At 44.9% G+C, this 72089-nt stretch overlaps 3 long non-coding RNA genes across 3 annotated transcripts; 2 read left to right on the forward strand and 1 right to left on the reverse strand.

Annotated features, from left to right (window-relative positions):
* Positions 1-22710: 22710 nt before the first annotated feature.
* LOC143785629 (uncharacterized) lies at positions 22711-27010 on the reverse strand. The gene is made up of 3 exons (XR_013218031.1): positions 26850-27010; positions 24490-24540; positions 22711-22774 (listed from the first exon to the last, which is right to left on the reverse strand). It is a non-coding gene; the product is annotated as an uncharacterized LOC143785629 (long non-coding RNA).
* Positions 27011-37159: 10149 nt separating this feature from the next.
* Positions 37160-41403, forward strand: LOC143785772 (uncharacterized). The gene is made up of 3 exons (XR_013218077.1): positions 37160-37248; positions 39558-39608; positions 41324-41403. It is a non-coding gene; the product is annotated as an uncharacterized LOC143785772 (long non-coding RNA).
* A 754-nt stretch (positions 41404-42157) lies between these two features.
* LOC143785630 (uncharacterized) lies at positions 42158-46152 on the forward strand. Its single transcript, XR_013218032.1, has 3 exons — positions 42158-42318; positions 44628-44678; positions 46089-46152. It is a non-coding gene; the product is annotated as an uncharacterized LOC143785630 (long non-coding RNA).
* The last annotated feature ends 25937 nt before the right edge of the window (positions 46153-72089 follow it).

Genomic DNA, 72089 nt, shown 5'->3' on the forward strand with positions numbered 1-72089 from the left:
ACCAGTGCTCTATACATCTCGAGCTTCTGGCCGCATGTTTCACCACAGAGCAGGCTAAGGTGGGATTTATTGTGTCTCTCCTGTCGGGCAGGGCATTGGAGTGGGCTTCGCCACTGTGGGAGCATGGCAATCATGTGGTGCAGAGTGCTCTATTGTTCCTGAGCACTCTGAAACAGGTCTTTTTACTACCTCTTATCACCCAAGAAACGGTGCTCCAACTGTTGGCATTGACTCAGGGCTCGTACTTGGTCAGCCATTTTGCTGTCCACTTTCGCACCCTAGCATCTGAGCTGCAGTAGTCAGATAAAGCCCTTATTCCGATATTTTGGAGGGGGCTGGCTGACCACGTGAAGAACGCTCTTGCCACTAGGGAGATTCCCGCCATACTGGAGAAATTAATACCTGTGTCCACTCGTATTGACCTCCGTTTTCACGAGCGGAGGTTAGAGCGAGCCCAGTGTAGGCAGAGGTTTCAGCTGGCTCCCACCTTCATCAAACCTTTGGAATCTCCAGTCCAGGCTCCTGAGTCACATGAGGCCATGGTAGTGTCACGAGCGGGATCTAAGTCCCAGACCGCTCTTGCACTCCAGGTTTGTCATGTTTGCCAGCAGTCAAGACATCTTGCCACCAGATGTCCCCAGTGGTTGAGGAAAAGTCAGCGTCTAGTGGTAGTAGGTGGAGGTACACTAGACACGGTGATGTTTGCCTGCAAATTGTCCTTTAAGGGGACAATTACTATAGGCTCATTTACCCACTCGGTAGAGCTCTGCGTGGATTCTGGGGTGGAGGGCAATTTTATGTCTTCTGCCTTTGCCCAACGTCACGCAATTCCCCTGGTAATGTTAGCTCAACCAGTAACCGTACGAGTGGTAAATGGGTCGACACTGCCCTCACAGATAACACACCAGACCATCCCGTTTTCTCTGTCCATGTCACCATCTCATCAGGAAATTATATCTCTGCTCATCATTCCTGAGGGAATTGATGAGGTCCTGTTAGGGATACCTTGGCTACGGTACCATTCTCTTCATATTGAGTGGTCCACTGGCAGAATTTTGGGATTGGGTGAATCTTGTGGGGGTAGATGTCAGAGGGAATGTGTTCAGGTTGCTACTAATGAGGTACCCGCAGATCTATCGTCTCCCCAAGAAATATTGGCCCTATGCGGACATGTTCTCCAAAAGAGCTGCGGAGACCCTTCCGACTCACTGCCCCTATGACTGTCCTATTGATCTCTTGCCTGGTGCAGAGCCTCCCCGGGTTGAGTCTATCCGTTATCTCTCCTGGAGATGGAGGCAATGTCACAGTACAACCAGGAAAATCTGGCAAGAGGTTCATTAGGAAGTCAGTGTCACCTGCAGGGGCTGGGTTCTTTTTTGTGCAGAAGAAGAACGGGGAACTACGTCCATGCATAGATTACAGGGGTGTTAATGCCATCACCGTTAAGAATAAGTATCCTCTGCCCCTGATATCTGAGCTCTTTGATAGGCTTCGGGGAGCAAGGGTAATTACAAAATTAGATCTGCGGGGTGCTTACAACCTGATTCGCATCCGTGAGGGGGACGAATGGAAGATGGCTTTTAACACCAGGGATGGGCACTCTGAATATCTGGTGATGCCTTTCGGGCTCTGTAATGCCCCAGCTGTTTTCCAAGACTTTGTGAACGACATCTTCCGGGATATGCTCTCCACCTTGGTCGTAGTCTATCTGGATGATATTCTCACCTACTCTCCAGATATTGACTCCCACCAGAGAGATGTTTGCAGAGTCTTCGACCTCTTACGGGCAAATTCCCTCTACGCAAAGTTGGAGAAATGTGTGTTTGAGCAGGAATCCTTACCTTTCCTGGGCTATATCATCTCCTCCCAGGGATTGGCTATGGATCCTGCCAAACTACAGGCTGTGATGGACTGGCAGAAACCCCATTCTCTTAAAGCGGTGCAGCACTTTATGGGGTTCTTTAATTACTATTGCCAGTTCATTCCACACTTCTCAACTTTGGTAGCTCCCTTGGTTGCCCTCACCAAGAAGAGAGCAAATCTCAAATTGTGGTCTGAGGAGGTCTCCAAGGCCTTTCACTCCATTAAATTACACTTCGCTAGCGCTCCCATCTTGCATCGCCCTGATGTAGATAAGCCATTTATAATGGAGGTGGATGCCTCATCCATTGGTGCTGGAGCAGTCCTTTTCCAAAATGATGCTCAAGGTCGGAAGCATGCTTGCTTCTTCTTTTCCAAGACCTTCTCACCAGTGGAGAGGAATTATTCCATCCAGAACAGAGAGTTGCTAGCAATGAAGTTGGCCCTCTTAGAGTGGAGACATCTCTTGGAGGGGGCTCGTTTTCCCTTCCAAGTCTTCACAGACCACTAGACCTTGGTGTACTTGCCGACAGCCCAGAGGTTAAATTCTCGCCAGGCCAGATGGTCCTTGTTCTTCTCCCAGTTTCATTTCACCCTCCATTTTCTTTCCGGGGAGAAGAACATTTGTGCTGACGCTCTCTCTCACTCCGTTGTATCATCTGAGGAGGAGGAAGAAGAGCCTCGGCTTATTGTCCCCACCGAGAGCCTGAGAACTGTGGCTTCGGTTTTGCTAGAGTCTGTGCCTCTGGGCAAGACTTTTGTACCATCCAGTCTGCGTCCGGAGGTTCTCTCTTGGGCTCACTCTTCCAGGGTGGATAAACATTTTGGGTCCAAAAGGACATCTGAGCTACTGGTGAGAACATACTGGTGGTCGCATATGGCTCGTGACATCGCAGACTATGTTCAGGCGTGTGTCTCTTGCACCCAGAACAAGTCTCCTCGGCAACGGTCAGCTGAGTTGCTTTATCCCCTGCCGGTGGTGAACAGGCCCTGGGAGATGGTCGGGATGGATTATGTGGCGGGCTTACCCAAGTCTCGTAGCTGCACCATTATCTGGGTGATCACCGACCATTTTTCCAAAATGGTGCACTTGGTGCCTCTTCCACGGCTACTTTCTGCACGGGCTCTGGCAGCGTTTTTCATCAAGCATATCTTTCACCTACACGGTATGCTGGACAAAATTGTCAGTGACCGGGGTCCCCAGTTTGCGTCTCGATTCTGGAGAGAGCTTTGTCGTCTACTCAGTATTAAGTTGAATCTCTCCTCGGCATATCATCCCGAGACGAATGGGTTGGTTGAGAGGGCCAACCAGACCCTGGTCACATATTTATGACATTTTGTTTCTGCCAGGCAGGATGACTGGGCATCCTTGCTACCATGGGCGGAGTTTGCACTTAACAAAGCCGTAGCAGACTCCACCGGTCAGACTCCATTCCTCCTAAATTATGGCCAGCATCCCTGTGCCCCTGTGCCCATGCCCGTGTCTTCCGCCGACTCCAGGGTGGCAGACTGGGCTGTGGAGGCACGGGACATTTGGGACTCAGGATGCCAATCAGGCCTCCAAGGAGAGAATGAGGTCCTCCGCCGATGCACATCGGCGCCCCGCTCCGACCTTTGCTCCTGGCAACTTGGTGTGGCTCTCCGCCTGTAACATCAGGCTGCAAGTTGAGCCCACTAAGTTTGCACCTCGCTACTTGGGTCCCTTCAAGGTCCTCGAACAGGTTAACCCTGTGGTCTACCGTCTGGCCTTTCCTCCACGCCTAGGTATCACCGACACCTTTCACGTGTCCCTCTTGAAGCCCGTATACATGTCCTGGTTTTCTGAGTCATCTGCTGGGACATCGGGTTCGTCTTTGGACAATTACGAGGTGAACGCTATTTTGGGGGGCAAGGTGGTATGTGGCAAAAAATTCTATTTGTTGGACTGGAAGAGTTATGGCCCAGAGGACATTTCCTGGGAGCCTGCTGAGCACATTCAAGCTCCACAGCTCATTGCTGCTTTTGAGTATAGTGAGGCCCAAGGAGGGGGGCATGTTATGCATCGAGTTCCCACCTCTGCACAGGGGGTATCTCGAACCATCTCCGCTGCGGTCTCCCATTCTTCTCCAGCCGCAGTGGAGCCTGCTCAGCAGAGATGTCAGTCCTAGTGTCTGGCTCAGCCTGATACTGTGCGGATGGTTACTGCTGCCAGGCTCAGCCATTGTAGCTCAGCGGTGAGCAGACGTCTCTGGGACTAAATCCTGCTTTTCCCTTTCTGAGCATGCCCGGAGTAAGACCTCTCATTGGAAGTCGGGGGTCAAATTCTCAGGTACTGTGGCAGCTCCCATTGGTCCTCTAGGAAGGTCCTGAAGTTGCTCAGGTACTGTAGCAGCTCCCATTGGTCCTCTAGGAAGGTTCTGAAGTTACTGCAGCTATAAAAGGTTTGAATGGTCGCACAGCCATGCTCTAGTATCAGCTTATGTTATGAGCTTTAGCTACTCAGTGGTCTTGTCTGCTTGTGGTCTGGGTCCGGCTGAAATAAGCCACTAGAATACCAGCACCTCCGGTGAGGAGTTTGTATGGTGAATTCAGGGCTGGCATAAAGTTATTAGAATTCCGGCTTCACCGGAGAGGAGGTGTTTGTGTGCTTGCTACTCCCTGACCACTGATTGCTTTTGCTCTGTTAGGCAGCTGTGTTCCCCTGTGATGCAAACAGGGCACAGCGTTTTCCCTTCTGTTCGACTCTGTCAAGTAACAGAGTTCGCTTCTATCGGCATATTGTGCCACCATTTGCTAGCAGCAGGTTGGTCTCCTGCACGGTGGACCCGGGCTGCGAACGCACCAATAATAATATCTAAATATACTCGTGCGTTCCGCCAGCCCTAACACACCCTGATTACAAGCAAACAGGTCACAGGTGAGGATGTTACCTTTAGTGCATGTTATCAGGCCTAAACCCCCAGGGTATGTAAACTTTTGGTCAGGGTCATTTGGATGCTTTGAGTTGTCATTATGATTTAAAAGAGAAAACACAGTAGTATTTTGGTGTTATCCTGCATATTCTCTGAAAAAAGGCCAAGAAAGCAAAAATTCTGCCAGGGTATGTAAACTTTTGAGCACAACTGTACACTCACATTACAGCAAACGACCTACACACACAATACACAGGTGACTTACACGTATACTCACATTACAACACACAGCCTAAACACACACTATACACAGGTAATAAAAATTTAAAATAACCAATAAGTTTTGTTCAACTTCACAATTGTGTTCCACTTGTTGTTGATTCTTCACCAAAAATTTACATTTGGTATCTTCATGTTTAAAGCATGATATGTGGGAAAAGGTTGAAAAGTTCCAGGGGGCCGAATACTTTTGCAAGGCATTGTATGTACTAGGTTGCAGAAATGCTGCAAAAAATCGGGAAAATTCTGCAATATAAAAATCCAAATCCTCATTATGGGAATGTAGCTTAGGAAATCTCAAATTTGGAATTACGTGATACTGTAGGGAGATAGACTGGGCTAGTGATATCTCTTTCGTGTCAGGGCCGGAACTGTCGGGTCTGTCACCAGTGTTGCATGGGGAGGCATTTTCTGACTGGAAGAGACCTTTGCATCTGACTGTGTACATTCAGAGACCAATACCCTTACTGCTTCTGACTCTAGTAGTACAAAACGGATTGTACCGCTGACTGCTGCCCGTGCACGACACAGTATTTCCCAAACGGTGCACTTTGAGTCTGATAGCGAGACTGCGGCCTCCTCTCCGGGACTTCATTCCTCCTACGCTATACTACAGACAGTCCCCGAACAGTTCCTCCTTCCAGGACCTCAAGACTACGCGTGGAAAGACCAGGATACTTTGCCGCCGTAAAGAAACAGTGCTTCACCTATTTCCCGGAATCAGTTCAGAGACTTTTCCCATCATCTACAGCGCCATCATGGGATTTTCCAGCCTCCTCTGTCCGGGAACCACAGGCTGATAAGTTAACCCATTGTTTGAATCTATATTGTTCCTATTTAATTGCAAACTTTTTGTTCATCCATATTACTTTAATATCTTTCTCCCTGCTTGGAGTATCAACTGTTGTAATACCTTTACATAAAAAACCCGTTAATTCTTGTTCGGCCTCCTGCTCGTCCCTGCATCCCGTGTACCTGCTAGAATCTTACACTACAGTTCTTGATAATATGGTTAACATAATATACTAGATGGAGGCCTGATGCTATCGCATCAAGAGGGCGGTAATGTCAAGATGGGGACAGGCATATGGCGCTGTTGTTGCCTAATGGCATCCTTTGATAATCTAATGACTTTTGCATCAGGGGACTCATGTGCCTGATGCCTACGCTTATATGCATTGTTTTTATCACAGCCATGCTGTTGCTCTTCAAGAGTCTCACTTGCCCTTTGTTGTCTTTTTATCAGGAGCCATGTTGGCGTTGATATTTGCTTTTTAAAGGAGTTTTCCCACGAACAAAAGTTATTTTTGAAAATTGGCTGTGTCTCACTGTGTACCAAACATATCACAGCTCCTGGGCAGGAGAGGAAGCAGAAGACAATACTGACATTACAGCAGGAGATAGCTGAGGATACATTTTGTGAGGTAAAATATTTTTTAAAAACAGTCAGTGAAATATTTTACCTCACAAAATAAATCCACTGTGATCCCCTGCTGTAATGTCAGTATTATCTTTTGCTTCCTCCCCTGCCAGGAGATGTAGTATGCTCCGTACACGGTCAGACACAGTCAATTTTTCAATTTTTAAAATTAACTTTTGTTTGTGGGAAAACCCCTTTAATGTGACCGGCTTCCTCTGCCTGTAGACACGTCACACATCTGCCACCAGGATCAGCCGAATGATTCACTGCACCTCCGCGCAATTCGCGCAGGCACAGTAAATCAGACCGCCGCCATCTTTGTTCAGACAGATAGTGGCGGTTACATTAAAACTGCGCATGCACTCCTCCTGTCAAAGATGGCGGCGGTCAGTGAAGTGAGTGCGAAGGTGAATGTGAGTGTGAATGTGAGCATGAAAGTGTGAGTGTGTGAGTGTGTGAGTATGAGTGTGATTGTGTGAGTGTGAGTGTGTGAATGTGAGTGTGTATATAAAGTGTGTGTGTGGTGTGTACGGCATATAGAGTGTGTGCGTGTGTGTGGTGCATACAGTGTTTAGAGTGTGTGTGTGTGGTGCAACGGTGTTCCACTGGTGGTGCCGCGCAATAGGTTGGTACCAGCAGCAGTTTCCATATTGAAACACCCATCACTTGGGTGTCCCAATATGGCGGTCGGTGAACTTCCTCCGCTTGGAATTCTGGGATACGGTGACACTTGGACAGAACAGGAAATTAAAACATTACAAGGCAATAATATAAATAGATAGCAATATACTGTAAATAAGAAACTTATTTTACTAAAATAGTGACTCAAAGCAAAAGAAACCTATGGTTTATTTAATTTTTATGTCTTTTAAAATCTTTAGACAGCGCTAAAATAAAAATTAATGTCAAACAGTGGCAATGACAATGTATATGGTGACTTTCTTGACTTTTTGGAAACGTCAATATCTGCTGGGAATCGATCTGAAAGGCAGCATGATAATTTCTGTGCAGATAAAACACAAACGGCACTAATGGGTTACAAAATAGCTTTACTTTTGCTAATTTGTCCCTTGCTGTTTGTATAAATTAAAAATGTTTTGGGTTTCTGTTATTCATTTATAAGATTTCAAGACATCAAAAAATTGATTATTGAGTAATCTGGAGATTTATCATTTTTAGTTACTGTGTAAATATACCTATGAGTAAAAATGAAACAATTAACATTTCTTGTGTGTTATATACAGTACATGATTGTACTACATATGAACAGTGACTGAAACATTTTGCTTATTAGAAATTGTAGTTCCACTAACTTTCTACTTACATTTGCAGAATATTGGCACCTTTACTATTTGTATCAATCGTTTCAAATACCATATGTATTGTTCCTCATACAGTTTAAAACTGAGGGCATCCTGTATATGAGTGATATTCAATTTATACGCTCTGCAATATACAGTATATATTTTTTAGATTGCAATTTGTTATAGTTTATGAGTGACTCCCAACTTCAGGACCTCAACCAGTAGAAAATTGCTGGCAATTTATGGCACAAAAGAAAAATAATGCTGCCCATGTGATAGTGCCTATTTCTGCATTCAGGACCTGAAATTACGTCACGGCTTGCTGTGATTGGTCGCGTCGCGGTCACATGGGCGGCACGCAACCAATCACAAGCCGCGACGTAATTTTAAAAATGCGCGCGTTTCCTGCCTCCCGTGACGTCACGGCTTGTGATTGGTCGCGTCGCCCATGTGACCGCGACGCGACCAATCACAAAGCCGGAACGTAATTTTAAAATACTGAATGCCTAGAAGGACCTGAAAATTACGTCACGGCTTGCTGTGATTGGTCGCGTCGCAGCTACATGGGCGGCACGCAACCAATCAGAAGCCGTGACGTCACGGAAGGAAGGAAAAGCGCGCATTTTAAGCAAAGAACGCTGCCGGTTCCCTCGGTGAGGTCCAGGCTGCGTCGGAGAGGTGAGTATAGCAATATTTTTTATTTTAATTCTTTATTTTACACATTAATGTTGTATTTTACACATTAATGTTGTTTCGATACCGATACCCGATACCACAAAAGTATCGGATCTCGGTATCGGAATTCCGATACAGCAAATATCGGCCGATACCCGATACTTGCGGTATCGGAATGCTCAACACTACTCATGATGACTAAAGGTGCTATGAGCACCTGAAATATGTAGATGTTACGAACATTTTAACCTGTTATTCATTTTTTCTCCTCACATAATAATGAATGAAGATTGTCTGTTCATGAAACTGGACTTATCCTTCCATGTTTTCCATATTTAACTAAGGACTGCTTCATACATCCATGCAAATCGGTCCCCAATGCACAGACTGGTCGCAGATCTCCTGACCCAAGCATGACAGCTTTACATATATCTGTGGGGCTGTGACTTTCAGGTCAGGAGAGCGACAGCCATTCTGTGCATTGCAGTCCATGAGCCAACCGATTTGCATGGAAGTCTGAAGCAGCCATAAGTCTGTATGTTTATAAAAATCAGGAGTATACTGTACAAATAATATGAGGATATGTTCTGTTTTTAGAAGTAGAAAAATAGAATACGTGTCCAAAACATTTCCATTGCATAACTAATGCAAACGGAATCACAGGGTCCATCTGTTTTCTCTTATGTGTCAGTTGTTAAAAAAAAATTCTGCATGTTGTACTTTTTTCTCTACTAAAAACATAACCCAGAAGTATAATGGTCCTGTAACTGGTATTGTGGAGACACAAGGGTCAGTGGGTGGTCTCGTCCGCTGGCCTGGCTGCCTTTAGAAAGACCGCATGAACCAGGGCTTATCACACTAAATGTCAGTGATAGTTCATGTCTTCGGCTAGAGCAGCTGACCTAGCGTACCCTGAGTGTGTCCTTTGCTACCCGTCTGCCCGTGTTCGTATTTGCCCCGTACCTGATCTCTGACTTGGTGTGTCCTGTGTGTCTGTTCCCTGCTGTGTATGACCTGGCTTAATTTCTGACCTGCCCTTCCATCTTGCAATCCTGTTTTGGATTGTCCCATCTGGCTCTGATCTTCGGCGTGTTTCTAGCTGTGTTTTCGACTCATCCTCTTGGTACCACGCTCCTGACTGGCTTCTGATCTCTGGCTTAGCTGAGACCTTGCTTTTGTCTTCTGCTCTGATACTGCGTTCCCGGCTGTTGCTGATTTGGCTTGTCTGACCTCCCTACTGCCCCCTAGTGGAGTTTTTCCCAGCTCTTCAGATCTTTACTTCAGGTGAACTCCTGTTACCTCCCTTCCACTCTCCTTGGTGGTTGTTCCCGTATTGCATGACATATGGGTTCAGTGATGGTCAATGGATGAGATCTAAGGCCATGGTCCCTAAAGCTGACTTCCTGTAGAGTGTTTCAAATCTGTATCCCTCCGGTTGGAGCCATGGTGTCCTGACCACTGTTCTGTACAGTCTCTCTGCACAAGGATGAAGGTCCCTTTTTATAACCACATCTGTCCTACAGGCTATCATTCACAGGTCAGGGGGAAGGTGAGATGTGGTCAACTCTCATTGTTTGAGTATTTAATCAATCTGCATAGTTTGTCTTTCAATGTTTGCATTACAATAGGTAATCAACAAATTAACAAACACCAATTGTTCAGTGACCCAGCATCCCTGTCCTCTAAGGATAGCAACAGAATCATCAATTCAAGAGTCAACATTCAGACTCATATGAACAATGGTGTATGCCTCTTCACCCCCTGAAGAAAAATACATCTGACCTAATTAAGAATAAATGCAGTTTCATCACAGGTATTACTGTCACATTGTTTCCTATGGTTTTGCTTGCATAGTCCCCAATTCATCAAAATGTTAATGACAGAAATCTGACTTAAAACAATTCAAAAAGTTGCAAAATTTTGCTTTGCACTAAACCTTTATGATAATTGACATTTTCAGTTATGACCAGCTCTGCCAGAATAAGCAGAGCTAAAACAGGAACTGGACAGAGGGAATTGAATTGTATATTCATGTTGAGTACTGCATATCCTACAGCAAATATTTTACTCCAGTCCTTGGTGTAATATTTGTGTCCAGGCGCATGATGGCGCATATCACTTTTAAAACATATCCTCTGACTCCACCATAACCACTTATCAATGTCATTATTGGTGAATCAGGGCCTTAGATTTTAACTAGAGGTATAGAAATTCTGTCCTATAGATCAATGCACAGAAATCTTGTTCAGCTTTACCTTACCATTCAACATTTCTAAACTATGTCCCACAACATGTGAAAAGTTTCACTGTCTACGACATCTGTGAAGAAATTTTGTCTGCTTGTTGGCTTAGTACTTGCACTGGTGAACAGATCAGGAAAGTCAACATTCTTCTGGCACATAGAACTGCTCTGGAGGAGTTTCACCTGAAAATTGCTGACATAAGTTTCAGACAACAAACCCACCCATTAAAATAAACACAGCAACATTAGCAGGAATATAATGGATTTTTTTTCTGTTTAAAAATTAATTGCTTCTGGAATCTCGCTCACTAATACTCAAGATAACCAGACAAAACATTAAAAAAATGTTTTTTATCTATTTCAAACATATTTTGGGTATTGAACATTAAAATCAGTTTTTCTTTCACTGAGTTTTCTTTTATTTTGTAGAGAGTTCATATATGAAAAACACTCACCCAAAGGATACAAAGTATCATGACACACCACTCAAGAACCAATGTAAAAAGATAACAAACTTTATTTAAAGAACATTAAATGCTAAAAAGCGTAACAGCAAATACTGAATAGTAAGAGGAAGGATAAATTATACCCAAGTAAATTGCACAAAAGTTGAGATTTAAAGTAGAAGATAACCCAGGCTTAGGGATGGAGTAAATATATTTAATACATAGTAACATCACATTAGCATATATGAGGAATTAACCGTCCATTGCCAAAGTGCAGAGTGCAAGTGGATAAAGGATTAAAGTAAATATCACCACATACCCATAGTGTCCGCCTGTCCTCAGTCTCGAAAAAAGCCCCGACGCGCGTTTCGCGTTCTTGCTTTGTCAAGGGGAAAGTTGTGCATGTCATGTCTCTAGTACATCCCCGGTTTATAAAGCCCGTTACCTGCCATAACCGCCAATACCGCATCGCGCATGACACCGCCGCCCCCGGGTCCCAGGTGCATCCGTTTCCAGCACTCATTGTCGGCGTGCAGGGAGGAAATCCTCCATGACGTCATATCCGCACAGCCGACAGTAAAGAGGCCTTCAACAAAATGGTGGGTCCCGAACGCAGTGCACATGCGCGTCGCCATTTTGTGAGGGTCGGATTTCAATAATATAGGAATCAGTTCATATCCTAACCAGTAACGCTGACGTACACCATCCCAGACCCCAGTGGTACGTAGCGCACTGTGTATAGAGAGATAAGGGACACCATCACCAAGAAAAGCATTATACGGTAACAAATACTATTCAAATATATATCATTTACCGGAAAAACAGATCAGAATATAAATTGTCACCGGGGAAACAGAAAAAGGAGGGGGGGGGGAGGTCAAAGGAGAACAACAGCATAATAATATATCATCACATAATGGTAAATCTAAGTTCTCCAAGGGGATCCTCCTCCTATATCTCCATAACCAATGGGTATGTCCGGGCTGCAGGAAGATGTGATGTTATCCGCAAATTATTCCAATTGAGGACATTAGGCCAGCTGAGATGTCATAAAAAGGTAGAGTGGCAAGTGCTTTTAACCGGAGCATTATAGAATAATTTTCCATAATCATTACTAAAATAAAAAATATGAAGAAAAAAACATACAAGTGAATAAAGACATAACAGAAATAGAGTTAAAAGGCAGATAATTATAAAAATGGAGCAAAGCTCAGCTTCTCATTAAGCCCCCCAGGGGACATAGTGCCAAGTTCAACAATCCACCTAGTTTCGGATTGTGCCAACAGCTGTTTTAAGTTACCCCCTCTTATCCTCCCGTGAATCCTATCAATACCTCTAACTTTGAGGCCTTGGGGGTCAGAATTATGGTGTAACAAAAAATGTTTAGGCAGCGTTTTCAGTATAGATATATCTTCCAACTCCTTTGCGGCTAAGATGTCCCTCACGTGCTCTCTAACTCTAATGCGCAGTTCCCTAGACGTTAAACCAATATATATTTTGGAACAGGGACACTGTGCAAAATATATAACGTATGAGGTGGTGCATGATATATAATGGACAATATTGTATTCATGAGTCCCAGCAGCATTTTTAAAGGTTTTCGCCCTTACAATGTTAGATAAATTGCACGCCATGCAATTCCCACACGGGAAACAGCCCCATCTTTGTTTGGGGTTTCCAAAAAGACCCTTATGTGGAGCCACATAGTGACTTTGCACTAGTTGGTCTTTCAAATTTTTGCTCCTTCTTGCTGTAATGAGGGGTCTCGTTGAAATTTCCTTATTTAATATGGGGTCAGTTTGAAGAACAGGCCAATATTTAGTCAGAATCTGACGCATGATGTCCCACTGACAATTAAATGTTGAAATGAATCTACTTTGGGTGTCATCTTTACTGATCTTAGCGCCAGAGTTGTAAAGCAATTTCTGACGTGGGGTATATTTAGCATGATGGTAGCCATATTTGATATTTTTTTTTGGCTATACCCTCTTTCCAAGAAACGATTTTTCAAATCTTTGGCCTGCTCTTCAAACTTATCCACCGTGGAGCAAGTTCGTTTTACTCTGAGGAACTGACCGATGGGGATAGCTTTAATGGTCGAATAGGCATGTCCTGAGGAGGCATGGAGAAGACAGTTAACAGAGGTGTCTTTCCTGAAGATGTCAGTGTGGACGGACCCCGAGTCATCAACAGACAATGCAATATCTAAGAAGTCAATCCTGCGCTCATGCCATTTATATGAAAGTCTAATGTTGTAATTATTATTATTCAGGATCGACATAAATTTCTCCAGTTCAGGGACCGGACCCTGCCAAATAATCAAGAGATCGTCAATATAACGAAACCAGCACTGCACATGGTCGGCGGCGCATGCCCCATCCCCACGAAAAACCTCCCTCTCCCAATATCCAAGGAAGAGGTTATCATAGGCGGGCGCACACGCCGCCCCCATGGCAGTGCCATGAAAAACAGTATACAAAAGAAAATATTTCTTGCAGCTAGAAGAAAGGAAAATGCAATGTAAGACTTTATGCACAATGCTCTATTACCAAGGATGAGCGAACGTGCTCGGTGATGCTCGGTTATCACTTGAGTATAATGATGCTTGGATGTGCTTGTAACTCGGCGAGCAATGGATGGTGCTCGATTTAAAACTTCAATTCCAGCCTGTATCTTTGGCAACTGTTGCGCAGCCAAAAAGCATGCAGGGATTGCTTGTGAGTTACTGAAATGCCGTAGACTTCTTGGTTGTCACATTACTGGGATTGGCTGGCCCTCTGACATCATCAGGGATTATAAAAGGACACAACCCGGCTCGGCACACTGACACCATTGCACAGCTCTGTGACACTTTGTATTGGAGGGAGAGAGTGCTTATCTAGGTCTAAATACACAGTATAACGAATCAAAGTCCTGTAGTGTTGATACTGATGCTGAAGCTGAAGCGGCCAGCATGCAGCTAGCGGGTAAGGAAAGGGTGAATCAAACACCCGAAAACCCCGCCCATATGACCCAAAACTGGTCCCGCCAAATTCAGGTGACAGGTTCCCTTTAATCCAAGTCCAAAAGACATGAGTATCCCATAGTATCAAAGAGACACCTCACTGCCCCATCCACAAACATGCACTGCCAACAAGAGGTCACAACTTAGTCTAGGATCTTACCCATAATAGTACCACTCAGATGTACTGGTGTAGCCCCTATGCGCATTTCGCGTGGGCTTCTTCGATGGGCTGGAATTTTTTTGAGCTGTAAAATTTTATAAGGAATTTAGCATGCTACAGCTGGGCCTCAAAATCTACCCCCCAAAAATTGCTTGTTAGTAAATTGCATTGCTATAATGATACTGTAGTCTTATACTTCCATTTGAATTGGGCACATTTTCCTGGCATTGTAATACTGCTGTTTTTTTGAGCAGTGGAATTTTATACAGCATTTATCATGCTACAGTTGGGCCTCAAATAAAACAACAAAAAAATGGTTTGCTAAAAAAATAGCATTGCTATATTGATACTGCAGTCTTATACGTTAATCTGACGTGGGCATATTTTGCTGGCTTTGTAATATTTAAATTTTTTTGAGCAGTGAAATTTTTATGCCATTTATCGTGCTAGAACTGGTCCTCAAAACACACAAAAAAATTGTTTAGCTACAAATAGCATTGCTTTAATGATACTGCAGTCTTAAACGTCCATTTGGATTTGGCAAATTTTCCTGGCTTTGTAATACTGCAATTATTTGCAGTAGTGACATTTTAAACGTCATTTATCGTGCTACAGTTAGACTTCAAAACCAGTAAATTGCATTGCTATATTGATACAGCAGTCTTACATGTCCATCTGCAGTGATCACATTTTATTGGCATTGTAGTACTGCAATTTTTTCTGCAGTGTCATTTTATACAGTATTTATCGTGCTACAGTTGGGCCTCAAACCCCCCAAAAAATTGTTTGTTAAAAAATAGCATTGTTATATTGATACTGAAGTCTTATACAGTACAGACCAAAAGTTTTGACACACCTTCTCATTTAAAGATTTTTCTGTATTTTCATGACTATGAAAATTGTACATTCACACTGAAGGCATCAAAACTATGAATTAACACATGTGGAATTATATACTTAACAAAAAAGTGTGAAACAACTGAAATTATGTCTTATATTCTAGGTTCTTCAAAGTAGCCATCTTTTGCTTTGATGACTGCTTTGCGCACTCTTGGCATTCTCTTGATGAGCTTCAAGAGGTAGTCACCGGGAATGGTTTTCACTTCACAGGTGTGCCCTGTCAGGTTTAATACGTAGGATTTATTGCCTTATAAATGGTGTTGGGACCATCAGTTGTGTTGTGCAGAAGTCTGGTGGATGCACAGCTGATAGTCCTACTGAATAGACTGTTAGAATTTGTATTATGGCAAGAAAAAAGCAGCTAAGTAAAGAAAATGAGTGGCCATCATTACTTTAAGAAATGAAGGTCAGTCAGTCCGAAAAATTGGGAAAACTTTGAAAGTGTCCCCAAGTGCAGTGGCAAAAACCATCAAGCGCTACAAAGAAACTGGCTCACATGAGGATCGCCCCAGGAAAGGTAGACCAAGAGTCACCTCTGCTTTTGAGGATATGTTTATCCAAGTCACCAGCCTCAGAAATCGCAGGTTAACAGCAGCTCAGATTAGAGACCAGGTCAATGCCACACAGAGTTCTAGCAGCAGACACATCTCTACAACAACTGTTAAGAGGAGACTTTGTGCAGCAGGCCTTCATGGTAAAATAGCTGCTAGGAAACCACTGCTAAGGACAGGCAACAAGCAGAAGAGACTTGTTTGGGCTAAAGAACACAATAAATGGACAATAGACCCGTGGAAATCTGTGCTTTGGTCTGATGAGTCCAAATTTGAGATCTTTGGTTCCAACCACCGTGTCTTTGTGTGACGCATAAAAGGTGAACAGATGGACTCTACATGCCTGGTTCCGACCGTGAAGCATGGAGGAGGAGGTGTGATGGTGTGGGGGTGCTTTGCTTGTGACACTGTTGAGGATTTATTCAAAATTGAAGGCATACTTCACCAGCATGGCTACCACAGCATCTTGCAGCGGCATGCTATTCCATCCGGTTTACGTTTAGTTGGATCATCATTTATTTTTCAACAGGACAATGACCCCAAACACACCTCCAGGCTGTGTAAGTGCTATTTAACCAAGAAGGAGAATGATGGGGTGCTATGCCAGATGACCTGGCCTGCACAGTCACCAGACCTGAACCCAATCGAGATGGTTTGGGGTGAGCTGGACCGCAGAGTGAAGGCACAAGGGCCAACAAGTGCTAAGTATCTCTGGGAACTCCTTCAAGTTGTTGGAAGACCATTCCCGACCAATGTCCAAATATGTGAGCAGCCACGCTCACAAGAAGGCGTCAGTGGGAAAAGGGAATTATGGTTGCAAGAGGAAGAGGATGATGATTAGGCACAATTGCAAACAAGTGGTGTTGTTACATCAGCAAGTAAGGAGGAGGACCAGGGCGCAGAAGTGAAAGGCTAGGTGATGGAGGATAAAGTCACTCACCCAACCTGGGAAGGTGACATGCAAAGCAAAGCAGCGTTGCACAGGGGGAGGGATCTGTAGCAACAGGAAGGAGGAGACAATGGGGTAGCCAGAGACACAAGGTGGCCAACTGTTCCCCAGAGAACCAACACGGGTGAATTTGCCAAGCCAAAGTTTAGGTGTTCACAACTCTGGGGCTTTTTAAAGACAGCCAAGTTAACCCAAAAAAGGCCAATTGCAAAATCTGCCATGCCAGCATCAGCAGGAGTAGCACAGCTACCAGCCTGACCACCACCAGCATTCAAGCTAATGTTATGATCTGGTGGCCTAAGAGCAGCATGAGACGTACTCTGGAGAAGGTGGTACCTGTACTGACCGCAGACCCTGAACTTAACACCGCAACTAGAAGTAGCCGTGGAATGTACCTAGCACTCCCTGGACATCTCGACACAGCCGGAGGACTAATTACCCCTAGAGATAGAAAAGGGAAAACTATCTTGCCTCAGAGAAAATTCCCAAAGGATAGGCAGCCCCCCACAAATATTGACTGTGAGAGGAGAGGGAAAAAACATACACAGACTGAAATCAGAATTTAGCAAAGGAGGCCACTTCTAGCTAAATAGAAAGGATAGGACAGAGTACGATGCGGTCAGTATTAAAACACTAGAAAATATCCACCACAGAAAATACTAAAACTCCACAGCTAACTAAAGATATGGAGGGTACATCTGCATCTCCAGAGATACCAGCTTGGCTAAACAAATCCTTATACAGACCAAGCTGGACAAGACGAAAAAACATGGAAAAGAACTGAACAATAAGGCCACAGCATGTGGACAGCAAAAAATCAAGGCCAGAACTTATCTTTGATGAAAAGAACTGCAAAGCAGGAGAGACCAGGCGGAGATGTGAATCCTCCAGGAACAATGGACAACTGGCACTGACTAAAGGGTGAAGCAAGACTAAATAGCCCAGTCACAATTGCAGAAAGTGAACACACCTGATAAATGCTGTGATTCAGAGACAGCAGCGCTACCACTTACAACCACCGGAGGGAGCCCAAGAGCAGAATTCACAACAGCTAAGCACCCAACTACTTGGGCCGAAAACCAAGGTCCAGAAACAGTTTCTGTGGGTGACATTGCTGCCTCTTTTCCTGCTCTATGTGCACGCCAATCACCTGTTCATAACATAGGCTAAGGTGCCTCTCACCCTGCACCTGTCGCTGCACACTTGCATCCACTGTCAGCAACCACGTCCATGTCCTTGTCCCAGTGCAGCTTTCAGTTGTCCTTACTCAAGTCATTGGAATGTAATTGTAAATACGTATCCACCCACCCACAGGCTGCAATACTAAATGGCCACATTTCCACACTGCTTGCCCTGGAAATGTTGCCGTTTAGGCTTGTGCAAATGGAACCAGTCAGTCATTGGGACGTAACATGTGCTACCCACACCACAGATTGCAGATCCTGGGTAAATCAGGGTTGCCCCCATTTTCTACAACAATTCCTGCACCTCCTCCTCCTCCCCCTCAATCTCAGAAACATCAATATCAGTCCCAAGCTGGAAGCACTGCAGCACTGCCTAGGCTGAATGGCAACAAGCTCTGCTGAAGCTAATTTGCTTAGTTGACAAACCGCACATCATTGTGGAGTTGTTCAAAGGTCTATCAGACCAGACTTATCTTTGACTCTTACCCCTGAACCCACAACCAAGCAAAGTCATGTGTGACAATGGCCATAACTTGGTGGCAGCTCTGAAGCTTTGCAATCTCACACACGTACCATATTTGTGGGGCTGATGTCACCTTTGTATTGTCTGGTGACGTCAAGCCCACTACTTAGTAATGGATAGACGTTCATAAGTCCTTTATTTAAAAATAACACAGTTATACTCACCTAATGCCCATTCCATTGGAACCCTCATCTCCTGTAGTAAAACAAAAATAAAAAAAACAACCATATCTCTCACATGTACATTGTTCTGTCCCACACCGTAATCCATGTCAGGGGATAAACAGTCTTCAACCTGGACGATGCCAAGGTTCGACTGTCCAGGCTGAGAACCACTGAGGAAAGAGCTGCTGCAAGTGCAGCATCAGTGACCACAGGTGACCTCATCAAGGATACCATGGGTCACTGAGGCTGCGTTCTCAGCCGGGCTGAACTGCGGTGACATCAGCACAGTGAGAAAAAGTCAGTGAGTTCACCACAGTTCTGCGGAATGAGTTCACCGCAGTTAACCATGAGACATTTTTCAAAGGTGATATCAACCCCACAAATAAGAACCCCACTTGCCACAGCCACAGGGCAAGTGGGAAAAGCCGGGCAAAGAACAAGAATTGGCACATATAATAGATCAGCGACTGCAGGTTGCTATTTTAAGCTATTTCAAGGCATCCTCATTCCATTTAGTCAGTACAGACCATTTTCTAATCTTCTGGCAATATGATTCTGCCGCTTCTTGATCCTGAGACAGAGCCAACAAGGTCTTCTCAGCATGATCCACTGAATTAGGTTCATCATACAATAACCCAAGCACCTGAAAAAAGGTGTCTACATTAAGCAATGCCGGATTCCCAGGTTCCAGGGCAAATGCCCAATCCTGGGGGTCACCACGCAGCAGAGATATAACAATTTTAACTTGCTGGATGGGATCACCAGAGGAACGGGGTTTCAGAGCAAAAAACAGTTTACAGTTATTTTTAAAGCTCAGAAATTTGGACCTATCTCCAAAAAGCAAATCAGGAGTTGGAATTCTAGGCTCTAAAACCGGAGTCTGAACGATATAATCGGAAATACCCTGTACTCTAGCAGCAAGTTGATCCACACGAGAAGCCAATCCCTGAACATCCATACCAGCGCCGAACTCCTGAGCCACCCAGAGGTAAAGAGGGAAGAAAAAAAAAAAACACAACAGACTACAGAAAAAAAAAATGGCTCAGCACTTTCCTTCCCTTCTTCTGAGATGCGGTTAACTCATTGTTGGCCAGTTGTACTGTTATGATCTGGTGGCCTAAGAGCAGCATGAGACGTACTCTGGAGAAGGTGGTACCTGTACTGACCGCAGACCCTGAACTTAACACCGCAACTAGAAGTAGCCGTGGAATGTACCTTGCACTCCCTGGACATCTCGACACAGCCGGAGGACTAATTACCCCTAGAGATAGAAAAGGGAAAACTATCTTGCCTCAGAGAAAATTCCCAAAGGATAGGCAGCACCCCACAAATATTGACTGTGAGAGGAGAGGGAAAAAACATACACAGACTGAAATCAGAATTTAGCAAAGGAGGCCACTTCTAGCTAAATAGAAAGGATAGCACAGAGTACTATGCGGTCAGTATTAAAACACTAGAAAATATCCACCACAGAAAATACAAAAACTCCACAGCTAACTAAAGATATGGAGGGTACATCTGCATCTCCAGAGATACCAGCTTGGCTAAACAAATCCTTATACAGACCAAGCTGGACAAGACAAAAAAACATGGAAAAGAACTGAACAATAAGGCCACAGCATGTGGACAGCAAAAAATCAAGGCCAGAACTTATCTTTGATGAAAAGAACTGCAATGCAGGAGAGACCAGGCAGAGATGTGAATCCTCCAGGAACAATGGACAACTGGCACTGACTAAAGGGTGAAGCAAGACTAAATAGCCCAGTCACAATTGCAGAAAGTGAACACACCTGATAAATGCTGTGATTCAGAGACAGCAGCGCTACCACTTACAACCACCGGAGGGAGCCCAGAATTCACAACAGTACCCCCCCCTTGAGGAGGGGTCACCGAACCCTCACCAGAGCCCCCAGGCCGATCCGGACGAGCCAAATGAAAGGCACGAACCAAATCATCAGCATGAACATCGGAGGCAACAACCCAAGAATTATCCTCCTGGCCATAACCCTTCCATTTGACAAGATACTGAAGCTTCCGCCTCGAAAAACGAGAATCCAAAATCTTCTCAACCACATACTCCAACTCCCCATCAATCAACACCGGGGCAGAAGGATCAACAGAGGGAACAACGGGCACCACATATTTCCGCAACAAAGATCTATGAAAAACATTATGGATGGAAAAAGAGGCCGGAAGGGCCAAACGAAAAGACACTGGATTGATAATCTCAGAAATCCTATAAGGGCCAATAAACCGAGGCTTAAACTTAGGGGAAGAAACCTTCATAGGGACATGACGGGAAGACAACCAGACCAAATCCCCAACCGGAAGCCGGGAAACAACACACCGACGACGGTTAGCGAAACGCTGAGCCCTCTCCTGAGACAACACCAAATTGTCAACAACATGAGCCCAAATTTGCTGCAACCTGTCAACCACAGAGTCCACCCCAGGACAATCAGAAGGCTCAACCTGCCCCGAAGAAAAACGAGGATGAAAACCAGAGTTACAAAAGAAGGGTGAAACCAAGGTAGCAGAACTAGCCCGATTATTAAGGGCAAACTCGGCCAATGGCAAGAAAGCCACCCAATCATCCTGATCAGCAGACACAAAGCATCTCAAATAAGTTTCCAAAGTCTGATTAGTTCGCTCGGTTTGTCTGAGGATGAAATGCGGAAGAAAAAGACAAATCAATGCCCAGCCTAGCACAAAAGGCCCGCCAAAACCTAGAAACAAACTGGGAACCTCTATCGGACACAATATTCTCCGGAATGCCATGCAATTGAACCACATGCTGAAAAAACAATGGAACCAAATCAGAAGAGGAAGGCAACTTAGGCAAAGGTACCAAATGAACCATCTTAGAAAACCGGTCAAAAACCACCCAGATAACTGACATCTTCTGGGAAACCGGAAGATCCGAAATAAAATCCATAGAAATATGCGTCCAAGGCCTCTCAGGGACCGGCAAAGGCAAAAGCAACCCACTAGCGCGGGAACAGCAAGGCTTGGCCCGCGCACAAGTCCCACAGGACTGAACAAAAGAACGCACATCCCGTGACAAAGAAGGCCACCAAAAGGACCTACCAACCAAATCTCTGGTACCAAAAATCCCAGGATGACCAGCTAACACAGAACAATGAACCTCCGAAATCACTTTACTAGTCCATCTGTCAGGAACAAACAATTTCCCCACTGGACAGCGGTCAGGTTTATCAGCCTGAAATTCCTGAAGAACCGTCGTAAATCAGGGGAGATGGCAGAAAGAATCACCCCTTCCTTCAGAATACCGACCGGCTCAAGGACCCCAGGAGAATCAGGCAAAAAGCTCCTAGAGAGGGCATCAGCCTTAACATTCTTAGAACCCGGAAGATACGAGACCACAAAATCAAAACGGGAGAAAAACAGGGACCATCGGGCCTGTCTAGGATTCAGCCGTTTGGCAGACTCGAGATAAATCAGATTCTTATGATCGGTCAAGACCACAATATGGTGCTTGGCCCCCTCAAGCCAATGTCGCCACTCCTCAAATGCCCACTTCATAGCCAACAACTCACGATTGCCGACATCATAATTGCGTTCCGCAGGCAAAAACTTTCGAGAAAAGAAGGCACACGGTTTCATCAAGGAACCATCAGAATTCCTCTGAGACAAAACGGCCCCTGCCCCAATCTCAGAAGTGTCAACCTCAACCTGAAAAGGAAGAGAAACATCCGGCTGACGCAACACAGGGGCAGAAGTAAATTGGCGTTTAAGCTCCTGAAAGGCAGAAACAGCCGCAGAGGACCAATTCGTCACATCAGCGCCTTTCTTCGTCAAATCGGTCAGGGGTTTAACCACACTGGAGAAGTTGGCAATGAAACGGCGATAAAAATTAGCAAAGCCAAAAATTTCTGAAGGCTCTTCACGGATGTGGGCTGGACCCAATCATGAATGGCCTGAACCTTAACCGGATCCATTTCTATAGATGAGGGAGAAAAAATGAAGCCCAAAAAAGAAATCTTCTGTACTCCAAAGAGGCACTTAGACCCCTTCACAAACAAGGCATTATCACGAAGGATCTGAAATACCATCCTGACTTGTTTCACATGAGTTATAGAGATCACTGCACACGTACAAGAAAAATTTATGTTTGCAGGTGAAAGTTTATTTCTAGTGGTTGTGAAATCAAGCGACTGGTCAATAACGTTTCGGCTAATACATAGCCTTGGTCACAACGTCGCTGCAAAAAACATAAAGATACAGCTATTTACAATCTAATATTTACAATAACAAATAAAATCATATAATACACATCATATGCATGGTTACTTGGTGCAATTCATGTACAGAGATATGGCTCTGTAGGACTGTGTAACGAAGTATACTAAAGTTGAAGTCATTTAAAACCGAGGGTTATCTATAGAGCAAGGGAATGAAAGAAGGGGTTCCATGATGGGATGACATAGGTTGACATCGAATAGTATATGACAGCCTGGTATTAGATGTATACTACAATCCAAGAGTGGTAATGGATGCTATCCGAATCTAAAGGTGCATGCAAGAAAGAAGGAGAGGGGAAGCCCACCTAGTATGCAGAATAAAGTCTCAATTCAGGGTTGAACAGGTACTGATGAGGGATTATGTCCTGTGGGAATGAAGAGTCAAGGCAATGGGGTGAATGTGACTGCTAATGTTAGGCTCTGCTGAATAGTGCTATAGATTATTACCATGTAGTTTCCATGGAAACCCCAGTGGTTGAGGCTGAAGGATTGCTCCTTAGGAAAATCCAGTGGATGGCAGTCACGTACCCAAAGCCTGTGGAAAATTATCATAATGAGGACCTGTCTTGTAGATGCCATGCTCAAGTAAGGCTTGGATAGCCTCTGACCTGTGCAAATATGGAGTCCAGGATTGACAATGCTTTAGAAGGTACTCCAAAGGTTGCGACGCCCCTGCGTATTTAATTATCAGACAAGGTGGCAATATAAGATATATGTTGTGAACAGCTGATATGAGATAGATAGAATCTAAGAATACTCATCTGTTGAAGACGATATGTGTCCACGAGAGGCCTGTCAGTATGTTACTGACATAGTGAAAGAGCCCTCTGGGGTCTGCTCAGCGTCTGGCGGTGATGTGTAGAGATCCTGACACAGTCCGTGTCTAGGTATGTACTGGCGCTGGCGTCTGGGCTCCCCAATAGGTCCGGTGCTGACACTCCTGTGTCCTAGCGGTATGGACCATGTGGTGCTGTCTCCATGGTCGGCGCTTAGTTATAAAGCGCCAGAGGGACATGGGACCGGAAGTGTTAGTGAACGCCGGCGCCTGCGCACTGGGATGGAGTCCATTCTCAGTAAGAGAGGTGCTGGTGACATCTGCGCGTGCGCACATCCGGTTTGCAGAGCCGGAGTGTACGAGAAGTATTAGAAGACATGGCGCATGCGTGTGTAAGGGCAGGAGGCTGAGCGGGACCATATCATGTTATATTAATGCGGGGGTGCCATGTACGGATGTTGCACAGGTTGGAAAGATAGGTGTCTTTATGTGGTGGCAACGAGTCCTACAGTGAAGCCTGTATAGTATTTAGATAAGTCATGTTCCATCCGGAACATGGTGAATGATACAATATGTACGTAGGTAGGTAAACGAGATGGTTAAATGGAACCAAACCCAGCTGAATGGCATGACACAGATTGGTGTAGTTAAACATTTACAACGGTAACTGAATCATCATTATAATATAATAGAAACCTATGAGTACCACTTTTTCTGGGGAGGCAAGCTGGAAGAATACAATAACTGTAAATGTGGTACATAGTGGTATAAAATAAACTGAGTAGGAGTCCAAACCATAGGAGCAAAAGGAAACTTAGAAGGGAATAAGCATAACTGAAGGAAACTTAGAAAAACTGAAGGAAACTTAGAAAAATTCTGCACTAAGGTGGGGAATCTTACCAACTCCACAAAGAGGATTGCTGAGTGGTTGCGTGCAACTATTCAGTGGGTCTATGGAAGAAAAAGGTATCATGTTAGCCAGTCAATTTCACGATTAAGTCCGTTAGGGCTGAGTGTGTCCAACGTATAAATCCAGTATGTTTCGCGTTGTCTCAACATCTGGATGTGGTTACCACCCCGTCTTGGTCTGTGTACTTTTTCTAACACCTGGAAACGGAGTTGCGATATGTTGTGCCTGGCCTCTTTAAAGTGTGCTGGTAGTGGTAACCAGGTTTTTCCACATCTAATTGTAGATTTGTGGCTTATGATCCTATCTCTGATGGTTTGAATTGTTTCGCCTACATACAGTAAGCCACACGGGCATTTAATGATATATACCACATAGTTTGACTCACACGTATGGTAATCCCTGATTGGATACGATTTACCCGTCCGGGGATGGACCACCTCACTCCCTTTGATGATGTTTGAACAACATGTGCAGCTCAGGCATGGGAATGTGCCCCTTCTGGTTTGTCCACTAAGTGTGCGGGTCATGGTTTGTTTAGAGGAGCCTAAGTCGGCCCTGACCAGTTTGTCCTTTAAATTGGGTGGTCTACGTAAGCACATCAGGGGGGGATTTTTGAAAATCGCTATTTTGGGGTATGCCCTAGCAAGAAGTGGCCACTGTTTGTGGATCAAGTTGTGGACTCTCTGCATGGATGGATGGTGCCCATGGACGAAAGGAAGCCTAGACGGTTTGGGAACCGGGGTCAAAGGGGAGTTGGTTACCGATAGAGCTTTGGTCATCTCTGTAGTGAGAAGTGTGCCCGGATAATTCCTGTCCTCAAATTTTTTGGACATCTCATGTAGTCTGGATTGTCTGATGGTGGGGTCAGATACTATTCTGGAGACCCTTTTGAACTGAGATCGAGGGAGACTGTTTCTGGTGGATTTTGGGTGGCAGCTGTTATATAATAAAAGATTATTTCGGTCCGTGGGTTTAGTATAGATGTCAGTGGTGAGGGTGCCACTGGCATCTTTGCAAACTTTGGTGTCTAGGAACGTGATTGCCTCCATATCATGAGAGATAGAGAATTTGAGTTCCGGTCGGACTTCATTAATGGTGTTGTAAAATGCTGTTAGGGAACTATGGTCCCCCAGCCATATGCAAAAAATATCGTCTATGTAACGATACCATTGACGGGCGAACTGTTGGAATAATGTGTTGGTATAGATGAAGTCCTTTTCGAACCGGTCCATATACAGGTTAGCATAGGCGGGCGCCATGTTGGAGCCCATGGCGGTGCCGCATGTTTGAACGTAGAAGTCGTCACCAAAGAGAAAGTAGTTTTCCCTGAGGACCAAATTGAGTAATTCAAGACAGAGTTCTTGTGAACGTGTGTCCATTCCTGCTTCAGATAATGTAAGGGAAACCGCCTCTATGCCTGTGTTGTGTTTGATAGAGGTATATAGACTGTTGACATCGAAAGTGCATAAAATGCTGTCAATCGGGACAGAGTTGATGTCCTGAATCTTTTTAAGAAAGTCACTCGTGTCGAGGATGAAGGATTTGGTTTTGTGGGTATGCGGCGTGAGTATTTTCTCCAAGTAGATGGATATGGGATTAAGAATTGAGTCAGTGGATGCCACAATAGGGCGTCCAGGAGGATTTTGTAAATTTTTATGAATTTTTGGGAGAATGTAAATTACTGGTGTTATCGGATGGTTATTGATCAGGAATGTTTTAGTTTTAGCGTCAATAGTATGTGAGTGTTTCGTTAGGATACTGTCAATCTTTCGTCGAATGTTGTAAACTGGGTCTGATTGGATTTTTTTATATGTGGTGGTATCTGCTAGTTGTTTCTCGATCTCAGCTGTGTAGTTGCTTTTGTTCATCACTACCGTGGCCCCACCCTTATCTGCCGGTTTGATAACAATATGTTTGTTTTCCTTGAGTGCAGTCAGTGCTTGTTTTTCAAGGGGTGTCAGGTTATGTCGAATTGGAAGAAAACCTAGGCGTTGGTCACGGATTGTTTCCTTAATGTCTCTGTCTAAGAGAGTTATGAAGGTCTCGACCGCGTGGTTGGTTTTAGGGGGCATGAACTTGCTGGGGTTCCTAAGCCCCAATGAGTCTAACGTCATAGGTGGCCCCCTGTCTCTGTCTGGTACTGCGCCTAGTGTATTCCCAGTGGAGTGAGGACTATCCTCAAAATGTATTTTGAGACGTATACTGCGGTAAAAACTCTGTAAGTCCTTTTCTAACTGAAAAGAATCCCATCTAGGAGTTGGGCAGAAGGATAGACCCTTATTAAGCACCCTTAGCTCAAGGGGGGAGAGAGAATAGTCGGAGATATTTACTACCAGGTTTGGACCCCTACCTGTGACCGGAGAGTCATCTGGCGTTCTCGATCCTTTCCTTCTCGACCTCCTGGTGCGCGACCGCTTTGGCCTAAAAAAGCCGCTTTTGCTGTAGTTCCACCGACGTCGCTTCCGGACCCAGGAGAGGATCCCCCGGCCGGTGAGGAGTCCCCGGAGGCTGTAAATCTCTGTGCTGGGCGACGCGATCTCCGAAAGGTTTGCCTGTTGGTAGTTTCGTCCCATCGATAGACTTTGTTGTTTAGATAATCCTCGGTGTCTCTTTGGAATTTCGTTCTTTTCCTCTCTTCCAAGTTTTTTTGATGTGATGCTAAGATAGAGTCCACTTTGTTCTTTAAGGTATTAAACTCCGAACTGGACAGAGTAGAGGTCAGCTGCGTCTCGATGGTTGCGACTTTTTCTTCCGTTTCCTTTATAGCCCCCTGTAAGAATTCAACAGTCAGTAAAATAATATCAAAGGAACACTTGTTGAGTATTTTTTGAAATGTAGTGCAGTATCGGTCGTTGTCAGAGAATAGAGTTGGTCGGAGGTTACACCGTAGGCCTCGTGGTATCTTCCCCTGCCGATGGTACTCCCCAAGGGTGGCACAGTGCAGATCGTAGGCTATGAGTCTCTTTTTCTCCTTCTCCCAATCTCTTGTCTTTATATCCCTATTCGGTATATGTAGGAAATCTGCTTTTGTTTTTATTCTGGACAGGATTGTTGATCCTGTAGCATCATCGTACACGTGTGTCTCAGATGACATGTGTTCAGTTGGTGCTTATAACCAAAAATTACGTAATCCAGAAAAAAAGCGATGGTTAGCACTCAACAAAAGTGGAGATGACGGTGCTAGTGAAGGGAACCAATTGCTCCAAAGTCACTGAGTTATAGAGATCACTGCACACGTACAAGAAAAATTTATGTTTGCAGGTGAAAGTTTATTTCTAGTGGTTGTGAAATCAAGCGACTGGTCAATAACGTTTCGGCTAATACATAGCCTTGGTCACAACGTCGCTGCAAAAAACATAAAGATACAGCTATTTACAATCTAATATTTACAATAACAAATAAAATCATATAATACACATCATATGCATGGTTACTTGGTGCAATTCATGTACAGAGATATGGCTCTGTAGGACTGTGTAACGAAGTATACTAAAGTTGAAGTCATTTAAAACCGAGGGTTATCTGTTGTGAATTTGGATTCTGGGCTCCCCCGGTGGCCGCTTGTGGAATTGGACTTGTCATCCTCTTTCCTGTTTCACCTGGTTCCATCAGTAGTGGGTGTCGCTATTTAAGCTCATTTCTCTGGTGGTTTCTTGCCGGTCAACAATGTTATCTGATGCCTCTCAGTGCTTGTTCCTGCTTCTGACAACTACTAGATAAGTTGGACTTTTGTCCATGTTTCATTTTGCCTATTTGTTCCAGTTCACAGCTGAAGTTTTGTTACTGTGTCTGGAAAGCTCTCGTTGATCAGGGATTGCTACTCTGGCGTTATGAGTTAATGCCAGAGTTTAAGGTAATCTCTGGATGGTGTTTTGTTAGTGTTTTTCTGCTGACCATGAAAGTATACTATCTGTCTTCTGCTATCTAGTAAGCGGACCTCAAATTTGCTAAGACTATTTTCCTGCTGCGTTTGTTGTTTCATCTGAACTCACCGTCATTATATGTGGGGGGCTACTGTCTTCTTTGGAATATTTCTCTAGAGGTGAGCCAGGTCTTATATTTCCCTCTGCTAGCTATTTAGGTCTTAGGCCAGAGCTGGGCATCTAGCAATAAATAGGAAATGCTACCTGGCTATTTCTAGTTGCGCGGCAGGCTTAGTTCATGGTCAGTATAGTTCCATCTTCCGAGAGCTTGTCCCTCTATAGGCTTGCTATGATCTCTGCCCGCAGAGATCATGACAGTTTGACCGGACAATAAAGTGTTAAAGACCCAGGTTTAGAAAGGAGAGTTATTAGAAGTCTGCTGGAATTTTTTTTTTTTTTTTTTTTTTTTCCTCCAGTTTGCCTTGCTGCAGTCTTTTTTCTCTCTCTCCTCCTAATCTCTGTATTGCTCTGTGTGCACCTGACGATAATGGATCTTCAGAGTGTAACTGCGGGTTTGAATAATCTCATCACGAAAGTACAAAATTTACAAGATTTTGTGGTACATGCTCCAGTATCTGAGCTGAGAATTCCTTTGCCGGAGTTCTTCACAGGGAATAGAGCTAGCTTCCAGAATTTCCGAAATAATTGTAAGCTTTATTTGTCCCTGAAGTCTCGTTCAGCTGGAGACCCTGCTCAGCAGGTTAGGATTGTGATTTCCTTGCTCAGGGGTGACCCTCAAGATTGGGCCTTCTCATTGCCAGCAGGGGATCCTGCGTTGCGCGATGTGGATGCGTTTTTTCTGGCCTTGGGCTTGCTGTATGAGGAACCTCATTTGGAACTTCAGGCAGAAAAAACTTTGATGGCACTATCTCAGGGGCAAGACGAAGCTGAGGTTTACTGCCAAAAATTCCGTAAATGGTCTGTGCTTACTCAGTGGAATGAGTGCGCCTTGGCGGCAACTTTCAGAGAAGGTCTCTCTGATGCCGTTAAGGATGTTATGGTGGGGTTCCCTGTGCCTGCAGGTCTGAATGAGTCCATGACAATGGCTATTCAGATTGATAGGCGTCTGCGGGAGCGCAAACCGGTGCACCATCTGGCGGTGTCTATGGAAAAGACGCCAGAAAGTATGCAGTGTGATAGAATTCTGTCCAGGAGCGAGCGACAGAATTTTAGACGGAAGAATGGATTGTGCTTCTATTGTGGGGATTCTACTCATGTTATATCAGCATGCTCTAGGCGTACAAAGAAGCTTGATAAGTCTGTTTCCATTGGCACCATTCAGTCTAAGTTTATTTTGTCTGTAACCCTGATTTGCTCTTTGTCATCCATTGCCACGGACGCCTATGTTGACTCTGGCGCCGCTCTGAGTCTTATGGATTGGTCCTTTGCCAATCGTTGTGGTTTTGATTTAGAGCCTTTGGAGACTCTTATTCCTCTGAAGGGGATTGACTCCACCCCATTGGCTAATAATAAACCACAATACTGGACACAAGTAACCATGCGTATCAATCCGGATCACCAGGAGATTATTCGTTTCCTGGTGCTGTATAATTTACATGACGATTTGGTACTGGGATTGCCATGGTTGCAGTCTCACAATCCAGTCTTGGACTGGAGAGCAATGTCTGTGTTGAGCTGGGGATGTAAGGGTATTCATGGGGACTTACCTTTGGTTTCTATTTCGTCGTCCATTCCCTCTGAAGTCCCTGAGTTCCTCTCTGATTATCAAGACGTCTTTGACGAACCCAAGCTTGGGTCGTTACCTCCGCACCGTGAGTGCGATTGTGCCATAGATTTGATACCGGGTTGCAAATATCCAAAGGGTCGTTTGTTTAATCTGTCTGTGCCGGAACATGCTGCTATGCGGGAATATATAAAGGAGTCTTTGGAAAAGGGACATATTCGTCCATCTTCTTCTCCCTTGGGAGCTGGGTTTTTCTTTGTCTCAAAAAAGGACGGCTCTTTGAGACCATGTATTGATTATCGGCTTCTGAATAAGATCACTGTTAAGTACCAATACCCATTGCCATTGCTTACTGATTTGTTTGCTCGTATAGAGGGTGCCAAGTGGTTCTCCAAAATTGATCTTCGTGGGGCGTATAATTTGGTGCGGATCAGGCAGGGGGATGAGTGGAAGACCGCATTTAATACGCCCGAGGGCCACTTTGAGTATTTGGTCATGCCTTTTGGTCTTTCTAATGCCCCTTCAGTTTTCCAGTCTTTTATGCATGATATTTTCCGCGATTTTCTGGATAAATTTATGATAATATATCTGGATGATATTCTGATTTTTTCTGATGACTGGGACTCTCATGTCCAGCAGGTCAGGAGAGTTTTTCAGGTTCTGCGGTCTAATTCTTTATGTGTGAAGGGGTCTAAGTGCGTTTTTGGGGTCCAGAAAATTTCCTTTTTGGGGTATATTTTTTCTCCCTCTTCCATTGAGATGGATCCCGTCAAGGTGCAAGCTATTTGTGACTGGACTCAGCCCTCCTCTCTTAAGGGTCTTCAGAGATTTTTGGGCTTTGCCAACTTTTACCGCCGATTTATTGCTGGTTTTTCGGATGTCGTTAAACCACTGACTGATTTGACCAGACATGGCGCTGATGTTGCTAATTGGTCCCCTCATGCTGTAGAGGCCTTTCAGGAGCTTAAGCACCGTTTTGCCTCTGCCCCTGTGTTACGTCAGCCTGATGTGAATCTGCCTTTTCAGGTTGAGGTTGACGCTTCGGAGATCGGAGCTGGGGCAGTGTTGTCGCAGAAAGGTTCCGACTGCTCCGTCATTAGGCCTTGTGCTTTCTTTTCTCGCAAATTTTCGCCCGCAGAGCGGAATTATGATGTTGGGAATAGGGAGCTTTTGGCCATGAAGTGGGCGTTTGAGGAGTGGCGCCATTGGCTAGAGGGGGCTAAGCATCAGGTGGTGGTATTGACTGACCACAAAAATTTGATTTATCTTGAGACTGCCAGGCGCCTGAATCCTAGACAGGCGCGCTGGTCTTTATTTTTTTCTCGCTTTAATTTTGTGGTGTCATACCTACCGGGTTCTAAGAATGTTAAGGCAGATGCCCTTTCTAGGAGTTTTGACCCGGACTCTCCTGGTAATGCTGAACCTACAGGTATCCTTAGGGAGGGAGTAATTTTGTCGGCCGTTTCTCCTGATCTGCGGCGGTCCTTGCAAGAGTTTCAGGCGGATAGACCGGATCGTTGTCCGCCTGATAGACTGTTTGTTCCGGATGATTGGACCAGTAGAGTCATCTCTGAGGTACATTCTTCTGCATTGGCAGGTCATCCCGGAATTTTTGGTACCAGGGATTTGGTGGCAAGATCCTTCTGGTGGCCTTCCCTGTCACGAGATGTGCGAGTCTTTGTGCAGTCATGTGACATTTGTGCTCGGGCCAAGTCTTGTAGTTCTCGGGCTAGCGGACTGCTGTTGCCCTTGCCTATTCCGAAGAGGCCTTGGACACACATCTCGATGGATTTTATTTCAGATCTGCCTGTTTCCCAGAAGATGTCTGTCATCTGGGTGGTCTGTGACCGTTTCTCTAAAATGGTCCATTTGGTTCCTCTGCCCAAGTTGCCTTCTTCTTCTGAGTTGGTTCCTCTGTTTTTTCAGAATGTTGTCCGATTGCACGGTATTCCTGAGAATATTGTTTCTGACAGAGGTACCCAATTTGTGTCTAGATTTTGGCGGGCATTCTGTGCTAGGATGGGCATAGATTTGTCTTTTTCATCTGCTTTTCACCCTCAGACTAATGGCCAGACCGAGCGGACTAATCAGACCCTGGAGACATATTTGAGGTGTTTTGTCTCTGCTGACCAGGATGATTGGGTTGCTTTTTTGCCATTGGCAGAGTTCGCCCTCAATAATCGGGCCAGCTCTTCCACCTTGGTGTCCCCGTTTTTCTGTAATTCGGGGTTTCACCCTCGATTTTCCTCCGGTCAGGTGGAATCCTCGGATTGTCCTGGAGTGGATGCGGTGGTGGAGAGATTGCATCACATCTGGGGGCAGGTTATGGACAATTTGAAGTTGTCCCAGGAGAAGACTCAGCGTTTTGCCAACCGTCATCGTCGTGTTGGTTCTCGGCTTTGTGTTGGAGATTTGGTGTGGTTGTCTTCTCGTTTTGTCCCTATGAGGGTCTCTTCTCCTAAGTTTAAACCTCGGTTCATCGGCCCTTATAGAATATTGGAGATTCTTAATCCTGTTTCTTTCCGTTTGGACCTCCCTGCGTCCTTTTCCATTCATAACGTTTTTCATCGGTCGTTATTGCGCAGGTATGAGGTACCTGTTGTACCTTCAGTTGAGCCTCCTGCTCCGGTGTTGGTTGAGGGTGAGTTGGAGTACGTTGTGGAGAAAATTTTGGACTCTCGTGTTTCCAGACGGAGACTCCAGTATCTGGTCAACTGGAAGGGTTACGGCCAGGAGGATAATTCTTGGGTCAATGCATCTGATGTTCATGCTTCTGATCTTGTTCGTGCCTTCCATAGGGCTCATCCTGGTCGCCCTGGTGGATCTGGTGAGGGTTCGGTGCCCCCTCCTTGAGGGGGGGGTACTGTTGTGAATTTGGATTCTGGGCTCCCCCGGTGGCCGCTTGTGGAATTGGACTTGTCATCCTCTTTCCTGTTTCACCTGGTTCCATCAGTAGTGGGTGTCGCTATTTAAGCTCATTTCTCTGGTGGTTTCTTGCCGGTCAACAATGTTATCTGATGCCTCTCAGTGCTTGTTCCTGCTTCTGACAACTACTAGATAAGTTGGACTTTTGTCCATGTTTCATTTTGCCTATTTGTTCCAGTTCACAGCTGAAGTTTTGTTACTGTGTCTGGAAAGCTCTCGTTGATCAGGGATTGCTACTCTGGCGTTATGAGTTAATGCCAGAGTTTAAGGTAATCTCTGGATGGTGTTTTGTTAGTGTTTTTCTGCTGACCATGAAAGTATACTATCTGTCTTCTGCTATCTAGTAAGCGGACCTCAAATTTGCTAAGACTATTTTCCTGCTGCGTTTGTTGTTTCATCTGAACTCACCGTCATTATATGTGGGGGGCTACTGTCTTCTTTGGAATATTTCTCTAGAGGTGAGCCAGGTCTTATATTTCCCTCTGCTAGCTATTTAGGTCTTAGGCCAGAGCTGGGCATCTAGCAATAAATAGGAAATGCTACCTGGCTATTTCTAGTTGCGCGGCAGGCTTAGTTCATGGTCAGTATAGTTCCATCTTCCGAGAGCTTGTCCCTCTATAGGCTTGCTATGATCTCTGCCCGCAGAGATCATGACAGTTATCTATAGAGCAAGGGAATGAAAGAAGGGGTTCCATGATGGGATGACATAGGTTGACATCGAATAGTATATGACAGCCTGGTATTAGATGTATACTACAATCCAAGAGTGGTAATGGATGCTATCCGAATCTAAAGGTGCATGCAAGAAAGAAGGAGAGGGGAAGCCCACCTAGTATGCAGAATAAAGTCTCAATTCAGGGTTGAACAGGTACTGATGAGGGATTATGTCCTGTGGGAATGAAGAGTCAAGGCAATGGGGTGAATGTGACTGCTAATGTTAGGCTCTGCTGAATAGTGCTATAGATTATTACCATGTAGTTTCCATGGAAACCCCAGTGGTTGAGGCTGAAGGATTGCTCCTTAGGAAAATCCAGTGGATGGCAGTCACGTACCCAAAGCCTGTGGAAAATTATCATAATGAGGACATGTCTTGTAGATGCCATGCTCAAGTAAGGCTTGGATAGCATCTGACCTGTGCAAATATGGAGTCCAGGATTGACAATGCTTTAGAAGGTACTCCAAAGGTTGCGACGCCCCTGCGTATTTAATTATCAGACAAGGTGGCAATATAAGATATATGTTGTGAACAGCTGATATGAGATAGATAGAATCTAAGAATACTCATCTGTTGAAGACGATATGTGTCCACGAGAGGCCTGTCAGTATGTTACTGACATAGTGAAAGAGCCCTCTGGGGTCTGCTCAGCGTCTGGCGGTGATGTGTAGAGATCCTGACACAGTCCGTGTCTAGGTATGTACTGGCGCTGGCGTCTGGGCTCCCCAATAGGTCCGGTGCTGACACTCCTGTGTCCTAGCGGTATGGACCATGTGGTGCTGTCTCCATGGTCGGCGCTTAGTTATAAAGCGCCAGAGGGACATGGGACCGGAAGTGTTAGTGAACGCCGGCGCCTGCGCACTGGGATGGAGTCCATTCTCAGTAAGAGAGGTGCCGGTGACATCTGCGCGTGCGCACATCCGGTTTGCAGAGCCGGAGTGTACGAGAAGTATTAGAAGACATGGCGCATGCGTGTGTAAGGGCAGGAGGCTGAGCGGGACCATATCATGTTATATTAATGCGGGGGTGCCATGTACGGATGTTGCACAGGTTGGAAAGATAGGTGTCTTTATGTGGTGGCAACGAGTCCTACAGTGAAGCCTGTATAGTATTTAGATAAGTCATGTTCCATCCGGAACATGGTGAATGATACAATACGTACGTAGGTAGGTAAACGAGATGGTTAAATGGAACCAAACCCAGCTGAATGGCATGACACAGATTGGTGTAGTTAAACATTTACAACGGTAACTGAATCATCATTATAATATAATAGAAACCTATGAGTACCACTTTTTCTGGGGAGGCAAGCTGGAAGAATACAATAACTGTAAATGTGGTACATAGTGGTATAAAATAAACTGAGTAGGAGTCCAAACCATAGGAGCAAAAGGAAACTTAGAAGGGAATAAGCATAACTGAAGGAAACTTAGAAAAACTGAAGGAAACTTAGAAAAATTCTGCACTAAGGTGGGGAATCTTACCAACTCCACAAAGAGGATTGCTGAGTGGTTGCGTGCAACTATTCAGTGGGTCTATGGAAGAAAAAGGTATCATGTTAGCCAGTCAATTTCACGATTAAGTCCGTTAGGGCTGAGTGTGTCCAACGTATAAATCCAGTATGTTTCGCGTTGTCTCAACATCTGGATGTGGTTACCACCCCGTCTTGGTCTGTGTACTTTTTCTAACACCTGGAAACGGAGTTGCGATATGTTGTGCCTGGCCTCTTTAAAGTGTGCTGGTAGTGGTAACCAGGTTTTTCCACATCTAATTGTAGATTTGTGGCTTATGATCCTATCTCTGATGGTTTGAATTGTTTCGCCTACATACAGTAAGCCACACGGGCATTTAATGATATATACCACATAGTTTGACTCACACGTATGGTAATCCCTGATTGGATACGATTTACCCGTCCGGGGATGGACCACCTCACTCCCTTTGATGATGTTTGAACAACATGTGCAGCTCAGGCATGGGAATGTGCCCCTTCTGGTTTGTCCACTAAGTGTGCGGGTCATGGTTTGTTTAGAGGAGCCTAAGTCGGCCCTGACCAGTTTGTCCTTTAAATTGGGTGGTCTACGTAAGCACATCAGGGGGGGATTTTTGAAAATCGCTATTTTGGGGTATGCCCTAGCAAGAAGTGGCCACTGTTTGTGGATCAAGTTGTGGACTCTCTGCATGGATGGATGGTGCCCATGGACGAAAGGAAGCCTAGACGGTTTGGGAACCGGGGTCAAAGGGGAGTTGGTTACCGATAGAGCTTTGGTCATCTCTGTAGTGAGAAGTGTGCCCGGATAATTCCTGTCCTCAAATTTTTTGGACATCTCATGTAGTCTGGATTGTCTGATGGTGGGGTCAGATACTATTCTGGAGACCCTTTTGAACTGAGATCGAGGGAGACTGTTTCTGGTGGATTTTGGGTGGCAGCTGTTATATAATAAAAGATTATTTCGGTCCGTGGGTTTAGTATAGATGTCAGTGGTGAGGGTGCCACTGGCATCTTTGCAAACTTTGGTGTCTAGGAACGTGATTGCCTCCATATCATGAGAGATAGAGAATTTGAGTTCCGGTCGGACTTCATTAATGGTGTTGTAAAATGCTGTTAGGGAACTATGGTCCCCCAGCCATATGCAAAAAATATCGTCTATGTAACGATACCATTGACGGGCGAACTGTTGGAATAATGTGTTGGTATAGATGAAGTCCTTTTCGAACCGGTCCATATACAGGTTAGCATAGGCGGGCGCCATGTTGGAGCCCATGGCGGTGCCGCATGTTTGAACGTAGAAGTCGTCACCAAAGAGAAAGTAGTTTTCCCTGAGGACCAAATTGAGTAATTCAAGACAGAGTTCTTGTGAACGTGTGTCCATTCCTGCTTCAGATAATGTAAGGGAAACCGCCTCTATGCCTGTGTTGTGTTTGATAGAGGTATATAGACTGTTGACATCGAAAGTGCATAAAATGCTGTCAATCGGGACAGAGTTGATGTCCTGAATCTTTTTAAGAAAGTCACTCGTGTCGAGGATGAAGGATTTGGTTTTGTGGGTATGCGGCGTGAGTATTTTCTCCAAGTAGATGGATATGGGATTAAGAATTGAGTCAGTGGATGCCACAATAGGGCGTCCAGGAGGATTTTGTAAATTTTTATGAATTTTTGGGAGAATGTAAATTACTGGTGTTATCGGATGGTTATTGATCAGGAATGTTTTAGTTTTAGCGTCAATAGTATGTGAGTGTTTCGTTAGGATACTGTCAATCTTTCGTCGAATGTTGTAAACTGGGTCTGATTGGATTTTTTTATATGTGGTGGTATCTGCTAGTTGTTTCTCGATCTCAGCTGTGTAGTTGCTTTTGTTCGACCGCGTGGTTGGTTTTAGGGGGCATGAACTTGCTGGGGTTCCTAAGCCCAGCAAAAGCGGCTTTTTTAGGCCAAAGCGGTCGCGCACCAGGAGGTCGAGAAGGAAAGGATCGAGAACGCCAGATGACTCTCCGGTCACAGGTAGGGGTCCAAACCTGGTAGTAAATATCTCCGACTATTCTCTCTCCCCCCTTGAGCTAAGGGTGCTTAATAAGGGTCTATCCTTCTGCCCAACTCCTAGATGGGATTCTTTTCAGTTAGAAAAGGACTTACAGAGTTTTTACCGCAGTATACGTCTCAAAATACATTTTGAGGATAGTCCTCACTCCACTGGGAATACACTAGGCGCAGTACCAGACAGAGACAGGGGGCCACCTATGACGTTAGACTCATTGGGGCTTAGGAACCCCAGCAAGTTCATGCCCCCTAAAACCAACCACGCGGTCGAGACCTTCATAACTCTCTTAGACAGAGACATTAAGGAAACAATCCGTGACCAACGCCTAGGTTTTCTTCCAATTCGACATAACCTGACACCCCTTGAAAAACAAGCACTGACTGCACTCAAGGAAAACAAACATATTGTTATCAAACCGGCAGATAAGGGTGGGGCCACGGTAGTGATGAACAAAAGCAACTACACAGCTGAGATCGAGAAACAACTAGCAGATACCACCACATATAAAAAAATCCAATCAGACCCAGTTTACAACATTCGACGAAAGATTGACAGTATCCTAACGAAACACTCACATACTATTGACGCTAAAACTAAAACATTCCTGATCAATAACCATCCGATAACACCAGTAATTTACATTCTCCCAAAAATTCATAAAAATTTACAAAATCCTCCTGGACGCCCTATTGTGGCATCCACTGACTCAATTCTTAATCCCATATCCATCTACTTGGAGAAAATACTCACGCCGCATACCCACAAAACCAAATCCTTCATCCTCGACACGAGTGACTTTCTTAAAAAGATTCAGGACATCAACTCTGTCCCGATTGACAGCATTTTATGCACTTTCGATGTCAACAGTCTATATACCTCTATCAAACACAACACAGGCATAGAGGCGGTTTCCCTTACATTATCTGAAGCAGGAATGGACACACGTTCACAAGAACTCTGTCTTGAATTACTCAATTTGGTCCTCAGGGAAAACTACTTTCTCTTTGGTGACGACTTCTACGTTCAAACATGCGGCACCGCCATGGGCTCCAACATGGCGCCCGCCTATGCTAACCTGTATATGGACCGGTTCGAAAAGGACTTCATCTATACCAACACATTATTCCAACAGTTCGCCCGTCAATGGTATCGTTACATAGACGATATTTTTTGCATATGGCTGGGGGACCATAGTTCCCTAACAGCATTTTACAACACCATTAATGAAGTCCGACCGGAACTCAAATTCTCTATCTCTCATGATATGGAGGCAATCACGTTCCTAGACACCAAAGTTTGCAAAGATGCCAGTGGCACCCTCACCACTGACATCTATACTAAACCCACGGACCGAAATAATCTTTTATTATATAACAGCTGCCACCCAAAATCCACCAGAAACAGTCTCCCTCGATCTCAGTTCAAAAGGGTCTCCAGAATAGTATCTGACCCCACCATCAGACAATCCAGACTACATGAGATGTCCAAAAAATTTGAGGACAGGAATTATCTGGGCACACTTCTCACTACAGAGATGACCAAAGCTCTATCGGTAACCAACTCCCCTTTGACCCCGGTTCCCAAACCGTCTAGGCTTCCTTTCGTCCATGGGCACCATCCATCCATGCAGAGAGTCCACAACTTGATCCACAAACAGTGGCCACTTCTTGCTAGGGCATACCCCAAAATAGCGATTTTCAAAAATCCCCCCCTGATGTGCTTACGTAGACCACCCAATTTAAAGGACAAACTGGTCAGGGCCGACTTAGGCTCCTCTAAACAAACCATGACCCGCACACTTAGTGGACAAACCAGAAGGGGCACATTCCCATGCCTGAGCTGCACATGTTGTTCAAACATCATCAAAGGGAGTGAGGTGGTCCATCCCCGGACGGGTAAATCGTATCCAATCAGGGATTACCATACGTGTGAGTCAAACTATGTGGTATATATCATTAAATGCCCGTGTGGCTTACTGTATGTAGGCGAAACAATTCAAACCATCAGAGATAGGATCATAAGCCACAAATCTACAATTAGATGTGGAAAAACCTGGTTACCACTACCAGCACACTTTAAAGAGGCCAGGCACAACATATCGCAACTCCGTTTCCAGGTGTTAGAAAAAGTACACAGACCAAGACGGGGTGGTAACCACATCCAGATGTTGAGACAACGCGAAACATACTGGATTTATACGTTGGACACACTCAGCCCTAACGGACTTAATCGTGAAATTGACTGGCTAACATGATACCTTTTTCTTCCATAGACCCACTGAATAGTTGCACGCAACCACTCAGCAATCCTCTTTGTGGAGTTGGTAAGATTCCCCACCTTAGTGCAGAATTTTTCTAAGTTTCCTTCAGTTTTTCTAAGTTTCCTTCAGTTATGCTTATTCCCTTCTAAGTTTCCTTTTGCTCCTATGGTTTGGACTCCTACTCAGTTTATTTTATACCACTATGTACCACATTTACAGTTATTGTATTCTTCCAGCTTGCCTCCCCAGAAAAAGTGGTACTCATAGGTTTCTATTATATTATAATGATGATTCAGTTACCGTTGTAAATGTTTAACTACACCAATCTGTGTCATGCCATTCAGCTGGGTTTGGTTCCATTTAACCATCTCGTTTACCTACCTACGTACGTATTGTATCATTCACCATGTTCCGGATGGAACATGACTTATCTAAATACTATACAGGCTTCACTGTAGGACTCGTTGCCACCACATAAAGACACCTATCTTTCCAACCTGTGCAACATCCGTACATGGCACCCCCGCATTAATATAACATGATATGGTCCCGCTCAGCCTCCTGCCCTTACACACGCATGCGCCATGTCTTCTAATACTTCTCGTACACTCCGGCTCTGCAAACCGGATGTGCGCACGCGCAGATGTCACCGGCACCTCTCTTACTGAGAATGGACTCCATCCCAGTGCGCAGGCGCCGGCGTTCACTAACACTTCCGGTCCCATGTCCCTCTGGCGCTTTATAACTAAGCGCCGACCATGGAGACAGCACCACATGGTCCATACCGCTAGGACACAGGAGTGTCAGCACCGGACCTATTGGGGAGCCCAGACGCCAGCGCCAGTACATACCTAGACACGGACTGTGTCAGGATCTCTACACATCACCGCCAGACGCTGAGCAGACCCCAGAGGGCTCTTTCACTATGTCAGTAACATACTGACAGGCCTCTCGTGGACACATATCGTCTTCAACAGATGAGTATTCTTAGATTCTATCTATCTCATATCAGCTGTTCACAACATATATCTTATATTGCCACCTTGTCTGATAATTAAATACGCAGGGGCGTCGCAACCTTTGGAGTACCTTCTAAAGCATTGTCAATCCTGGACTCCATATTTGCACAGGTCAGATGCTATCCAAGCCTTACTTGAGCATGGCATCTACAAGACATGTCCTCATTATGATAATTTTCCACAGGCTTTGGGTACGTGACTGCCATCCACTGGATTTTCCTAAGGAGCAATCCTTCAGCCTCAACCACTGGGGTTTCCATGGAAACTACATGGTAATAATCTATAGCACTATTCAGCAGAGCCTAACATTAGCAGTCACATTCACCCCATTGCCTTGACTCTTCATTCCCACAGGACATAATCCCTCATCAGTACCTGTTCAACCCTGAATTGAGACTTTATTCTGCATACTAGGTGGGCTTCCCCTCTCCTTCTTTCTTGCATGCACCTTTAGATTCGGATAGCATCCATTACCACTCTTGGATTGTAGTATACATCTAATACCAGGCTGTCATATACTATTCGATGTCAACCTATGTCATCCCATCATGGAACCCCTTCTTTCATTCCCTTGCTCTATAGATAACCCTCGGTTTTAAATGACTTCAACTTTAGTATACTTCGTTACACAGTCCTACAGAGCCATATCTCTGTACATGAATTGCACCAAGTAACCATGCATATGATGTGTATTATATGATTTTATTTGTTATTGTAAATATTAGATTGTAAATAGCTGTATCTTTATGTTTTTTGCAGCGACGTTGTGACCAAGGCTATGTATTAGCCGAAACGTTATTGACCAGTCGCTTGATTTCACAACCACTAGAAATAAACTTTCACCTGCAAACATAAATTTTTCTTGTACGTGTGCAGTGATCTCTATAACTCAGTGACTTTGGAGCAATTGGTTCCCTTCACTAGCACCGTCATCTCCACTTTTGTTGAGTGCTAACCATCGCTTTTTTTCTGGATTACGTAATTTTTGGTTATAAGCACCAACTGAACACATGTCATCTGAGACACACGTGTACGATGATGCTACAGGATCAACAATCCTGTCCAGAATAAAAACAAAAGCAGATTTCCTACATATACCGAATAGGGATATAAAGACAAGAGATTGGGAGAAGGAGAAAAAGAGACTCATAGCCTACGATCTGCACTGTGCCACCCTTGGGGAGTACCATCGGCAGGGGAAGATACCACGAGGCCTACGGTGTAACCTCCGACCAACTCTATTCTCTGACAACGACCGATACTGCACTACATTTCAAAAAATACTCAACAAGTGTTCCTTTGATATTATTTTACTGACTGTTGAATTCTTACAGGGGGCTATAAAGGAAACGGAAGAAAAAGTCGCAACCATCGAGACGCAGCTGACCTCTACTCTGTCCAGTTCGGAGTTTAATACCTTAAAGAACAAAGTGGACTCTATCTTAGCATCACATCAAAAAAACTTGGAAGAGAGGAAAAGAACGAAATTCCAAAGAGACACCGAGGATTATCTAAACAACAAAGTCTATCGATGGGACGAAACTACCAACAGGCAAACCTTTCGGAGATCGCGTCGCCCAGCACAGAGATTTACAGCCTCCGGGGACTCCTCACCGGCCGGGGGATCCTCTCCTGGGTCCGGAAGCGACGTCGGTGGAACTACAGCAAAAGCGGCTTTTTTAGGCCAAAGCGGTCGCGCACCAGGAGGTCGAGAAGGAAAGGATCGAGAACGCCAGATGACTCTCCGGTCACAGGTAGGGGTCCAAACCTGGTAGTAAATATCTCCGACTATTCTCTCTCCCCCCTTGAGCTAAGGGTGCTTAATAAGGGTCTATCCTTCTGCCCAACTCCTAGATGGGATTCTTTTCAGTTAGAAAAGGACTTACAGAGTTTTTACCGCAGTATACGTCTCAAAATACATTTTGAGGATAGTCCTCACTCCACTGGGAATACACTAGGCGCAGTACCAGACAGAGACAGGGGGCCACCTATGACGTTAGACTCATTGGGGCTTAGGAACCCCAGCAAGTTCATGCCCCCTAAAACCAACCACGCGGTCGAGACCTTCATAACTCTCTTAGACAGAGACATTAAGGAAACAATCCGTGACCAACGCCTAGGTTTTCTTCCAATTCGACATAACCTGACACCCCTTGAAAAACAAGCACTGACTGCACTCAAGGAAAACAAACATATTGTTATCAAACCGGCAGATAAGGGTGGGGCCACGGTAGTGATGAACAAAAGCAACTACACAGCTGAGATCGAGAAACAACTAGCAGATACCACCACATATAAAAAAATCCAATCAGACCCAGTTTACAACATTCGACGAAAGATTGACAGTATCCTAACGAAACACTCACATACTATTGACGCTAAAACTAAAACATTCCTGATCAATAACCATCCGATAACACCAGTAATTTACATTCTCCCAAAAATTCATAAAAATTTACAAAATCCTCCTGGACGCCCTATTGTGGCATCCACTGACTCAATTCTTAATCCCATATCCATCTACTTGGAGAAAATACTCACGCCGCATACCCACAAAACCAAATCCTTCATCCTCGACACGAGTGACTTTCTTAAAAAGATTCAGGACATCAACTCTGTCCCGATTGACAGCATTTTATGCACTTTCGATGTCAACAGTCTATATACCTCTATCAAACACAACACAGGCATAGAGGCGGTTTCCCTTACATTATCTGAAGCAGGAATGGACACACGTTCACAAGAACTCTGTCTTGAATTACTCAATTTGGTCCTCAGGGAAAACTACTTTCTCTTTGGTGACGACTTCTACGTTCAAACATGCGGCACCGCCATGGGCTCCAACATGGCGCCCGCCTATGCTAACCTGTATATGGACCGGTTCGAAAAGGACTTCATCTATACCAACACATTATTCCAACAGTTCGCCCGTCAATGGTATCGTTACATAGACGATATTTTTTGCATATGGCTGGGGGACCATAGTTCCCTAACAGCATTTTACAACACCATTAATGAAGTCCGACCGGAACTCAAATTCTCTATCTCTCATGATATGGAGGCAATCACGTTCCTAGACACCAAAGTTTGCAAAGATGCCAGTGGCACCCTCACCACTGACATCTATACTAAACCCACGGACCGAAATAATCTTTTATTATATAACAGCTGCCACCCAAAATCCACCAGAAACAGTCTCCCTCGATCTCAGTTCAAAAGGGTCTCCAGAATAGTATCTGACCCCACCATCAGACAATCCAGACTACATGAGATGTCCAAAAAATTTGAGGACAGGAATTATCCGGGCACACTTCTCACTACAGAGATGACCAAAGCTCTATCGGTAACCAACTCCCCTTTGACCCCGGTTCCCAAACCGTCTAGGCTTCCTTTCGTCCATGGGCACCATCCATCCATGCAGAGAGTCCACAACTTGATCCACAAACAGTGGCCACTTCTTGCTAGGGCATACCCCAAAATAGCGATTTTCAAAAATCCCCCCCTGATGTGCTTACGTAGACCACCCAATTTAAAGGACAAACTGGTCAGGGCCGACTTAGGCTCCTCTAAACAAACCATGACCCGCACACTTAGTGGACAAACCAGAAGGGGCACATTCCCATGCCTGAGCTGCACATGTTGTTCAAACATCATCAAAGGGAGTGAGGTGGTCCATCCCCGGACGGGTAAATCGTATCCAATCAGGGATTACCATACGTGTGAGTCAAACTATGTGGTATATATCATTAAATGCCCGTGTGGCTTACTGTATGTAGGCGAAACAATTCAAACCATCAGAGATAGGATCATAAGCCACAAATCTACAATTAGATGTGGAAAAACCTGGTTACCACTACCAGCACACTTTAAAGAGGCCAGGCACAACATATCGCAACTCCGTTTCCAGGTGTTAGAAAAAGTACACAGACCAAGACGGGGTGGTAACCACATCCAGATGTTGAGACAACGCGAAACATACTGGATTTATACGTTGGACACACTCAGCCCTAACGGACTTAATCGTGAAATTGACTGGCTAACATGATACCTTTTTCTTCCATAGACCCACTGAATAGTTGCACGCAACCACTCAGCAATCCTCTTTGTGGAGTTGGTAAGATTCCCCACCTTAGTGCAGAATTTTTCTAAGTTTCCTTCAGTTTTTCTAAGTTTCCTTCAGTTATGCTTATTCCCTTCTAAGTTTCCTTTTGCTCCTATGGTTTGGACTCCTACTCAGTTTATTTTATACCACTATGTACCACATTTACAGTTATTGTATTCTTCCAGCTTGCCTCCCCAGAAAAAGTGGTACTCATAGGTTTCTATTATATTATAATGATGATTCAGTTACCGTTGTAAATGTTTAACTACACCAATCTGTGTCATGCCATTCAGCTGGGTTTGGTTCCATTTAACCATCTCGTTTACCTACCTACGTACGTATTGTATCATTCACCATGTTCCGGATGGAACATGACTTATCTAAATACTATACAGGCTTCACTGTAGGACTCGTTGCCACCACATAAAGACACCTATCTTTCCAACCTGTGCAACATCCGTACATGGCACCCCCGCATTAATATAACATGATATGGTCCCGCTCAGCCTCCTGCCCTTACACACGCATGCGCCATGTCTTCTAATACTTCTCGTACACTCCGGCTCTGCAAACCGGATGTGCGCACGCGCAGATGTCACCGGCACCTCTCTTACTGAGAATGGACTCCATCCCAGTGCGCCTCTATCTCATATCAGCTGTTCACAACATATATCTTATATTGCCACCTTGTCTGATAATTAAATACGCAGGGGCGTCGCAACCTTTGGAGTACCTTCTAAAGCATTGTCAATCCTGGACTCCATATTTGCACAGGTCAGATGCTATCCAAGCCTTACTTGAGCATGGCATCTACAAGACATGTCCTCATTATGATAATTTTCCACAGGCTTTGGGTACGTGACTGCCATCCACTGGATTTTCCTAAGGAGCAATCCTTCAGCCTCAACCACTGGGGTTTCCATGGAAACTACATGGTAATAATCTATAGCACTATTCAGCAGAGCCTAACATTAGCAGTCACATTCACCCCATTGCCTTGACTCTTCATTCCCACAGGACATAATCCCTCATCAGTACCTGTTCAACCCTGAATTGAGACTTTATTCTGCATACTAGGTGGGCTTCCCCTCTCCTTCTTTCTTGCATGCACCTTTAGATTCGGATAGCATCCATTACCACTCTTGGATTGTAGTATACATCTAATACCAGGCTGTCATATACTATTCGATGTCAACCTATGTCATCCCATCATGGAACCCCTTCTTTCATTCCCTTGCTCTATAGATAACCCTCGGTTTTAAATGACTTCAACTTTAGTATACTTCGTTACACAGTCCTACAGAGCCATATCTCTGTACATGAATTGCACCAAGTAACCATGCATATGATGTGTATTATATGATTTTATTTGTTATTGTAAATATTAGATTGTAAATAGCTGTATCTTTATGTTTTTTGCAGCGACGTTGTGACCAAGGCTATGTATTAGCCGAAACGTTATTGACCAGTCGCTTGATTTCACAACCACTAGAAATAAACTTTCACCTGCAAACATAAATTTTTCTTGTACGTGTGCAGTGATCTCTATAACTCAGTGACTTTGGAGCAATTGGTTCCCTTCACTAGCACCGTCATCTCCACTTTTGTTGAGTGCTAACCATCGCTTTTTTTCTTGTTTCACATGAGACTCCCAATCATCTGAAAAAATCAAAATATCATCCAAATATACAATCATGAATTTATCAAGATAATTCCGAAATATATCATGCATAAAGGACTGAAACACAGATGGAGCATTAGAGAGTCCGAATGGCATCACAAGGTATTCAAAATGGCCTTCGGGCGTATTAAACGCAGTTTTCCATTTGTCACCCTGCTTAATACGAACAAGATTATATGCTCCTCGAAGGTCAATCTTAGTAAACCAACTAGCCCCCTTAATCCTAGCAAACAGATCAGAAAGCAAAGGCAAAGGGTATTGGAATTTGACCGTGATCTTATTCAAGAGGTGATAATCAATACAGGGTCTCAAGGAGCCATCTTTTTTGGCAACAAAAAAAAACCTGCTCCCAATGGTGAAGAAGATGGCCGAATATGCCCCTTCTCCAAGGAGTCCTTAACATAGCTCCACATGGCGGTATGTTCTGGCACAGACAGGTTGAAAAGTCGGCCCTTAGGGAACTTACAGCCTGGAATCAAGTCAATAGCACAATCTCAGTCCCTATGCGGTGGAAGGGAACTGGACTTGGGCTCATCGAATACATCCTGGAAATCTGACAAAAACTCAGGAATTTCAGAAGAGGGGGAGGAGGCAATTGACATCAAAGGAACATCACCATGAACCCCCTGACAACCCCAACTAGTCACAGACATAGATTTCCAAACTAATACCGGATTATGCACCTGTAACCATGGGAAACCCAGCACAATAGCATCATGCAAATTATGCAACACCAGAAAATGACAATCTTCCTGATGGGCTGGCGCCATGCACATGGTCAGCTGTGTCCAAAACTGAGGTTTATTTTTAGCCAACGGTGTAGCATCAATGCCCCTCAAAGGAATAGGACTCTGCAAAGGCTGCAAAGGGAAACCACAACGTCTGGCAAATTCTAAGTCCATTAAGTTTAGAGCGGCGCCTGAATCCACAAATGCCATGACAGAAAATGACGATTATGAGCAGATCAGGGTCACAGATAACAGAAATTTAGGTTGTACTGTACTGATGGTAACAGAACTAGCGATTCCCTTGGTACGCTTAGGGCAATCAGAAATAACATGAGCAGAATCGCTGCAGTAAAAACACAACCTATTCTGACGTCTGAATCCTTGTCGTTCAGCTCTAGACACAATCCTATCACACTGCATAGGCTTAGGACTCCGCTCGGAAGACAATGCCATAGTGTGCACAACTCTGCGCTCGCGCAAGCGCCGATCAATCTGAATGGCCAGAGACATGGAATCACTCAGACCAACAGGCGTGGGGAACCCCACCATAACATCTTTAACGGATTCAGAAAGACCCTTTCTGAAGATTGCCGCCAAGGCATCCTCATTCCATTTAGTCAGTACAGACCATTTTCTAATCTTCTGGCAATATGATTCTGCCGCTTCTTGATCCTGAGACAGAGCCAACAAGGTCTTCTCAGCATGATCCACTGAATTAGGTTCATCATACAATAACCCAAGCACCTGAAAAAAGGTGTCTACATTAAGCAACGCCGGATTCCCAGGTTCCAGGGCAAATGCCCAATCCTGGGGGTCACCACGCAGCAGAGATATAACAATTTTAACTTGCTGGATGGGATCACCAGAGGAACGGGGTTTCAGAGCAAAAAACAGTTTACAGTTATTTTTAAAGCTCAGAAATTTGGACCTATCTCCAAAAAACAAATCAGGAGTTGGAATTCTAGGCTCTAAAACCGGAGTCTGAACGATATAATCGGAAATACTCTGTACTCTAGCAGCAAGATGATGCACACGAGAAGCCAATCCCTGAACATCCATACCAGCGCCGAACTCCTGAGCCACCCAGAGGTAAAGAGGGAAGAAAAAAAAAACACAACAGACTACAGAAAAAAAAATGGCTCAGCACTTTCCTTCCCTTCTTCTGAGATGCGGTTAACTCATTGTTGGCCAGTTGTACTGTTATGATGTGGTGGCCTAAGAGCAGCATGAGACGTACTCTGGAGAAGGTGGTACCTGTACTGACCGCAGACCCTGAACTTAACACCGCAACTAGAAGTAGCCGTGGAATGTACCTAGCACTCCCTGGACATCTCGACACAGCCGGAGGACTAATTACCCCTAGAGATAGAAAAGGGAAAACTATCTTGCCTCAGAGAAAATTCCCAAAGGATAGGCAGCCCCCCACAAATATTGACTGTGAGAGGAGAGGGAAAAAACATACACAGACTGAAATCAGAATTTAGCAAAGGAGGCCACTTCTAGCTAAATAGAAAGGATAGGACAGAGTACTATGCGGTCAGTATTAAAACACCAGAAAATATCCACCACAGAAAATACAAAAACTCCACAGCTAACTAAAGATATGGAGGGTACATCTGCATCTCCAGAGATACCAGCTTGGCTAAACAAATCCTTATACAGACCTAGCTGGACAAGACAAAAAAACATGGAAAAGAACTGAACAATAAGGCCACAGCATGTGGACAGCAAAAAATCAAGGCCAGAACTTATCTTTGATGAAAAGAACTGCAAAGCAGGAGAGACCAGGCGGAGATGTGAATCCTCCAGGAACAATGGACAACTGGCACTGACTAAAGGGTGAAGCAAGACTAAATAGCCCAGTCACAATTGCAGAAAGTGAACACACCTGATAAATGCTGTGATTCAGAGACAGCAGCGCTACCACTTACAACCACCGGAGGGAGCCCAAGAGCAGAATTCACAACAGCTAAGCACCCAACTACTTGGGCCGAAACCAAGGTCCAGAAACAGTTTCTGTGGGTGACATCGCTGCCTCTTTTCCTGCTTTATGTGCACACCAATCACCTGTTCATAACATAGGCTAAGGTGCCTCTCACCCTGCACCTGTCGCTGCACACTTGCATCCACTGTCAGAAACCACGTCCATGTCCTTGTCCCAGTGCAGCTTTCAGTTGTCCTTACTCAAGTCATTGGAATGTAATCGTAAATACGTATCCACCCACCCACAGGCTGCAATACTAAATGGCCACATTTCCAGACTGCTTGCCCTGGAAATGTTGCCGTTTAGGCTTGTGCAAATGGAACCAGTCAGTCATTGGAACGTAACACATGCTACCCACACCACAGATTGCAGATCCTGGGTAAATCAGGGTTGCCCCCATTTTCTACAACAATTTCTGCACCTCCTCCTCCTCCCCCTCAATCTCAGAAACATCAATATCAGTCCCAAGCTGGAAGCACTGCAGCACTGCCTAGGCTGAATGGCAACAAGCTCTGCTGAAGCTAATTTGCTTAGTTGACAAACCGCACATCATTGTGGAGTTGTTCAAAGGTCTATCAGACCAGACTTATCTTTGACTCTTACCCCTGAACCCACAACCAAGCAAAGTCATGTGTGACAATGGCCATAACCTGGTGGCAGCTCTGAAGCTTTGCAATCTCACACATGTACCATATTTGTGGGGCTGATGTCACCTTTGTATTGTCCGGTGACGTCAAGCCCACTACTTAGTAATGGATAGACGTTCATAAGTCCTTTATTTAAAAATAACACAGTTATACTCACCTAATGCCCATTCCATTGAAACCCTCATCTCCTGTAGTAAAACAAAAATAAAAAAACAACCATATCTCTCACATGTACATTGTTCTGTCCCACACCGTAATCCATGTCAGGGGATAAACAGTCTTCAACCTGGACGATGCCAAGGTTCGACTGTCCAGGCTGAGAACCACTGAGGAAAGAGCTGCTGCAAGTGCAGCATCAGTGACCAGAGGTGACCTCATCAAGGATACCACGGGTCACTGAGGCTGCGTTCTCAGCCGGGCTGAACTGCGGTGACATCAGCACAGTGAGAAAAAGTCAGTGAGTTCACCACAGTTCTGCGGAATGAGTTCACCGCAGTTAACCATGAGAAATTTTTCAAAGGTGATATCAACCCCACAAATAAGAACCCCACTTGCCACATCCACAGGGCAAGTGGGAAAAGCCGGGCAAAGAACAAGAATTGGCACATCTAATAGATCAGCGACTGCAGGTTGCTATTTTAAGCCTGGAGCAGGTCAATATCCATGGCTCCTTATCAGCCTGGCAATACCAGCCCCCAACTGTCTGTTTTTGCTTGGCTGGTTGGAAGGAGACTCCATGACGTTTTTTGAAATTATTTATTTAAATAATTAAAAAATATGGCGTGGAGTGCCCTCTATTCTTGATAACCGGCTTTGATAAAGCTGACAGCTGAGGGTTGCAGCCCACAGCTGTGAGTTTTGCCTGGCTGGTTATCAAAAATACAGGGGAATCCCATGTCATTAAAAAAAAAATATTTATTTATAAAACGGTAGGGGAAGAGAACCTCCAGCTATGAAATTAAAAAGGAAAGTAATCTTTTTGTAAAAAAAAAAGAAAATCTTTTATTTGGTACAACAGTACATTAAAAAAGACGGATCGTGATGTTTTATTCCATAGAAATGTACAGACCCCCACCGATCCGATATCGAGAGTTGCCCAGAGAAGCCCCTGAGTGTTTTCACTTACTGCAATACTGATTTCATGGTTTCCTTTGAGCAAGATGCCTGTAAAATTGCCCCTCCCCACATAGAGTATGATACACCACAGTGAATATCCCGACACAAGCACAGCATTGTGACTAAAAATAGACCACAGCATATGGAATGAAAGCAAACAGCTCACCTTATACAGTAAGATGTCCCAACAGGTCACTATATACAGTGTTATGCTCCCACAGGTTCCTATATACAATATGATGACCCTACAATCCACTGTATAGAGTATGATACGTCACAGTTCCCTATATACAGTATAATGGCCCCACAGATATCTATATACTGTGTGATGTCCTCACAACTCCCTGTAAGCAGTTTTATGGCCTCCACAGCACCATATATACAGCATGATGGCACCACATCTCTCCTATATAAAATTCAATTCCCCATATACACTTTGATGTCCCTACAGATTCCCTAATTGTAGTATGGGGTCCCCACAGCTTTCCTATTTGCATTATATCATCCTCACTGCCAAGCACATGGATCATGGACCCAGTACTCCATGGTTCGGACTTACCCTTGAAGGGGCGTAGCTGATTGGCCACCTGGTTTTCTCTAAAGCTCCTGATGGTGAAGTTAGGCTTGAGTCGCAGGTGACCTCCAGGTACCACTCCAAGGACAGTCCCTGGAATTACGTCAGCTGACCCCAAGGGTTAGGATCACAGACAAGGACTCAGAGGCCAAGACAGGACTAGATACTGATGCAGGCTCAGACATTGCGGATCCTGGAACACTTGACAGGATGGACACTGGTGCCGATTTAGACTGTGTGGATCCTTGAACACTAGACAAGATGGACATTGGTACTGGTTGAGGGTCTGCAGCCAAGGCTGCAAGCTCAGGTACTGCCGGAGCGGTTTCAAGCTCAGGTACCACCGAAGTGGCATTAAGGTACAGCTGGAGCAGCTTCATGCTCAGGTACTGCCTGATTCAAGTAACACAGATAACAGGTACAGGTTAGGGTTCAGACTAAGGGGGTTCAGCGACAGGTTCAGGCACTAACAAAATAGATTCATTTCAAGAATAGGTTCAGGGACCTGACAACTAACCAACAGGGTCAAACTCAAGCTAACACTAAAGAGGGCATTGTGCAGGTACCTCCCTACAGGGAAGCATGCCTTAAATACTGCAAGCATCCCACCTACTGGCTGGGGGCAGATTCAGAATGCATGCTCTGCCCCTTTAAAAATCGGGGAGCATGCGCACACTAGGAGTGGCATGCACAGGCTCAGAAGACCAAGATGCCCTGCTTGGAATGGAGACAATGCCATGAGGCTGGGGCAGTGGGTATGTCATGTTCCTGCTGGGAGGAGGGAAAGGGAGCAATAGCGTTACACCCTCAGCTAACTTATATGTAGTGTGCTGGCCCCATATATCCCCATATACAGTATGATGTCTTCAAAGCTCCCATATATGCAGAATGATGCTCCACAGCTTCCCTTTATGCAGTATGATGTACTCACAGCTCCCTATATACAGTATGATGGCCCCTACAGCTCATCTACAGTCGAAAGTGTTGGCATCTTTGAAATTGTTCAAGAAAATGAAGTAATTCTCCCAGAAAATTATTGCAATTACACATATCTTGTTATGCACATTTTGATTTCATTTGCGTGTATTGGAACAACACAAAAAATTGAGAAAAAAAAGGCAAATTGGACATAATTTCACACAGAACCCCCCAAATTTTCCAGACAAAATTGTTGACAAGTTTCCACATTTGTGGGTTATCAGCTTTGTTTCAAGCATGTGATGCTCTTTCAAACTCACCTGTTGCAAGTAACAGATTTGGGCAATGTGAAAATCACACCTGAAACGAGATATAAAGGGGAGAAGTTGACTCAATCTTTGCATTGCAAAATGTGAGTAAGCCAAAATCCTTCTGGGAAAGGCTCTCATGGACAGATGAGACAAAGATAGAGTTTTTTAGTAGAGCATATAATTCTGTTGTTTACTGAAAATTAATGAGGTCTACACAGTACCTCAAATATGGAGGTTCAAAGATGTTTGGGGCTGTTTTTCTGCCTCTGGCACTGGGTGCCTTTCCTGTGTGCAAGGCAACATGAAATCTGAAGATTACCAAAATAATTTTGAATCACAATTAGTGTTGAGCGATACCGTCTGATACTTGAAAGTATCGGTATCGGAAAGTATCGGCCGATACCGGCAAAGTATCGGATCTCGCCGATACCGATACCCGATACCAATACAAGGCAATGGGACACCAAGTATCGGACAGTATCCTGATGGTTCCCAGGGTCTGAAGGAGAGGAAACTCTCCTTCAGGCCCTGGGATCCATATTAATGTGTAAAATAAAGAATTAAAATAAAAAATATTGATATACTCACCTCTCCGACGCAGCCTGGACCTTACCGCTGTGAACCGGCAGCCTTCTTTGCTTAAAATGAGTGCGTTCAGTACCTTCCATGATGTCACGGCTTCTGATTGGTCACGTGCCGCTCATGTGACCGCCACGCGACCAATCAGAAGCCGTGACGTCATCCCTCAGGTCCTAAATTCCTAGAAGGGAATTTAGGACCTGAGGGATGACGTTGCGGCTTGTGATTGGTCGCGTGGCGGTCACATGAGCGGCAAACGACCAATCAGAAGCCGTGACGTCATGGAAGGTGATGAACGCGCTCATTTTAAGCAAAGCAGGCTGCCGGTTACTACCAGGGCGCGTCAGAGGGTGAGTATATCCCTATTTTTTATTTTGATTCTTTATTTTTTACATGGATATGGATCCCAGGGCCTGAAGGAGAGTTTCCTCTCCTTCAGACCCTGGGAACCATACACTGGGAACTTCCGATTCCGATTCCCGATACTACAAAAGTATCGGATCTCGGTATCGGAATTCCGATACCGCAAGTATCGGCCGATACCCGATACTTGCGGTATCGGAATGCTTAACACTAATCGCAATGTAGGGGGGACCAATGTCAGAAAGTTGGGTTTGCTCCCTAGGTCATGGCACTTCCAGCAGGATAATGACCCAAAACATACTTCAAGAAGCATTCAGAAATGGATGGAAAAAAAGCGCTAGAGAGTTCTGAAGTGGCAGCAATAAGTCTGAATCTAAATCCCATTGAATGCCAGTGGAGAAAACTTAAAATTGCTGTTGGGAAAAGACCAAATATTAGAGACTTGGAGCAGTTTGCAAAAGAGGACTGATCCAAAATTTCAGTTAAGAGGTGTAGGAAGGTAGATAATGCTTATAGGAAGCAATTGATTGCAGTTACTTATTCCAAAGGGTGTGAAACCAAATATTAAATTGAGAGTGCCAACTATTTTGGCCTGCCCATTTTGGGGGTATTGTGTTAAATTCTGACCAAATTGCCTTTTTTCTATTTTTTTATGTTGTACCAATACACACATCTATATATATAATTGTCTAAGGGTTTTTCCGTCTGTCTGTCTGTCTTTCTGTCTGTCTGTCCTGGAAATCCCGCGTCTCTGATTGGTCGAGGCCGCCAGGCCTCGACCAATCAGCGACGGGCACAGCATGGCGACGATGATGTCATAGTGGAAATCCATTATCATCATCGACCACAGTATCGATGTAGATATCATAATGGTTGCCATGGCGATGATGATGTCATAAAGGTTGCCTCGACCAATCAGCGACGGGCACAGTCTGCCGCGAATTCTGAAATCATCATTGTCCATATACTACGGGGACATGCATATTCTAGAATATCCGATGCGTTAGAATCGGGCCACAATCTAGTATATATATATCTATATATATAATTGTCTAAGGGTTTTTCTGTCTGTCTGTCTGTCTGTCTGTGTCTGTCCTGGAAATCCCGCGTCTCTGATTGGTCGAGGCCGCCAGGCCTCGGCCAATCAGCGACGGGCACAGCATGGCGACGATGATGTCATAATGGTTGCCTCGACCAATCAGCGACGGGCACAGTCTGCCGCGAATTCGCCTCGACCAATCAGCGACGGGCACAGTATCGCCGTAGATGTCATAATGGTTGCCATGGCGACGATGATGTCATAAAGGTTGCCTCGACTAATCAGCGACGGGCGAATTCTGGAATCATCATTGTCCATATACTACGGGGACATGCATATTCTAAAATACCCGATGCATTAGAATCGGGCCACAATCTAGTATATATATATATATATGGAGCGCCCCCACATGTAGGGCAATGGGGTACTCGGTACCGGGTCTTTCTCTCTGGGTTCTGGGGATGTCACGGTGGCCTGACCCGGTCCGTGGCCCTTCTGAGGGGCGTCCAATTAAAGGTGTAGTTTGTCTGGTGTTCGTGACGCCACCTGTGGTATTCAGTCAGGGTGGCCGACGCTGCTAGGGGTCTGCTGGGGTGATGGAATGGCAGCTAGATGGTATACCTTCCCACAGGTGAAGTATGCCCCCAGGGCTTCCCAGATGTGTAGGTGATGATGGTGTACGTTGTAAGGCGCAATGAATAACGCGGACACAAAGGTTGCAGTCTCTTTACCTTTTACTGAAGACTTCAGGGTCCACAGTCCAGAGTACCGTTCACAGGGCAGGCAAAGTCCGGCCGGTCCTAAGGCAAATCCGGAGTTCCCTTATGCAGGTGGAAATCAGTAGCCTTCCTCCTAGCGCCTGTGTGTTGTAGTACCTCCCTGCTGAGCACCACGGGATAGTCCTCACAACTTTCGTGGATGTTTCTGATGTTCTCTCTCTCTCTGTCCCCCAGATGGTATGGATAGGACAACCCGTATGATGGGGAAGGCCTGGAGCTTATTTATAGGGACCCTAGAGACGCCCCTCTCCCACAATTTGCCTCTGTGTCTTCATAGGTCTTAAGGTCGGGCAGCCAACTTGGAAATAACTGTCCTGCCGGTCTCTGAAGTAATGCGTAGAGCCAATTACTCCCTCGGTGTTCCGGCCACCGGCTACGTGCCTCGGAAGGAGGCTGCCGATCTAGGGGCAGGACTCCTCCTGGTATTATCTCCTTGTGCTGTGAATTCGTTGCTCACTCTCCACAATATACTTTGCTTCGTGTCCTTTCTTAGGATGCTGCCGCAATGGAGTGCAGGCGCAGCTCCGTAACGTTCTATCTCGTGCTTGACCTCTGTCTGCAGCTCAGATGTTCCTCCTCCTTTCCCTGTCTGCCTGACAGGTTCCATCTGGGTCTAACCCAGGTAGCTCCTGACTCGATGTTATCGGATCGAAGCCCAGTCTGCTTCTTCCTGATTTCCTATCCAACCCACCAGTTTTACCCTTGTGTGAGGAGTGCCCTAATAGATAGAAGCAAGGCTCCCCCTGGTGGACTGGAGTGTGAAGTGTAGTGTGTAACTGTGACACCTGACAAGGGGAACTCCTTAAGTACCATCAGACGTAATATCACTCCCCCTGGTGGAAGAGCGACATTACTGCAACGACCAGGACTCTGGGGCGCTGCACTCCCCCCCATTAAATTCAGTACTCCGGGACTGGGAAAAGAAGAACAACAATACATGTTAGCAAAAGACATACAAAATTTTTGGAATGCTGTAAACAAATTAATTTAACAGTGCTTCCCTTTATGGGAGGTGAGGACACTTGAACGTTACAAACAAGAACATATTTACATGGTGCAAAAGGTAAATTTGCAAACAGTTACTATCTATCTATGAAACATAATTACCCATACAGGTATTCTATCTACTAAGTGCAAGTACGAAACAGTATTTTTCCTTTAAGGGCGAGTACCCTCTAAAGGTATACTACAAAACTTCAAAGTGCAAATCAACATGCTATTCTTCTTTCACTTTCACGTATGCAGGACTATCTGTCTATCCCTACAGGCCTACTGCATTTTTCTTTAGCTTACTCACATAAAACCTAATAATTACGTTTACTTCAATTTTATTTAAAATATATCATTAAACATTTTCTATGCTTGGCTACATACTACTACTATGTAAGAATAGTGTTACTATCTAACATTTAAGGCAACATTATCACTTTTAGGCGAAGTGCAACAACTAACATTCCCTTTAAGAGGAAACCAAGTCTTTTCTGAGGTAGTGCAAACAACCAATTTGCAAGTCAGTTTAAAGCAAGAACTTTCATTCTGTAATCAGGAACAGTCTCTTCAAAAAGCTCTTCTCTGTAAAACCAGTAGAGAGCACCTTTAAGAAGGTGCAAACTATGTACAGCAACAGTTTGTGATCATGCGCAGTTGATGATTCTGCAGTTCTTTAAAGATGAGAAAACTTGTGCAAAAACATAAAACAACAGGGATCCCGGTTCAACAAAGGGATCCCTTTAAGAGTTAACCCTAGATGGGTTTTAGCAGCAGAAAACAGGAACAAACAGTTAACTATTTACAGTTTTTGGTTTTTGGTCCTCCGAGGTTTATTCTGGCGATTCAGGAGGCGGCCCCGGTGGGTGCTGACCACCACCTGCTACCACATAGAGTGCATCTGCGCTCTGGATAGGGGTCTGTGTACTCAAAGTTCTTTGCTCCACTAAGGCAGCAGCACATCTAGAGCACAGAACATCAGGTGCTCTTTCAGGAATGGCGGCTGTTGTTGTTTCCCTCGACTGGCCAGATGAGGGCACTGTTGGGCAATGTGGAGCCTCTGGTGACACCGGCTCTGAGTCTCTAGGTGGTAATGGTAGGGAGTCAATGGGCACTAGGAGGGTCTCGTCGGTGGCCGGGGCAGGTTTGAATCGCTTACCTGCCGCCGCGGCGTCTCCGGTGCCAGTCTCCTCCACTGCAGGTGGCGGCTCCGTCAGCTGGCTGCGCTGCTGCTCCTGGACGCTGGCAGCTGCGTGGTACCAGGATTTCCGGAGTTGGCGGCACAGCTCCTCGACTTCCGCACCAAGGACCTCCGGGTTCATACATGGCGGCGGGGCCTCTTCAGCTTCCGGTTGGCGAACAGCACTGCAGGTATTCTCCCCCTCCTCCTCTTCTGGAGGGCGGTTCCTTCTTCCTCTACCATACCAGACTAGGAGGTGGATTCCTTTGGTTTATGGGCATATTTTTCTGACATAGTAGTATCTGTGAGGGGCTGGCTCCACTTTTGCGCCGTTCTTCCAGGCTACGCCCACGATGACACGCCCCACTCCTCCTGCACACCGCATGGTGCTGTAATGGAGGCGGTTTTGGTGGGATTTTTTGGTGGTCTTTTGCAATACACAGTCTTCAAGCAAATCACAGTTCCAATCACAATTCCGACACAGTTCTTAGGCACACATGACCCGATTTTCGGGCTTAAGTAGATCCTGTTCGTGACGCCAAGATTTTGGAGCGCCCCACGTGTAGGGCAATGGGGTACTTGGTACCGGGTCTTTCTCTCTTGGTTCCGGGGATGTCACGGTTGCCCGACCCGGTCCGTGGCCCTTCTGAGGGGCATCCAATTAAAGGTGTAGTTTGTCTAGTGTTTGTGATGCCACCTGTGGTATTCGGTCCGGTGACCGATGTTGCTAGGGGTCCGCTGGGGTGATGGAATGGCAGCTAGATAGTATACCTTCCCACAGGTGAAGTATGTCCCCAGGGCTTCCCAGATGTGTAGGTGGTGATGTGTACGTTGTAAGGCGCAATGAATAACGCGGACACAAAGGTTGCAGTCTCTTTACCTTTTACTGAAGACTTCAGGGTCCACAGTCCAGAGTACCATTCACAGGGCAGGCAAAGTCCGGCCGGTACGAAGGCAAATCCGGAGTTCCCTTGTGCAGGTCGAAATCAGTAGCCATCCTACTAGTGCCTGTGTGTTGTAGTACCTCCCTGCTGAGCACCACGGGATAGTCCTCACAACTTTCGTGGACGTTTCTGATGTTCTCTCTCTCTGTCCCCCAGATGATATGAATAGGACAACCCGTATGACGGGGTAGGCCTGGAGCTTATTTATAGGGACCTTAGAGACGCCCTTCTCCCACAATTTGCCTCCGTGTCTTCATAGGTATTAAGGTCAGGCAGCCAACTTGGAATTAACTGTCCTGCCGGTCTCTGAAGTAATGCGTAGAGCCAATTACTCCCTCGGTATTCCGGCCACCGGCTACGCGCCTCGGAAGGAGGCTGCAGATCTAGGGGCAGGTCTCCTCCCGGTATTATCTCCTTGTGCTGTTACTTCATTGCTCACTCTCCACAATATACTTTGCTTTGTGTCCTTTCTTAGGATGCTGCCGCAATGGAGTGCAGGCGCAGCTCCGTAACGTTCTATCTCGTGCTTGACCTCTGTCTGCAGCTCAGATGTTCCTCCTCCTTTCCCTGTCTGCCTGACAGGTTCCCTCTGCGTCTAACCCAGGTAGCTCCTGACTCAATGTTATCGGGTCGAAGCCCAGTCTACTTCTTCCTGACTTCCTATCCAACCCACCAGTTTTACCCTTGTGTGAGGTGTGCCCTAATAGATAGAAGCAAGGCTCCCCCTGGTGGACTGGAGTGTGAAGTGTAGTGTGTGACTTTGATACCTGGCAAGGGGAACTCCTTTAGTACCATCAGACGTAATATCACTCCCCCAGGTGGAAGAGCGACATTACTGCAATGACCAGGACTCTGGGGCGCTGCATATATATATATATATATATATATATATATATATATATATATATATACACATATATACTATATATATATATGTATATATACTGTATATATGTATACTGTATATATATATACTAGATTGTGGCCCGATTCTAAAGCATCGGGTATTCTAGAATATGCATGTCCCCGTAGTATGTGATTCGCGGCAGACTGTGCCCGTCGCTGATTGGTCGAGGCAACCTTTATGACATCATCGTCGCCATGGCAACCATTAGGACATCTACGTCGATACTGTGCCCTTCGCTGATTGGTCGAGGCCTGGTGGCCTCGACCAATCAGAGACGCGGGATTTCCAGGACAGACAGACAGAAAGACAGACAGACAGACAGACGGAAAAACCCTTAGACAATTATATATATAGATATATATATATATACTATATAGTTGTCTATGGGTCACTTCCGTCTTTCTGTCCGTCCTTCTGTCTGTCCTTCCGTCTGTCACAGATATTCATTGGTCACGGCCTCTGTCTGTCAATGAAATCCAAGTTGCTGATTGGTCGTGGCAAAACGGCCACAACCAATCAGCGACAGGCACAGTCCAGTGGCAAATGGCCGCCCCTTCCTCCCTGCAGTCAGTGCCCGCTCCATAATCCCCATCAGTCAGCGCTCACACAGGGTTAATGGCAGCGTTAACGAACCGCGTTATGCCGCGGTGTAATGCACTCCGTTACCGCTGCTATTAACCCTGTGTGACCAACTTTTTACTATTGATGCTGCCTTTGTGGCATCAATAGTTAAAAGATCTAATGTTAAAAATAATTAAAAAAATAAAAAATCGTTATATACTCACTGTCCGTCGGCCCCTCAGATGCAGAACCGGCCTTTTCTGCTCCTCACGACACTCCGGTGACCGCTTCATGCATTGCGGTCTCGCGAGATGATGACGTAGCGGTCTCGCGAGACCACTACGTCATCATTTCGTGAGACTGCAATGCATGAAGCGGTCACTGGAGTGTCACGTGCAGCGCGTGAGGAGCGTCGGTAACTGCTTCACCTGGATCCGGGGCCAACAGAAGGTGAGGATATAACAATTTTTTTTATTTAATTCTTTTTTTTTAACAGGGATATGATGCCCACATTGCTATATACTGCGTGGTCTGTGCAATATAATACGTGGGCTGTGCAATATAATATGTGGGCTGTGCAATATACTACGTGGGCTGTGGAATATAATATGTGGGCTGCGCAATGTACTACGTGGGCTGTGCAATATACTACGTGGGCTGTGCAATATACTACGTGGGCTGTGCAATATACTATGTGGGCTGTGCAATATACTATGTGGGCTGTGCAATATACTACGTGGGCTGTGCTATATACTATGTGGGCTGTGCAATGTACTACGTGGGCTGTGCAATATACTGCGTGGGCTGTGCTATATACTACATGGGCTGTGCAATGTACTACGTGGGCTGTGCAATGTACTACTTGGGCTGTGCTATATACTATGTGGGCTGTGCAATATACTACGTGGCCTGTGTTAAACACTACGTGGCCTGTGTTATACACTACATGGCCTGTGTTATACACTACGTGGGATGTGTTATACACTACGTGGGCTGTGTTATATACTGCGTGCTTGGGCTGTTATATACTACTTGAGCTGTGTTATATGCTATGTGGGCTGTTATAAACTATGTGGCTGTGTTATATGCTATTTGGGCTGTTGTACCCTCCGTGGGCTGTGCTATATACTATGTGGCTGTACTTTATACTCCGTGGGCTGTTATATACTACATGGCTGTGCTATATACTCTGTGGGCTGTGCTATATACTCCATGGCTGTGCTATATACTATGTGGCTGTGCTACATACTACGTGGCTGTGCAATATACTACGTGGCTGTGCAATATACTACGTGGCTGTGCTATTTACTATGTGGGCTGTTATATACTACATGGCCAGCCTTGAACAATTAGCGACAGGCGTAGTCCGGCTAATTGGTCGAGGCCGGCCAAATCCTGTGTATTCAATGTATTATTCTAAAATCTTGATAAATATCAACAAGAAAAAGAAGGCCAATGCATATAAATGTGCACACCTGCTACATGATACCAAAAATAGTATAAATTTTATTACAGCAACAAGGACATGTACATATAAAATCAATTAAAAACAAAACACAACACCCTTACCAAAAAGCCCATGTCAAGCAATATATATTGCACACGCTACTTATGCTATAGCCATATAATCATAACACAAGGCAAAGAAGGAATTAAACATATGGTACAATGATCACATGTGAAAAAACACCACACATATAGCAGAATAACCAATAATGCTAAACCGTGATCTGAATATGACAAAATATGGGCGTCCCCAATTATATCACAAATAATGCTCAGTGAGCATGTAGCGTGTAGAAATATGAGATGAAGAGGTAGCCCTATCAAAGTCAAAGAGGACCTGCAATAAAATGGATAAAGCCATGTCAAAATGTACAAATATGGCTGAAAAGCCTGCCAGATCAAAGAGCAAAGCCTGGTGTAAAAAATAGTAATAGTAATGATGCACAAACACCAGCCCAAAGCATGATATAAATGACCAGACCTTGGGAACAGCAGAGTCTGCTCAGTACATGAGGACAAATGCAGGTGGAGTGCAAGTCCAGAGGATGGTAGGGCAAAGCATGGCAAAAGGAGGGGTGTGGGAAGATCCCACGCGTATCACTGCCAACGAGCAGCTTCGTCAAGGAGAATGGCTTCCCATTAGAAAATGTCCCCTATATATAGCAGTGATAGAAACATAAAACCATTACCGGTGTGCAGCGTTCACCGAAGAAAGCCGGAAGCCAGTGGAGGAGGGCGGCGCAGGCGCAGCAGCCGGATAGATCTACAATGCAGAGCGCCTGCGTGAGCTCCATGGCAGCTGCAAGATGAAGGAAGTAAGAAAAGGGGCTAGCGCAGTGTGCGGCTGCACAAAGAAAATTTATATATAAAGCGCATGCGTGGAGACACTTAGTAAGAAAGAAAACGGAAAAGTAGAATAAATACAGCCATAAGGCCATAAATGGGCAGGATATAGAACAGGACATGCATAAGAAGGCCGAGATATAAAAGACCACCTGAAAAAAACTTAATTAATATAACAAAACTGTACGTGTGAACATAAGAATAGATGTCAAAAAAGAAAATAAACATATGCATATATACATAAACAAATATGAAGAAAAATATATACTAGGCTATGAAGTCCCAAGGGAACCCAACTACATGCAATCTAAACAATATACAGAACTATGTAACATACATTCTGCGAATATTTAAAGGTGTAGATATCCAGAAAAATTATTTATTTAGTATAATGACAATGTCCATTCCTGACAGAGTATATATACTGTAGGACTACTCCAGGATTAGAAACATGGGAGAAGGACCATAGTATGTAGGTCCATATATTCCGTCTATCCAGTCCAGAAATCCAGGCAAAGCTTCCACCCCACAGAAGCAGATAGTTCAGCATAAAAGATAAGCCTCACAAAGGCTGATGCGATATATCCATAGTCTTGCATGGGAGGAAGCCAAAGGCATAGATGTGTCCACGATGAAAATGTGTTGAAACGATAGACTCAGATTTTGATCATAAAAGCTCAAATGAGCAATCCACTCATTCACAAGGGTATAAATATCGTCACTTACACTGCCTATGTAAACAACCTGAGAAAGGACAACTCCATCGGGACCATGACAAGTGGAGACAGGGTAGAAAAATGGGCACAGATGAATAGGGTACTGGGAAGGCAGGACGACATCATGATACCCCAATTAACCCAAAAACTCTGTATAGAGTAATTCCTTGTTTAGTCCGGAAGGCGCCATGGAATTTAGGCGAAAGATCCAGCGAGCTTCATGTTGAAGTAGGAGTCTATGCCACCACCACCTCTTTCATTACAGAAGATTTTCTGTAAACCAAAAATTTGAGTATTAGATTTGCCATCATGCCACTTGAGATAATGAGATGCAATGGGAGTTAAGGCCTTACCCTTTTGAGGTCTGCAAGTGCCAAATTGATTGTCGACAGATGTTTCTGTGCACGTCTCCTAAGTTCCTGAGAGGTTTGACCTACATAGACTTTATGACAAGGGTAGATGATTGCATAAATTACAAAACTAGACCTACAGTTGACATATTGGTAGAGAGAATGATCAGATTTATCAAGGGGGTTGATGAAACGATCCCTTGTTGGTGGCATATGGGGGCATATCGTGCAGTCACCGCAGGGAAATGTGTTGTGAATTCTGCTCTTGGGCTCCCTCCGGTGGTTGTAAGTGGTAGCGCTGCTGTCTCTGAATCACAGCATTTATCAGGTGTTTTCACCTTTTGCAATTTGGACAGGGCTATTTAGTCTTGCTTCACCCTTTAGTCAGTGCCAGTTGTCCATTGTTCCTGGAGGATTCAGATCCCTGCCTGGTTCCTTCTGCTTTGCAGTTCTTTTCAACAAAGATAAGTTCTGGCCTTGATTTGCTGTCCACATATTGTGGTCTTATTGTTCAGTTCCTTTCTATGTTTTGTCTTGTCCAGCTTGGTCTGTATTAGGATTTTTTTAGCCAAGCTGGTATCTCTGGAGATGCAGATATACCCTCCATATCTTTAGTTAGCTGTGGAGTTTTTGTATTTTCTGTGGTGGATATTTTCTAGTTTTTTAATACTGACCGCATAGTACTCTGTCCTGTCCTTTCTATTTAGCTAGAAGTGGCCTCCTTTGCTAAATTCTCATTTCAGTCTGTGTATGTTTTTTCCCTCTCCTCTCACAGTCAATATTTGTGGGGGGCTGCCTGTTCTTTGGGGATTTTCTCTGAGGCAAGATAGTTTTCCCTTTTCTATCTCTAGGGGTAATTAGTCCTCCGGCTGTGTCGAGATGTCTAGGGAGCGCTAGGTACATTCCACGGCTACTTCTAGTTGCGGTGTTAGGTTCAGGGTCTGCGGTCAGTACAGGTACCACCTTCTCCAGAGTACGTCCCATGCTGCTCTTAGGCCACCAGATCATAACAGTACAACTGGCCAACAATGAGTTAACCGCATCTCAGAAGAAGGGAAGGAAAGTGCTGAGCCATTTTTTTTTCTGTAGTCTGTTGTGTTTTTTTTTTCTCTTCCCTCTTTGCCTCTGGGTGGCTCAGGAGTTCGGCGCTGGTATGGATGTTCAGGGACTGGCTTCTCGTGTGGATCAACTTGCTGCTAGAGTACAGGGTATTTCCGATTATATCGTTCAGACTCCAGTTTTAGAGCCTAGAATTCCAACTCCTGATTTGTTTTTTGGGGATAGGTCCAAATTTCTGAGCTTTAAAAATAACTGTAAACTGTTTTTTGCTCTGAAACCCCGTTCCTCTGGTGATCCCATCCAGCAGGTTAAAATTATTATATCTCTGCTGCGTGGTGACCCCCAGGATTGGGCATTTGCTCTGGAACCTGGGAATCTGGCGTTGCTTAATGTAGACACCTTTTTTCAGGCGCTTGGGTTATCGTATGACAAACCTAATTCAGTGGATCATGCTGAGAAGACCTTGTTGGCCCTGTCTCAGGGTCAAGAAGCGGCAGAATTATATTGCCAGAAGTTTAGAAAATGGTCTGTTCTGACTAAATGGAATGAGGATGCCTTGGCGGCAATCTTCAGAAAGGGTCTTTCTGAATCCATTAAAGATGTTATAGTGGGGTTCCCCACGCCTGCTGGTCTGAGTGATTCTATGTCTCTGGCCATTCAGATTGATCGGCGCTTGCACGAGCGCAGAGTTGTGCACACTATGGCATTGTCTTCCGAGCGGAGTCCTGAGCCTATGCAGTGTGATAGGATTGTGTCTAGAGCTGAACGACAAGGATTCAGACGTCAGAATAGGTTGTGTTTTTACTGCGGCGATTCTGCTCATGTTATTTCTGATTGCCCTAAGCGTACCAAGAGAATCGCTAGTTCTGTTACCATCAGTACTGTACAACCTAAATTTCTGTTATCTGTGACCCTGATCTGCTCATTATCGTCATATTCTGTCATGGCATTTGTGGATTCTGGCGCCGCTCTAAATTTAATGGACTTAGAATTTGCCAGACGTTGTGGTTTCCCCTTGCAGCCTTTGCAGAGTCCTATTCCTTTGAGGGGCATTGATGCTACACCGTTGGCTAAAAATAAACCTCAGTTTTGGACACAGCTGACCATGTGCATGGCGCCAGCCCATCAGGAAGATTGTCGTTTTTTGGTGTTGCATAATTTGCATGATGCTATTGTGCTGGGTTTTCCATGGTTACAGATGCATAATCTGGTATTAGATTGGAAATCTATGTCTGTGACTAGTTGGGGTTGTCAGGGGGTTCATGGTGACGTTCCTGTGATGTCAATTGCCTCCCCCCCTCTTCTGAAATTCCTGAGTTTTTTGTCAGATTTCCAGGATGTATTCGATGAGCCCAAGTCCAGTTCCCTTCCACCGCATAGGAACTGTGATTGTGCTATTGACTTGATTCCAGGCTGTAAGTTCCCTAAAGGCCGACTTTTCAACCTGTCTGTACCAGAACATACTGCCATGCGGAGCTATGTGAAGGAGTCCTTGGAGAAGGGGCATATTCGGCCATCTTCTTCACCATTGGGAGCAGGTTTTTTCTTTGTTGCCAAAAAAGATGGCTCCTTGAGACCCTGTATTGATTATCGCCTCTTGAATAAGATCACGGTCAAATTCCAATACCCTTTGCCTTTGCTTTCTGATCTGTTTGCTAGGATTAAGGGGGCTAGTTGGTTTACTAAGATTGACCTTCGAGGGGCATATAATCTGGTTCGTATTAAGCAGGGGGACGAATGGAAAACTGCATTTAATACGCCCGAAGGCCATTTTGAATACCTTGTGATGCCATTCGGACTCTCTAATGCTCCATCTGTGTTTCAGTCCTTCATGCTTGATATATTTCGGAATTATCTTGATAAATTCATGATTGTATATTTGGATGATATTTTGATTTTTTCAGATGATTGGGAGTCTCATGTGAAACCAGTCAGGATGGTATTTCAGATCCTTCGTGATAATGCCTTGTTTGTGAAGGGGTCTAAGTGCCTCTTTGGAGTACAGAAGACTTCTTTCTTGGGCTTCATTTTTTCTCCCTCATCTATAGAAATGGATCCGGTTAAGGTTCAGGCCATTCATGATTGGATCCAGCCCACATCCGTGAAGAGCCTTCAGAAATTTTTGGGCTTTGCTAATTTTTATCGCCGTTTCATTGCCAACTTCTCCAGTGTGGTTAAACCTCTGACCGATTTGACGAAGAAGGGCGCTGATGTTACGAATTGGTCCTCTGCGGCTGTTTCTGCCTTTTAGGAGCTTAAACACCGATTTACTTCTACCCCTGTGTTGCATCAGCCGGATGTTTCTCTTCCTTTTCAGGTTGAGGTTGACGCTTCTGAGATTGGGGCAGGGGCCGTTTTGTCTCAGAGGAATTCTGATGGTTCCTTGATGAAACCGTGTGCCTTCTTTTCTCGAAAGTTTTCGCCTGCGGAACGCAATTATGATGTCGGCAATCGTGAGTTGTTGGCTATGAAGTGGGCATTTGAGGAGTGGCGACATTGGCTTGAGGGGACCAAGCACCGTATTGTGGTCTTGACCGATCATAAGAATCTGATTTATCTCGAGTCTGCCAAACGGCTGAATCCTAGACAGGCCCGATGGTCCCTGTTTTTCTCCCGTTTTGATTTTGTGGTCTCGTATCTTCCGGGTTCTAAGAATGTTAAGGCTGATGCCCTCTCTAGGAGCTTTTTGCCTGATTCTCCTGGGGTCCTTGAGCCGGTCGGTATTCTGAAGGAAGGGGTGATTCTTTCTGCCATCTCCCCTGATTTACGACGGGTTCTTCAGAAATTTCAGGCTGATAAACCTGACTGCTGTCCAGTGGGGAAATTGTTTGTTCCTGACAGATGGACTAGTAAAGTGATTTCGGAGGTTCATTGTTCTGTGTTGGCCGGTCATCCTGGGATTTTTGGTACCAGAGATTTGGTTGGTAGGTCCTTTTGGTGGCCTTCTTTGTCACGGGATGTGCGTTCTTTTGTGCAGTCCTGTGGGACTTGTGCGCGGGCCAAGCCTTGCTGTTCCCGCTCTAGTGGATTGCTTTTGCCTTTGCCGGTCCCTGAGAGGCCTTGGACGCATATTTCTATGGATTTTATTTCAGATCTTCCGGTTTCCCAGAGGATGTCAGTTATCTGGGTGGTTTGTGACCGGTTTTCTAAGATGGTTCATTTGGTACCTTTGCCTAAGTTGCTTTCCTCTTCTGATTTGGTTCCATTGTTTTTTCAGCATGTGGTTCGTTTGCATGTCATTCCGGAGAACATTGTGTCCGATAGAGGTTCCCAGTTTGTTTCTAGGTTTTGGCGGGCCTTTTGTGCTAGGCTGGGCATTGATTTGTCTTTTTCTTCCACATTTCATCCTCAGACAAATGGCCAAACCGAGCGAACTAATCAGACTTTGGAAACTTATTTGAGATGCTTTGTGTCTGCTGATCAGTATGATTGGGTGGCTTTCTTGCCATTGGCCGAGTTTGCCCTTAATAATCAGGCTAGTTCTGCTACCTTGGTTTCACCCTTCTTTTGTAACTCTGGTTTTCATCCTCGTTTTTCTTCAGGGCAGGTTGAGCCTTCTGATTGTCCTGGGGTGGACTCTGTGGTTGACAGGTTGCAGCAAATTTGGGCTCATGTTGTTGACAATTTGGTGTTGTCTCAGGAGGGGGCTCAGCGTTTTGCTAACCGTCGTCGCTGTGTTGGTTCCCGGCTTCGGGTTGGGGATTTGGTCTGGTTGTCTTCCCGTCATGTCTCTATGGAGGTTTCTTCCCCTAAGTTTAAGCCTTGGTTTATTGGCCCTTCCAGCCTCTTTCTCCATCCATAATGTTTTTCATAGATCTTTGTTGCGGAAATATGTGGTGCCCGTTGTTCCCTCTGTTGATCCTCCTGCCCCGGTGTTGATTGATGGGGAGTTGAAGTATGTGGTTGAGAAGATTTTGGATTCTCGTTTTTCGAGACGGAGGCTTCAGTATCTTGTCAAATGGAAGGGTTATGGCCAGGAGGATAATTCTTGGGTTGTTGCCTCCGATGTTCATGCTGATGATTTGGTTCGTGCCTTTCATTTGGCTCGTCCGGATTGGCCTGGGGGCTCTGGTGAGGGTTCGGTGACCCCTCCTCAAGGGGGGGTACTGTTGTGAATTCTGCTCTTGGGCTCCCTCTGGTGGTTGTAAGTGGTAGCGCTGCTGTCTCTGAATCACAGCATTTATCAGGTGTTTTCACCTTTTGCAATTTGGACAGGGCTATTTAGTCTTGCTTCACCCTTTAGTCAGTGCTAGTTGTCCATTGTTCCTGGAGGATTCACATCCCTGCCTGGTTCCTTCTGCTTTGCAGTTCTTTTCAACAAAGATAAGTTCTGGCCTTGATTTGCTGTCCACATATTGTGGTCTTATTGTTCAGTTCCTTTCTATGTTTTAATAAAATAAACCCGGCACTCAACTTAAAGTGAACCTCATGGGTTTTATTGAAGCAAAACTGGCTGACCAGCGGTGGATACCGCGTCGCCTGGACTCGCCGGTGCCTCTCATCACCTATTCTCAGGCTACTGAGGACGCTCTCCCCGCGCTATCAAAGCTGGACCCAGCGAGCTCACACATAGTACCTCTATGATCTCCAGTATTGGCAGTATACTCTGCCTCACTTCCACAGCCCCCAAGGGCAGCACGTTGACTGAAGAAGGCCATATAGGCCGAAACGTTTCTTTTGCTTCAATAAAACCCATGAGGTTCACTTTAAGTTGAGTGCCGGGTTTATTTTATTATTATATGGTGTGGGATCCTACCCGAGCACCCTCACTTGATAGTGCATACGGTCCTTACTTTTACACCTTTCTATGTTTTGTCTTGTCCAGCTTGGTCTGTATTAGGATTTTTTTAGCCAAGCTGGTATCTCTGGAGATGCAGATATACCCTCCATATCTTTAGTTAGCTGTGGAGTTTTTGTATTTTCTGTGGTGGATATTTTCTAGTTTTTTAATACTGACTGCATAGTACTCTGTCCTGTCCTTTCTATTTAGCTAGAAGTGGCCTCCTTTGCTAAATTCTCATTTCAGTCTGTGTATGTTTTTTCCCTCTCCTCTCACAGTCAATATTTGTGGGGGGCTGCCTGTTCTTTGGGGATTTTCTCTGAGGTAAGATAGTTTTCCCTTTTCTATCTCTAGGGGTAATTAGTCCTCCGGCTGTATCGCGATGTCTAGGGAGCGCTAGGTACATTCCACGGCTACTTCTAGTTGCGGTGTTAGGTTCAGGGTCTGCAGTCAGTACAGGTACCACCTTCTCCAGAGTACGTCCCATGCTGCTCTTAGGCCACCAGATCATAACAGAAATGAACCCCTAAGGCGAATCCCTCGATTTAGTCAGGTAACCGGCCGTGAGAAATGGCTCCTAGTAAGTAAGTCCCGTAAATTTGGGGCCCTTTTGGCCATCATCAAAGGTCTAGGGCTCACACAGGAAGAGGTTTGGGCATCTGAAGTCAGAATGTCCCAATTCTTGATAAGAATGTGTCTCACCTCATTCCAGTTAGTGCTGTATTCTGTGATAAATCTAACTGTGGAGTCCTGTGGATGGGGATGTGGTACCAGAAGAGATGCTTGATCCAGTATTCTGGCACGCTGAAAGGCCTTTGATACTGTCCTACGGGGATATCCCCTCTGCCGAAACCTCATGGTAAGATCCCTGGATTGTTCCTTAAAGCCTGCATCCGTGGTACAGTTACGGCGAGCCCTAAGAAATTGTCCCACTGGGATCCCTGCACGAGTATGTAGAGGGTGAAAACTCTGATATTGCAGGAGATTGTTCGTAGCAGTGGGCTTGCAATAAAGTTCTGTCACCAGTCTATCCCCATCTGTAGAGATTTGAAGATCTAGAAAAATGGCTGAGTTCGGGGAACAAGAATGAGTTAAGAAGATGTTCAACGTGTTATCATTAAGTTCCTTTAGGAATTGCACACACGCAGCTTCTGTACCTACCCAGACAAAGAAAACATCGTCAATATAGCGGTGCCAATGTTTGATGTGATTTCGGAATCCCTGAGAGCAGAAAACGACTGTCTCTTCCCACCATCCAAGAAAAATATTAGCGTAAACCGGTGCGCAGCACGCCCGATACTTGTTTGGAATACGTCCTGTTAAAGAGAAAAAAAATTATGATACAGGATAAAATTGAGAAGGTCTAGGATGAAGGAATCATGGAGGCGGTTTGTACCATCAAGTCGGTCAAGGAAAAACTCAAGTGCCTTAATGCCCTGTGAATGGTTAATATTGGAATACAACAATTCCATGTCACAAGTGACGAGTAGTTCTTGGCCAGTCAAGGAAATGTTACGACATACACGGATGAAATCTGATGTGTCTTTGATAAACGATGGTAGCGCTGAGGCAATAGGCTGAATAAAAAAATCAACATAAGTGCAAACCCGTTCACACATGCTGCCGATACTTGACACTATTGGTCTGCCTGGCGGTTTTAGGGCATTCTTGTGGCCTTTTGGCAAGAGGTAGAATGTGGGAGTAACTGGGTTCTCACACCACATGAATTTCTTTTCATTGACTGAAATAATCCCCATGGAAGCTGCTTGGTTAATCAATTTATAAATACAGCGTAAGTGAAGATATAAAACTTAACTTTTACTAATTAATACAGATAAAAGTAAACAATGTCACCCAAGGTGTAATTAAGAATAGGGGTGCAGTCTCTTCCAAAAATAACCTTAGAGACTAAGTGACCCCCAATAGGATTCCAAAATCCGCATATAGCAACACCTGCGGAATGCAAATGGCCCAAGGTATAATATACAAATCTGCTGCAAGAAAAATATGTAATCAGCAGCTGCAGGAGCTTTGGGGATAGCTTATCGGTAGCCCCATAGGGATTGACAGGGTATTGTCATCTCCTATCAATTCTTGGATTTATTCCTGAATGGAGACTATCCAGTGCTCCTGTGCCCCCACCGTGGAATTGGTGAGATTGTTCCTTTTCCATTACTTTGTAACTATAAACCGGCACGGTTTGTATCATGTGCCATCGTTGTGTAAAATGACTAATTGTTTTTTATGTAACCAAGCGTATGTGCATTCGTGTTGCTGATTACATATTTTTCTTGCAGCAGATTTGTATATTATACCTTGGGCCATTTGCATTCCGCAGGTGTTGCTATATGCGGATTTTGGAATCCTATTGGGGGTCACTTAGTCTCTCAGGTTATTTTTGGAAGAGACTGCACCCCTATTCTTAATTACACCTTGGGTGACATTGTTTACTTTTATCTGTATTAATTAGTAAAAGTTAAGTTTTATATCTTCACTTACGCTGTATTTATAGACATTTCTAGTGGTACTATCTGTTTGATTGCTTTTAGAATCACAGACTTTGCTATTTTTGTTAATCAATTTATGCAGTCTCTCCAAAAACAACTCTGTCGGATCCGAAGGCAATTTAACGTAAAATTGTTTATTGTTCAACTGTCTGTTAGGTTCCTCTAGATAAAGGTGGGTGGGCCAAAGCACCACATTCCCACCTTTATCAGGCTCTCTGATGATGATCGAATCATTATTTTTCAGAGAGTTAACAGCTTTCCTTTCCTGTAGGGAAAGATTATGAAGCTTGCCAGTTATAGAGGCAGATATAAAATATCTCTAAATCTTCATAAATAAACTACATACATATTCTGGAATACCCGA

This window comes from Ranitomeya variabilis, chromosome 7 (genome assembly GCF_051348905.1).
Source record: "Ranitomeya variabilis isolate aRanVar5 chromosome 7, aRanVar5.hap1, whole genome shotgun sequence".
Lineage (NCBI taxonomy): Eukaryota > Metazoa > Chordata > Amphibia > Anura > Dendrobatidae > Ranitomeya > Ranitomeya variabilis.